Source organism: Schistocerca nitens, chromosome 5, assembly GCF_023898315.1.
Source record: "Schistocerca nitens isolate TAMUIC-IGC-003100 chromosome 5, iqSchNite1.1, whole genome shotgun sequence".
NCBI lineage: Eukaryota > Metazoa > Arthropoda > Insecta > Orthoptera > Acrididae > Schistocerca > Schistocerca nitens.
Genome location: NC_064618.1, coordinates 423,783,503 through 423,855,591, shown reverse-complemented (window position 1 = coordinate 423,855,591; position 72,089 = coordinate 423,783,503).

Here is a 72,089-nt window from a genome sequence, read left to right as displayed (position 1 = left end):
ACATTACCGCTGGATATATTTCGTAAACCACATCAAATACTGACGAATCGATTCCACAGACCGAACGTGAGGAGAGGGGCTAGTGTAATTGGTTAATACAAACTATAAAAAAAACACGGAAGTATGGTTTTTATCACAAACCTACTTTTTTTTTAAATGGAACCCCGTTAGTTTTGTTAGCACATGTTAATATATAGACAAATACGTAATCAGTGCCGTTTGTTGCATTGTAAAATGTTAATTACATCCGGAGATATTGTCACCTAAAGTTGACGCTTGAGTACCACTCCTCCGCTGTTCGATCGTGTGTATCGGAGAGCACCGAATTACGTAGGGATCCAAAGGGATCGGTGATGGACCTTAGGTACAGAAGAGACTGGAACAGCACAATACGTCCACATGTTAACACCTTTTTATTGGTCTTTTTCACTGACGCACATGTACATTACCATGTGGGGTGAGGTACACGTACACACGTGGTTTCCGTTTTCAATAACGGAGTGCAATAGAGTGTGTCCCGACATGTCAGGCCAATAGATGTTCAATGTGGTGGCCATCATTTGCTGCACACAATTGCAATCTCTGGCGTAATGAATGTCGTACACGCCGCAGTACATCTGGTGTAATGTCGCCGCAGACTGCCACAATACGTTGTTTCATATCCTCTTGGGTTGTAGGCACATCACGGTACACATTCTCCTTTAACGAACCCCACAGAAAGAAGTGCAGAGGTGTAAGATCAGGAGAACGGGCTGGCCAATTTATGCGTCCTCCACGTCCTATGAAACGCCCGTCGAACATCCTGTCAAGGGTCAGCCTAGTGTTAATATCGGAATGTGCAGGTGCACCATCATGATGATACCACATACGTCGACGCGTTTCCAGTGGGACATTTTCGAGCAACGTTGGCAGATCATTCTGTAGAAACGCGATGTATGTTGCAGCTGTTTGGGCCCCTGCAATGAAGTGAGGACCAATGAGGTGGTCGCCAATGATTCCGTACCATACATTTACAGTCCACGGTCGCTGTCGCTCTACCTGTCTGAGCCAGCGAGGATTGTCCACGGACCAGTAATGCATGTTCCGCAGATTCACTGCCCCGTGGTTTGTGAAACCCGCTTCATCGGTAAACAGGTAGAACTGCAACGCATTGTCTGTTAATGCCCATTGACAGAATTGCACTCGATGATTAAAGTCATCACCATGTAATTGCTGATGTAGCGACACATGAAACGGGTGAAAGCGGTGACGATGCAGTATGCGCATGACACTACTTTGACTCAGTCCACCGGCTCTCGCAATGTCCCATGTACTCATGTGTGGGTTTATGGCAACAGCAGCTAACACACCAACTGCGCCCGCTTCTCCTGTGACGGGCCTGTTACGGACCCGTTTGCGTGCTACGACCATACCTGTTGCATACAGTTGGCGGTAGATGTTTTGCAATGTGCGGCACGTTGGATGCTCTCTGTCCGGGTACCGTTCTGCATACACCCTGCAGGCTTCAGCTGCATTTCGTCGACACTCGCCATAGATGAGTATCATCTCCGCCTTTTCAGAGTTCGAATACACCATGGTCACAGTTCCTACAACACTACACTATCACAGACGTCTGGTAACACGGTGTACTACAGTTGGTCTGCGTGCGGAGACGAATGCAGAATAACAATAGCAGCAAGCGCTACATGCGGACACTGCGACAACTAGACCAAACCACAACAGTGCACTACAACCACACTCGTAAACACGGTCGTCATCGTAAACATGTCCCTGCAGATGCTGCTTGCCGACCGTGGCCCGTGTTTGTTACAACACGCAACTTTACGTCGGAGTTTTCAAGCGTCACCTTTAGGTTACAATATCTCCGGATGTAATTAACATTTTACAATGCAACAAACGGCACTGATTACGTGTTTGTATATATGTTCAGATGTGCTAACAAAACTAACGTGGTTCCATTTTTAAAAAAAACGTAGGTTTGTGTTAAAAAACATACTTCCGTGCATTTTTGTATGGTTTGTATTAAACAATTACACTAGCCCCTCTCCTCACGTTCGGTCTGTGGAATCGGTTCGTCAGTATTTGATGTGGCTTACTAAATATATCCAGCGGTAACGTTAGGTGACTCACCCTGTATATTGGGTAAGTCACTGTAAAGTAAATAGGGGGGGAAGCAGTTTGCACCAATATTAACGTTGCCTCTCCTCTTCCATTCGCTTATTTAATGAGGAAAATTGACAGTCTGTATTCTGCATGCACGCTAATTTTACTTATCTCATGACCCCTACACCAGTTATACGGTGGTGACAGCAGGATAGTCGCTCAGTCTTTCTCGACAACAGGTTCGCTAAACTTACTCAGCAGGTTTACGAGAGAATAATAAGTTCTCCGAACACATATTTTGCATGTTCATATTGTCAATGCTGGCCAGTTATGATTCCAACAGCGCATTCCTGAATTCTTTCGTTGTCTGTTGTTACGCCAAAAGAACTCCAAACACTGAAACAATGCTCTAACTGTGATCACACTAGCCTCATGCAAAGTGATTTCTTTTATAGACACATTACATTTCCCCAGAACCTTTCTAATAAATCAAAGTCTACCAACTGCCTTCGCTAACACTGATTCATATGTCCGACCCGTTTTATACCGATTCTTGTATTACAGGGCACCTCTCCTGACAACCTTAACGATCGAGGTGGCCCATGGTAGGCACACTAGCCTCATATTAAGGACGACGACGGTTCGGATGCGCTCCCGACTATCCTGATTAGGTTTTCCCCAATTACCCCCCGTCGATCCGGGAAAATGCCGAAATGCTTCCTTTGAAAGTTCTGGGCTGATTTTCTTCCTGAACTTTGAAACAATCCGAGCTTGTCAGAATGAGATTTTCACTCTGCAGCGGAGTGTGCGCTGATATGAAACTTCCTGGCAGATTAAAACTGTGTGCCCGACCGAGACTCGAACTCGGGACCTTTGCCTTTCGCGGGCAAGTGCTCTACCAATTGAGCTACCGAAGCACGACTCACGCCCGGTACTCACAGCTTTACTTCTGCCAGTACCTCGTCTCCTACCTTCCAAACTTTACAGAGCTTCTGTAAAGTTTGGAAGGTAGGAGACGAGGTACTGGCAGAAGTAAAGCTGTGAGTACCGGGCGTGAGTCGTGCTTCGGTAGCTCAATTGGTAGAGCACTTGCCCGCGAAAGGCAAAGGTCCCGAGTTCGAGTCTCGGTCGGGCACACAGTTTTAATCTGCCAGAAAGTTTCAATCCGAGCTTGTATTCATTCTCTAATGACCCCGTTGTCTAATTTTCCTTTTTTTTTCCTAAGAGTCCCCACTTGCATTCTTTCTGGTGTTTCGCCAGATATTTCTAGTCTCGTTTTTGTAATGTGTAATACCAGTCGATCCAAACAAATACTGCTCATGTTTCATGTGACGCCCAATTTCATCGGAAAGCTTAAGTTCGGTTCCCATTACAAACAAAATTATATTTATAGCAGAATTTTACGTGCCAATAGAGAGGTTCCAAATTAGTGTAGTGAGATATCCGTTTTATCGATATATGTTAACAAGGACAGTAAAACGTGAAAAATAATCAACATATCAGTAGCGACAGCGCAACCCCATCCCGCCCTACCTTCTAACGGCAAACAGCAGCTCTGCTCAGCTGCTGATGGAAAACTGGTTATTCTTTGTGTTTTACTGGTCCCCACTAATACTTATTGCTAAACAGTACATTTTCACTAAACTAGTCTGGGACCGCACTATCGAATGGACAAGTAAAATTACGCGGTAAAAATAAATTTTTGTTTGTGACGGGAAACAAACCGACAGTTTCCGTTGATACTGAGCGTCACACGAAACATGTAATGAACAGTGTTTGTGCCGCCTGCAGGTACACATTAAAAAAACGCAATTGCAAATATCTGACGAAACACCAGAGGAAGTGCTGCAAACGACTCGTAGGAAAGACACAGTATACAGGTTGTTCACAGAGCGAGGTGGCGCAGTGGTTAGCACACTGATCTTGCATTCGGGAGGACGATGGTTCAAAACCGCGTCCGGTCATTCTAGGTTTTTCATGATTTCCCTAAATCCCTTCTGGTAAATGCCGGGACAGTTCCCTTGAAAGGGCACGGCCGCCTTCCTTCGCCAACCATCCCTAACCTTGTGGGACCGATGACCTTGCTGTTTGGTTCCATCCCCCGAATGAACCAACCAACCAACAGGGTGTTCCAAAGTCAAACTTCAATGGGTGACATATCACATCTTCGGGAACAACATTTATTAGAGACAAAATGTTCGCTGACAATTTCACGGCGACACTGGGCACCTTTTACAACTAGTTACGGTTCTGAGAGGTGGCAGCGTTCATATGCAATGTGTTTTGCCTGTAATCCAGTCATCTGATCCAAAAAAATAGCTCTGAGCACTATGCGACTTAACTTCTGAGGTCATCAGTCGCCTAGAACTTAGAACTACTTAAACCTAACTAAACTAAGGACATCACACACATCCATGCCCGAGGCAGGATTCGAACCTGCGACCGTAGCGGTCACTCTGTTCCAGACTGTAGCGCCTAGAACCACACGGCCACTACGGCCGGCATCTGATCCGTATAAAACGGGTTGGCATGGCAAAATAAAAGTTGATGGTTGTCTTCGAAAACATCTTTCTCTTCTTGCTGATATTGATTTTTAAGGTTTGCTTCTTGAACAAAAGCACTATTATTTTACGAGGTTAGATAGTATGGTGCGCACTGGATTTACCCCCCTGCTGTCATCGCTTGACGGTTCTCGTAAAGACTCTGAAATACACTGAATTCCGGGCGTACCCCTCGAGAGTCATCAGGCGCATATTACCTAATGTTTCGGCAGGATATGTGCCATTTAATCCTTGAGTTGTTAGCTGGAGTCAGTCCAAGCAAATACTGCTCATCACGTCTATCATGCGATGCCCACTGTCAATGGAAAGTGTAGGTTTGTCTCCTTATACAAAAAAAAGAAAGGAAAACTATTATAGCGGAATTTTACGTGCCAATTCCTGAGAGCGTGGTTCATGGTGTGGGTTCCTGTAGTCATGTCCTAGTTCATGAACCACGGGCAACGTATGAGTGGCCAAGTAAGTGGTCCCGACAGTCAGGATACCAGCTACTTTGGTATAAGGCTGGGCATCTCGGACATATTCTGAGTCGTGGTCACCTTTGTGCTCATACGGCAAAGACTACCAAATCCACCGGTTAGTCCCTCAACCGTTAGGGGTAAAACTCAATTGGACTCGGGGCAAGTAAGGCTAGCAACCTGCTTCCCTGGTACATTAAATATGATGCTGGCAACAATCAGAGCAAAATGCCTCGGGCCTTTTGTGGTGACGGAGTACCACTTCTAACTGACAAACCAGGGACTCCTAAGATACGACTCTTCAAACAAATGGTAATGAGATGGGGAGCCATTAATATCAAAGGGGGCTACTCTGGGAAGAAGGTAGAGTTGGCAGAGGCTGCAAGTAAGATGGGGCTGGACGTATTAGCTGTTAGTGACATTCGGGTAAGGGGTGAGAAAGAAGAGGAAGTGGGAGAATGCAAGGTCTACCTGTCAGGAGTCAAAGCAGGACTAGCACAATGGGGTGTAGGGCTTTACATCAGGAAAGAAATGGAACCCTAAGTAGTTTCAGTAAGGTATGTAAACGAACGACTGATGTGGATAGATTTGACAGTGTCTAGCAAGAAAATTAGGATTGTGTCAGTATATTCGCATTGTGAAGGGACAGATCAAGATAAGATGGATAGTTTTTATGAGGCACTCAGTGATGTAGTTGTTAGAGTAAAGGACAAGGACAGTGCTCTGCTCATGGGTGATTTTAATCCCAGGATTGGAAATCGAACATAAGGGTATGAAAAGGTTAAGGGTAAATTTGGAGAGGATATGGAGGCCAACAGGAATGGGAAACAACTCTTGGATTTCTGTGCCAGTATGGGCTTAGTAATCACAAACTCCTTTTTTAAACATAAGAACACTCACCGGTATACTTGGGAAGGCAGGGGAACCAGATCTGTCATTGACTATATAATAACTGATCAGGAATTCAGGAAGGCTGTGAGGGATACACGTGTATTCAGGGGATTCTTTGATGACACTGATCATTATTTAATCTTCAGTGAAATTGGGTTTGTGAGGCCGAGAGTGCAGGAGGTCAGGTCCATATGTAGGAGGATAAGAGTGGAGAAACTTCAGGATAAGGAATTCAGACACAAGTACATAAGAGCGAGCTCAGAAAGGTACCAGTTAGTTGAATGTAGTCAATTACAGTCATTGGAAAAGGAATGGGCAAGGTACAGGGACACAGTACTAGAAGTGGCTAAAGAATGTCTTGGAACAGTAGTGTGTAAAAGTAGGATGAAACAAACAGCTTGGTGGAATGACACAGTCAAGGCAGCCTCTAAAAGGAAAAAGAAGGCGTATCAAAAATGGCTACATACTAGAACTCAGGTAGACAGAGAAAGTTATGTTGAAGAAAGAAACAAAGCCAAACAGATAATTGCAGCATCCAAGAAGCAATCTTGGGAAGACTTTGGAAACAGGTTGGAGACTATGGGTCAAGCTGCTGGAAAACCATTCTGAAGTGTAATTAGCAGTCTTCGAAACGGAGGTAAGAAGGAAGTATTTTGTACAGGTCAGGAAAACTGCTGGTGAATCCTGTGGATGCCTTGGGCAGATGGAGGGAATATTTTGAAGAGTTGCTCAATGTATGTGAAAATACGATCAGCAATGTTTCAGATTTCGAGGTAGAATGGGGTAGGAATGATGATGGAAATAGGATCACATTTGAGGAAGTGTAGAAAATGGTCAATAGATTGCAGTGCAATAAAGCAGCTGGGGTGGATGAAATTAAGTCGGAACTCATCAAATACAGTGGAATGTCAGGTCTTAAATGGCTACACAGGATAACTGAAATGGCCTGGGAGTCGGGGCAGGTTCCATCAGACTGGACAAAAGCAGTAATCACACCAATCTTTAAACATGGAAACAGAAAAGATTGTAACAACTACAGAGGTATCTCTTTAATCAGCGTTGTGGGTAAAATCTTCTCAGGTATTGTTGAAAGGAAAGTGCGAGTATTGGTTGAGGACAAAATGGATGAAAATCAGTGTGGGGTTAGGCCTCTTAGAGGTTGTCAGGACCAGATCTTTAGCTTACGGCAAATAATGGAGAAGTGTTATGAGTGGAACAGGAAATTGTATCTATGCTTTATAGATCTAGAAAAGGCATGTGACCAGGTTCCTAGGAGGAAGTTATTGTCTTTTCTACGAGATTATGGAATAGGAGGCAAACTTTTGCAAGCAACTAAAGGTCTTTACATGGATAGTCAGACAGCAGTTAGAGTTGACGGTAAATTGAGTTCATGGTTCAGAGTAGTTTCAGGGGTAAGACAAGGCTGCAACCTGTCTCCTCTGTTGTTCATATTATTTATGGATCATATGTTGAAAACAATAGACTGGCTGGGTGAGATCAAGATATGTGAACACAAAATAAGCAGTCTTGCATATGCGGATGACTTAGTTGTGATGGCAGATTCGATTGAAAGTTTGCAAAGTAATATTTCAGAGCTAGATCAGAAATGTAAGGACTATGGTATGAAGATTAGCATCTCCAAAACGAAAGTAATGTCAGTGGGAAAGAAATATAAACAGATCGAGTGCCAAATAGGAGGAACAAAGTTAGAACAGGTGGACGGTTTCAAGTACTTAGGATGCATATTCTCACAGGATGGCAACATAGTGAAAGAACTGGAAGCGAGGTGTAGCAAAGCTAATGCAGTGAGCGCTCAGCTACGATCTACTCTCTTCTGCAAGAAGGAAGTCAGTACCAAGAGTTAGTTATCTGTGCACCGTTCAATCTTTCGACCAACTTTGTTGTATGGGAGCGAAAGCTGGGTAGACTCAGGTTACCTTATCAACAAGGTTGAGGTTACGGATATGAAAGTCGCTAGGATGATTGCAGGTACTAGTAGATGGGAATAATGGCAGGAGGGTGTCCACAATGAGGAAATCAAAGAAAAACTGGGAATGAACTCTGCAGATGTAGCAGTCAGGGCGAACAGGCTTAGATAGTGCGGTCATGTTACACGCATGGGAGAAGCAAGGTTACCCAAGAGACTCATGGGTTAAGCAGTAGAGGGTAGGGGGAGTTGGGGCAGACGAAGGAGAAGGTACCTGGATTCGGTTAAGAATGATTTTGAAGTAATAGGTTTAACATCAGAAGAGACACCAAAGTTAGCACTGAATAGGCGATCATGGAGGAATTAGGGGGCTATGCTCCAGACTGGACGCTGAAAGGCATAATCAGTCTTAAATGATGATGATGATGATGATGATGATGATGATGATGATTCCTGAGAGCGGTTCAAAGTTAGTCTAGCGCGATATCTGTTTTATCGATATTTACTAACAGTGAGGGTAAAACCCGAAGACTAATAAAATTCCAGGAGCGACTGAGCAGCGCTGCTGCATGGCACTAGCAGTCAGTACCGGCGCAGAATGTATTTGTATTTACTCCAGCTACACAGTGAGAAAACGAAATAAAAAATATCTCCTGAAACACTAGAGAAACTGTTTCCGACGACACACACGCTCTATACGTAGGCGATGTGACAGCATCAAGCTCCACCATTCATGTTGTAATCGGATACTGCTGGGTTCTTTCTTCCTTTTACAAACATTATATTGCTTTTATTCTCTTACCAAGAGAGATCAAGTTCGTTACACTGTGTGGAAAATTTGCCCAAGTAAATCTGTATTTCGTTTCGAACGTCAAACGACGATATTTTTCTGTACACTACAGCATCACCAACAAACAATCTGATACTGCTGTTGATACTATTTGTCGTATACTTTGGCTTGTGTATAGTCATTTCCTTGCCTATATCTGCAGTTACAGATAGCTGCTGTTCACTGCATCAAGTGTAAAAGCTATTGACGTCGTTCTGTATTCCATTACGACTTGGCAGCGAACAATGAGAAAGCGTTGCTGACCCTACCTGATAAGTTGTTATTTGTATTGAGAATTTTAGCGATAAAGCAATTCGTTCTTGAGGCACAACATACTTTCGACTGCGTTCATTATTGGCCGTGCATTACAGTATGCTTGGTTTATCAGTCAAACACTAGTCGCATGCTCTTCAGGGAATTTTCGATCTGTCGTTGCATCTACAAAAAAATGCGCGATTTCTTCACCAGACGTGTTCCGCTTAATTGGGGTAAAGCACCATCAGTGGTCTGTAATTAAATTATTTACATTCTGATTTTCTTTATGGTGTGTCCATGTTGGCGCTGATGTGTACACTGTCGAAAGCCATTCGATGGTTTTGTAAGCGATATTCTACATGTAGAAGTGTATCTACTTTTTGAAAGATACCGCACGCTAAAAAAGGAGCTAGGTATGTGGGTTTTATGAACGACGTTGATCCACGACCATCTGCTTCTTCCGACTGGCTGCAAAATTTCTGCTGTCGAGTGCCGGCGCCTGTGCTGTAACAGGAGAGCACCGCACGCGCTGCGCTCTTGCGCTCTTCTTAGTCTTCTTGTTTCCTCTGTCGGCGCCTCACTCATCAAGATAAAGGACCTAATAACTCCGCAGCCACACGAGCGCTCCAATTACGCGAACAACGCCTTTTGATGAGCCTGCACAGACACACACACACGCACAAGAACGCACGTTCACTCACTTACACGCGCACACAAACATGAGCGCACACATGTGGAAGCACGTCTGGACAATCACCCAACACACACACACACACACACACGCACACACACACACGCTCTGTTGAGAGAGAGGGTAAGATCTCGTTTTTGTGTTCTGAGGCTGATAACTATGCGTGCTGAAATCACCTCGCCCTAAGCGAGATTTAATTGGAAACTCTGTGTAATAGCCCGTTTCAGGCAGCAGTTCCTTCCGATTTGAGGCAAAAAAAGTGGACACGCGTGTCGGCTGTGGAAATTATTGTTTACTGCGGTATTTTATCGGCCTTACACGCACGCCTTTCTTAGGTAATTGAGCAAGTGATTCACACGTTCACTAATTTATGTTCGAAGAAACCGGCTCAAACTAACAATGTATGCTTTTCTCGGCAGTGCTCGTTTTTCAATAGGATTTACTAGGTGAAAAATTGAAACTGGTTCGTCGTTACATATGAAAATGTCAGATTTCGTGAACGTTTTAGCGGGATATTTTCAGACACCAACTAATAATTGAATTTAGCACGAAAGTGATTGAACTCTCATCCCTTATTCTGAAAGACATGGTGACTTCCTACAACATCAAATCCCCGATCGAGTCCTCTGCTGTCTACCAACCATTCTTTAACTGCTGCGTGGGGCAGTCGGCAGTACACAGAGAGGCACTCAGAAAATAATAGTAATATTACAATTGAAGAATCACAATACGGCGCTCCTAACTGCATGTATGTAGAACCTAAACTACTCGAAACTTAGACTACGGTGAAAGCATGGTGGAAGACTTCCAAAGATCCTTTGTATAGTTCATTGGAAGATACGTTCAAATAGTACAAATGGCTCTGAACACTATGGGACTTAACTTCTAAGGTCATCAGTCCCCTAGAACTTAGAACTACTTAAACCTAACTAACCTAAGGACATCACACACATCCATACCCGAGGCAGGATTCGAACCTGTGACCGTAGCGGTCGCGCGGTTCTAGATTGTAGTGCCTAGAAAAGTACTTCGTTAGATGAGTATGTGCCAAGCAAGATCGTAAGAGATGGAAAAGAGCCACCGTGGTACAACAACCGAGTTAGGAAACTGCTGCGGAAGCAAAGGGAACTTCACTGCAAACATAAACATAGTCAAAGCCTTGCAGACAAACAAAAATTACGCGAAGCGAAATGTAGTGTGAGGAGGGCTATGCGAGAGGCGTTCAATGAATTCGAAAGTAAAGTTCTATATACTGACTTGGCAGAAAATCCTAAGAAATTTTGGTCTTATGTCAAAGCGGTAGGTGGCTCAAAACAAAATGTCCAGACACTCTGTGACCAAAATGGTACTGAAACAATGACAGACTAAAGGCTGAAATACTAAATGTATTTTTCCAAAGCTGTTTCACAGAGGAAGACTGCACTGTAGTTCCTTCTCTAGATTGTCGCACAGATGAGAAAGTGGTAGATATCGAAATAGACGACAGAGGGATAGAGAAACAATTAAAATCGCTCAAAAGAGGAAAGGCCGCACTCCTGAAAGAAAGGATATTGTGGAGACATGGCTTAGCCACAGCCTGGAGGATGTTTCCAGAATGAGATTTTCACTCTGCAGCGGAGTGTGCGCTGATATGAAACTTCCTGGCAGATTAAAACTGTGTGCCCGACCGAGACTCGAACTCGGGACCTTTGCCTTTCGCGGGCAAGTGCTGTACCATCTGAGCTACCGAAGCACGACTCACGCCCTGTCCTCACAGCTTTACTTCTGCCAGTATCTCGTCTCCTACCTTCCAAACTTTACAGAAGCTCTCCTGCGAACCATATAGGCTGTGGCTAAGCCATGTCTCCGCAATATCCTTTCTTTCAGGAGTGCTAGTTCTGCATGGTTCGCAGGAGAGCTTCTGTAAAGTTTGGAAGGTGGGAGACGAGATACTGGCAGAAGTAAAGCTGTGAGGACCGGCGTGAGTCGTGCTTCGGTAGCTCAGATGGTAGAGCACTTGCCCGCGAAAGGCAAAGGTCCCGAGTTCGAGTATCGGTCGGGCACACAGTTTTAATCTGCCAGGATGTTTCATATCAGCGCACACTCCGCTGCAGAGTGAAAATCTCATTCTGGATAAATGGGAGTGTTGGCAGTATGGATACAATTCAGATAACGGCACATTAAATTATTTCCTATTAGCTGCAAGACAAGCAGCAATGTTCATTATAAAGCTGCATTACTGGTACTAATGTACTGTAAACATGTTTTATAGTTAGTGATGCAGGCAACTATTTTCTTTGCAAATTACCGTTGTATTCATGTAAAATATTAACCAAACAGTAGCTGACAGTGAGCAACTATAATGTAATGTTATTACATTTTCAGTTTCTGTGCACTGCTTTACCATACAATTACTTCCGTCTTGATTCACTCTACGATTTTTACACGATCCTAAAATCTGATTACGGTGGTTGTTCCCTTTTTCCTTTCCTGTACGAGTGTTTTTATTTAACTACGATTTTAATAAATGTTGCCTGTAGTAATGCTCAACCCATGCTCCATTAGTATATATTTTGCTAAGAAACACTAGTAATTTTACACCCAGATACAGATGATTCTTTTAACAGATTTTATATACCTATATCAGCTTAACGACAAGAACAAAGTGTGGTGCCAATTCAAATATAATGTCCTTTTACTTCTTTGTGGACTCGCATTCGGGAAGACGACGGTTCTAATCCACATCTGGTTTTCCTAATTTAGGTTTCCGTGATTTCCTTAAATCACTTCCTTTGAAAGAGCACGGCCGATATCGTTCCCCTAATCCGAGCTAGCGCTCCGTCTCGAGGAGGAGGTTGGAGGAGATTAGTGTTTAACGTCCCATCGACAACGACGTTATGAGAGACGGAACACAAGCTCGGGTTTGGGAAGGAAGGAGAAAGCGGGAGTGCACTTTCGGAGGAACCATCTCGGAATTTGCCTGAAACGATTTAGGGAAATCACAGAAAACCTAAATCAGGATGGCCGGATGCGGGTTTGAACGGTCATCCTCCAGAAAGCTAGTCCGGCGTGCTAAGCTCTGCGCTTCCTCGATCAGTGTTCCGTCTCTAATGACCCCGTTGTCGGTGAGACGTTAAGCGCTAATCTCATCCTCCTCCTCTTCTACTTCTTTCTTGTTCCCATCACTTCCTTCGCTGCTTCATTGATAATGGACTTTACCCAGACCTTTCGTTTTGCCACACTGTCTGTTCTGCTTCGCTTTTCTCATGGAGAAGTAAATTAGTAAATTGTTTACCTCTTTGTACTTTGTGGTCACCTGTGTTTTTGTCATAGCAGGGTGGCACTGAAAGCTGTGGGGTAGTTGTGCAGAAACGAGATTTTCTGTAAAGGGGACTGCTTGCTACACCTTTCCACTGATAATCATTTGAACACCAGGTGAATCACTAAATAGTACCAGAGCTTTTCTTTTTAACTGTCATTCACCACATATTCATATATTTAAATTTAATTTCGTGTTACCTTCAACTACAATCCAGCTTTTCACGTCGTGACGCTGATAATCCAAAATTCTTCGCTTCTCACATTTCGGTATCTTTGCTCTTGAGAGCCTCTTGCCTGCTATTCCGTGAATTGCAGAGTCCGTCACGGATTCAGAAAATATCCCTCTTGTGCAACATATTTAGTCTTCACTCTCATGAGCTAATGAGTGCTATCGTCAGGGGATCTCAAATTAATTCCATATTCCCAGATTCCCATGAAGGCTTTCGATACCGTCCCTCACAAACGGCTTCCTATCAAATCCCATGCCTGTGGAGTATCGAAACCAGTGCGACTGGATTCGTGAATTCCTGTCAGAAGGGTCATATTTCGTAGTAACCGAAGGAAAATCATCGAATGAAACAGAAGTGATATCTGACGTTCCCCAAGGAAGGGTTAGAGGCCGTCTGATGTTCGTGATCTACATATACCAATTTTCCAGACAATGTGAGCAGCCCTCTTAGACTGCTTTCAGAAGACATTGTCATTTGCCGTCTAGTAAAGTTATCAAAACATCAGAACCAGTTGCAAGACAATATATATATGATATCTTTAGAGGCACCCACATGCCTTGCTCATACTGTGGCATCAAGCAGTCAGGCCTGCAAGATGAGTGGTCTGCCAAGCGAGTGGATTCATTCTTATTTATCGAGTAACATGAACTCTAGTACTCACAATTAAGTTACAAATTATTCTTCTGTATGAATATTACGCAACGGAAACGCACATCTGACTATCAGTAATTTACAGAACTCTGACTGTTCACTACGCACTGGCAATACCACATTTTCTTTCTTTTTTATTTAACGGCTTTTATCAACACGTGGCCATCGCACTGAATATGAGTGGCGCACACATTATAAATTCTGGATATCATGACAACATACAATTCGAAGGAATAGGCCACCAATCTTTTTCTTTTCACTATCTTATTTATTCCGATAGATTCTATAACCTAAACACACAAATTCTATAACCTACAACAATAACACATGAGAAATTCCGCCCAGTGGGCATGGCTTTACATTGGTGAACCTCTATCTTATGGTCTCGTAATTATTTAACGCTACAGTGCACTTTCTGGATAGGATGATGGATCTTTTATTATTTCTCACACTTTGACTCTCACAATCATCATCACGAAACTTTCCTCCAGACCGAGCAGTACAAAAGGAACACGCATAACCCACTACCTCTGAAACTACCTTGCTACTCTCCCATGCAAACCACACATACTTAAATTACATGACATACACCACACTACAACATGAAATACTACACAGGGAATAGTCACAACATTATCACTTTCAGCTTTCCCACTTCAATTAATATTTATCCCAGTTTCACACGACACTGTCCCACTTCGTAATTCTACTTTCCTACTATGAACTCTGGAGATATATGCACATCTTCCTGTGCAATGCAAGCCAAGTGGCGTTGCTGGATAGACGGCTGACTCACCTTGTTTCTCTCTCAGAGTATTATAGTTTGAATCAAGCGTCACACGGAAACATATCTTGCAAAATAATATTAAGAACATATTCATCACACACACGAGTCCTCATGGACGAGTACTTCTCTTTATCCTTTGTCTCATACACAGATTGAGACTCACACAGTACTCACCACGTGGAAGTACTCGCCTCTAATTTCAAGTCCTGCACACGCTATTTCTTAAATATTTCAACTTATAGTACACACGCTAGTAATTCAGCTTAAATTAACCACACGGAAATATTTCAACTTATTGCTACACGTGGTTTCATTGTGACCGTTGGTCACTTCCGAAGATTACTACGATCCCATTAATATTACCTGCCTGACATTTAATTCTCCCCATAAAAGTTCCTGAAATAGAGAAATTATTATTTCAAACTACTCTTAAATATTCCACATGCATACCATATCTCCACTCTTTTGTCTTTACGAAGCACGCCTAAGACAGGTCTTAACAGCACAAGATCCAGCGGCAGAGTGCTGAAACATGGCCGTTCTTCAGGTCCTCTCGCACCTCTGCCGAAGTGGGGGAGCACCTTGCTACCGTATTGGTCAGCCACATTTCAGGCGCTCAAAGACCAGGTAAATGTCATCTCTTTGGTCCCACCAAAGGTGGCTAAAGGATCGTCTCAAAGATGATCATATATTCACAATCACTATCTGCGGTTAGCAGACGACCATACATTCATTCATTTCACAGATCTCACCAAACTGGATGTAGGGATTTATTTTGTGGGAGTGCACATGTGATCAATTAAATAAATAAATTGTCATTCTTTCCTACACTGGTATCCGGCTTCGCTGTATTAATTGAATTTGAGATATTTTACAAAAAAAATGTGTTGTTCTGACAAAAATAATGAAGTATGTTGTACCTATTTTCAATGTCGGGCAGTACTGTACCCTTTCAATCTGTATGGTGCGAAAAAAAAGGGTGATGTCATCACATGAGTATCAAAGCGAATCCGTTAAATTTCTGTTACTCGATAAACGACACAAATCTAAAGACTGTCAGCTCAACAAAATACTTTGTGATAATGATTATGAACAACTTAAGTAGTAAAGATCTTGTAGATAATGTGTGCGGAAGGTGAACCAAAGATTACGATTGATTGGCAGAACAGTAAGAAGACGCAACAAATCCTCTAAAGAGAGTGGTTACACTGCGCTTGTCCATTATTTGGTAGAATATTGGTGTGCGCTATGGGGTCCTTACCATATAGGACGTACGGAGAACATCGATGAAGTTCCAGCAAGGTAGCTCCTATTGGATTATGATAACGCGATTTGGAGCGGCAGCCACCAGGACAGAGGAGTTTCTCTTTGCGGGAAGATCTTTTCAAGAAATTTCAGTCATCAGGTTTTTTGTTGACTCTCACTTATATAGAGAGAAATGACCATCGTCTCGAAATAAGGGAAATCAGAGATCGCGCGGGAAGATTTAAGTGCCAGTGTTTCCTGCATGTTGTCCTAGTATGGGGCCGTAGAGAAGTAGTGTGAAAGAGGTTCAATGGACCCTCTGCCAGGCTCTTAAGCGGGAACTGCAGAGTTTCCTTGTAGATGGAGATGGGGATGTTTACAACTCTGGTAGATAAGATGGCTGATGAGACATTAAAAAACTGACTGTCTGATCCCCAACCCTTACTTAAACTGAATCCTCTTTCATATCTGTAACGGTCTTCGACATCTTTATTTAAATTCATTTAGCTTTTTAAGAAACTTTGTCTCTTCGTATTTCACTTCTTGATCATATTCGATGCAGTGGACGGTGAGGTCTGGTTTGCTTGGATGTTTTTGAGGGATTTGTCGCTTGTGTCCCTTGCACTTCTCTTTGCTGTTAGCGTGGTTTGGCCCATATATGACATTCCACATTCGCTTAGAACGTGGTACATACGCGTCTTTAGGAGACCTAGCTCACCTTTAACATTATAAAGAAGGCACTTCACCTGCATTTACGGGAGTGAAATACATTTGGTGTCATTTTTCCATAGACGACTAGCGGTCTTATTGGAGAGAGTGCAGTATAAAGGAGACAAACGATTCGTATCTGCTCTTTGCTTTCTAAGTGTCAAACTTTTCGACAGACATGGATAATTTTGATTGCAAAGACCACTCTGTTAGTCGATTTGAGCACCCATTCGTTCGGAACACTTTCCGTGGGTGTAATTCTTAGTTGAGAATCATTGACAGTTTTCGAGCTCTAAGGACAAGATTCCTTAGCCCTTAGCCCTTAGTTGGAGCCGAAGAATCTAACTCGGCTACAAACAACGAGGCGAGATCTGCAATACTTATGTCTGGATGGAGTGAAGGCAGGATTCACGCATAACAACGCGTTTCACAACACTAGAAAAAGACGACTGGGTTTGTCTTAGAAATATTAAGCATGAAATGGAGAAAATAACTCATCATTACAACCGACAGTACACGATTAATCGATCATGCTGAGAAAAACTGGCATTTTCAAAGATTATATTTTTAGGATATAATTGTTCGTGGATCAGATAGCCATTTCTTAAAATATAAAACTGAAACGAAATTGTGAAGTGTTGGTTCCGTGACGCAAACTTTGTACCGCATTTTAATGCTGCTTTATACACAGCACAGACAAACCTGCATTTATAAAATTTTTGTCAAATAGTTTCCCAAAAATAGATGTTTCACAAAATATTTGTGACTTTTATTCTCAAAATTTATTTAAGTTTTTCAATCATTTCAGGTTTTTTCAGAGAACTAGATGTCATATTTTAAAGAATTCGGGAACTGAAGCATAAATATCAAAATAAATATTTCTGGGAAGAAGTTAATGTGTGCGGACTTTTACACTTATGTACAGCTCAATTTCCCGAAATTCTCCAAGATGGTTTTAACAGTGGTGTTGCAGTTTCAATTTTTTTTATTCATTAAAAGGTGTACAGTAAAAGATTTGAAGGCAGTTGATTTACGTTTTCTATTAACTGTATTCTCAAACTCATAAACCTTCATCAATAGGACGAATAATCAGCTTTCGGTTTTTAGTGACGTATGAAGAGGTATTTCATATGTAGGAAACTAATGTAATACATATTTCTCCGAAAATACCTTACAAATTGCTTAAACAACCCCAGTTTGATTTACAGTATTGGAAGGAACATGTTTTGTGGTCTACAAGGGGTTCATACAATGTGATTTTAGTCCAGGCATAGAACGTTTCCAATTTGGCCATACCCTAACTGTATAATGCTTTCGCTTTCCCTGGCTGTCTTAATGAAACTTCTATAACTAAAAATAGAATAAACTCAATTCCCTTATCAAAAAAAGTATTTTCCAGAAGAAAACTGACAGAGGTTTAGGAATCAGCGTGGAAGAGAAAGTTAAGAAAAGACGTTTCAGAAGGTTCATATGGCTCTGAGCACTATGGAACTTAACTTCTGAGGTCATCAGTCCCCTAGAACTTAGAACTACTTAAACCTTACTAACCTAAGGACATCACATACATCCATTCCCGAGGCAGGATTCGAACCTGCGATCGTAGTGGTCAAAGACATTTGTTTTTAATGATTGGATATCATGCAGACTGTTGTTACCCCTTACTAATATAACCAGGACATAATGCATTTGATTTCAAAATCACTTCAAAAAGTTATCGCTCTAAAATAAAAAGTGCTGCCTTTCTGGCTACAGATATGCTAATGACATCTGATCTATCGCCGTGTCAACCTCCGGCAGTGGTATCGTTGACCTGTGTATGGACATGTTGGGCCTGCACATTTCTCCCGGTCATTATGAGGTTAGCAGATCCAATGGTTCAACTAACGGGATGGTTTAACTCCTTTTGCGTCACTACTTCCTTATATTCTTGTTTATTTTTTCTTTCTCTTCCTTTTTTACACTTCTATACTTTTTTCCCAGTTTGTTATTTATTTCTTTCTGTTCGTTATATTTTATTTATTCACTCTTTGTGTTCTTACACCAGTACTTTCATTTCAGATTTATTTAATGCCATTCATATCGTGATGTAGCACGTCTCTGAGGTCCTATCTACTTAGTTATTCAGTACTTTACGTCCAATACTTTTCACAAGTTACGGTATAGTATGATGATGATGAAGTAAAAGTAGAATGCACAATGTAGAGGTGTTATACATCTGCGGCGTTATATTTTATTCATGTAATCTTCCATATTTTAAGAATTTAAAGGAATGAAGGTTTCGTTTAACGTCCCACGCCATCGAGGTCATTAGAGATGGAGCACAAGGGAGCTCGGATTGTGTCAATGATGGGGAAGGAAATCGGCCGTGCCCTTTCAAAAGAACTATCCCAGAATGCTTTAGGGAAATCACTGGAAACGTAAATCAGGATGGCCGGACCCGGGTTTGAACCATCGTCCTCCCGACTGTGAGTCCAGTGAGCTAACCACTATGCCACCTCGCTCTGTGAGGAATTTAAAATTTTTCCTTTTTTGAGAGAACGATTGGACAATTACAGTTATAAAAGAATCAAGTATCTCGTCTCCTCGAAAGGAAAGTACAACCAAACTAAAAAAAAAATCCAGGTCTGAAGTAGCAATCCGTTCCAGTTTTCCCTTGAAGAATAGTAGCCCTGGCAGTAACAGGAAGCGAACCGTGGTATCCTTAATCACTGTCAGCCACACTGACCGTATAGCAACAAAACCAGACCCATCCTCATAAGGAAGTGTAAAATTATAAAATGAAATCGGAAAAGATTCTATGAATCTGCAGGATTGTAGTAAAAACCCACAACAAAAATCGTTGATAGTAAATTTCAAGATCCTATTTCAAAGTTATTGCAGTTTATTTCAAGCAGTACTTCATTCAAAATAAGAATTCACTTTATACTCCATGGACACAAGAAGAAGTGAAGTGCGGTTGAGGGAAAGTAATGTCCGTTGAGACTAGTAGGAAGGAAAGGAGCGGAAGCAGTTCTTACTGCTCTCAATTTCTGGAGGCAGTTTTCCTTCTGCACGGAGCGGTAGGAAGCACTCTCGGAGACGCAGAAAGTATCGGAACAGCGATCATATCGGCCATGGCGGCGAAACGATTTATGGACTGTTTAATTCGCCCTGGGCGCCCCAGGGTGCCATGTGGCAGGCAGGCAGGCAGGCAGTACGTATTTCTGCCGGCGCGGCGCCACTTGTAGTTATGTTTCCGCTTCTGAGGGCGCAGCGCCGCCCCGCGGCCGTTTCCGCAGCACGCGCAGCGCCTCGGACGTGACCGGCCAGCCGATGGGCCGGCAGGGGGCCGATCGTATCGCGGGCACCGTTAGTGCATTCCTTCGTTATCGGCGGCGCCGTGTGAGCGCGAAAAGCTCCCCGTTTATATTCAGGCAGGTGAGCCGCGGCCGGCGGCGGTCCGGCCCACCCGTGAGGGTGTGAATATATGTGTGTGTGTGCTGGTGAGAGAGCAATACCATCGAGGAGCATGAAAGAGCGCCAATCGAACTGCTATTGTAGGTTCTTGTCTTCGTCACTGTATTGTGTGCGGCTATGAAGTCTATAGGGATTAAGTCCACCATGTCAGATTTTGATAACTCCGCAGGCCTCTACATCTACATCTACACACATACTCCGCAATCCACCATACGGTGCGTGGCGGAGGGTACCTCGAACCACAACTAGCATCTTCTCTCCCTGTTCCACTCCCAAACAGAACGAGGGAAAAATGACTGCCTATATGCCTTTGTGTCAGCCCTAATCTCTCTTATCTTATCTTTGTGGTCTTACTGCGAAATATAAGTTGGCGGCAGTAAAATTGTACTGCAGTCACCCTGAAATGTTGGTTCTCTAAGTTTCCTCAGGAGCGATTCACGAAAAGAACGCCTCCTTTCCTTCAGGGAATCCCACCCGAGTTCCTGAAGCATTTCCGTAATACTCGCATGATGATCAAACAAATCTAGAAGCCCGCCTCTGAATTGCTTCTATGTCCTCCCTCAATCCGACCTGATAGGGATCCCAAACGCTCGAGCAGTACTCAAGAATAGGTCGTATTAGTGTTTTATAAGCGGTCTCCTTTACAGCCGGCCGGAGTGGCCGTGCGGTTCTAGGCGCTACAGTCTGGAGCCAACCGACTGCTACGGTCGCAGGTTCGAATCCTGCCTCGGGCATGGATGTGTGTGATGTCCTTAGGTTAGTTAGGTTTAATTAGTTCTAAGTTCTAGGCGACTGATGACCTCAGAAGTTAAGTCGTATAGTGCTCAGAGCCATTTGAACTATCTCCTTTACAGATGTACCACATCTTCCCAAAATTCTACCAATGAACCGAAGACGACTATCCGCCTTCCCCACAACTGCCATTACATGCTTATCCCACTTCATATCGCTCTGCAATGTTACGCCCAAATATTTAACCGGACTGTGTCAAGCGCTACACTACTAATGGAGTATTCAAACATAACGGGATTCTTTTTGCTATTCATCTGCATTAATTTACATTTATCTATATTCGGAGTTAGCTGCCATTCTTTACACCAATCACAAATCCTGTCCAAGTCATCTGGTATCCACCTACAGTCACTCAACGACGACACCTTCCCGTACACCACAGCATCATCAGCAAACAACCGCACATTCCTATCCACCCTATCCAAAAGATCATTTATGTAGATAGAAAACAACAGCGGACCTACCACACTTCCCTGGGGCACTCCAGATGATACCCTCACCTCCGATGGAAACTCACCATAGAGGACACAGTACTGGGTTCTATTACTTAAGAAGTCTTCAAGCCACTCACATATTTGGGAACCAAAATCTTAGTTAGGAGTCTGCAGTGGGGCACCGAGTCAAACGCTTTCCGGAAGTCAAGGAATATGGCATCCGTCTGATACCCCTCATCCATGGTTCGCAAGATATCATGTGAAAAAAGGGCGAGTTGCGTAGTTATGTAATTGATTTTGGCGACTGCCTCCGTCATCATAGTAAGGAGCTAGGTGTCGAGTCTCGCATTTCTATGTCGAGAGGGTTGTATATTATAGGCTGCATTACATCATAATATCACGAATATAGCGCCAGCTGCAGCCATAGATTACATTAGTTCACTGTGTTGAGACACGTACGAGCGCGTAAGAAAAGCTTTGACACTAGTTGTGTTTAGAAGAAACTACTTTAATTAACTACGTCACTGACGTGTAAAAGAATCGTCCAGGAGAATCAGTGTGTAAGGAAGTGGGTACTGAAGTACTAAGGAATGATGAGACGTGTTTAAATTTCGCTAAATAGATACTCCGATAAGAATACCACAGTAGGCAGTTTAGTTGTAGAGGAATGGTCGTATCTAGAGGGAGCAATCACGAATGTTGGAAAGATAAACATAGGTAGTAGGAAGATGACTGCAAAGAAACCACGGGCCAAAGCAGAAATACTACAATCAACTGACTGTATTAAAAAACTTTCACAGAAAGACAAGAATATAGATCACTTGGGAATGAAATAAATAGGTAATGCAGAAAAGCCAAGAAGAAACAGTAGTAAGCAAGGTGACCTCAAATATTATTTGCACTATGGGAATAAGGAATGTGGTTTTAGATACTGATTGCAATCAGTTGGCTCTGCTCGAAATCATTCGAACAATTGTTTACTTGTTATAACCAACACGCGGCAATAGTTGACCGCGCGTTTTTCAGCGCTCTGAGAGATTTTGATTACTCTACGTTTTTTTGTCTACGTTAATCTTAGGCTGGTAATCACATTCATTTGTAATTGAACATGTGTACTAGATAGCTGAGTTTCCTAATAGCGAGAGCCTTTGTATCACGTTGTATTTTTAAAGAACGCCATCACACAACCTCTTGTATTGAGAAAGTTCAAATCTTAATATTGACTAGAGAATTAGCTACTTGCAAATGTCTGTAATTGGAAAGCGTTGTTTAGAAATTATAGCAGAATATTCTGAAAGAGAAAGTACGTTTATTTATCGATTTCCTACGACTCCTTGATTTCATGTGAGCGGCATTTCGGCGCCACTTAAATCCTTCGGAATTAATGAAAACTGATTGGGTGAACAAGCCTGCTTGCGTCCACGATTATAAAAAGATTCCAGTTACTCTCTTGTCTTAAATCACTGAACTTTATAGGACTGTCAATCATTTCTTACTGAGATACTCTCATTGCACAAGGACAGACTCCGGTGGGGCTTATGCGAGAAGAACAAAGACATTTTAAGGTTTCAGTGTCATCGAGACCTGCCGCTTCAACCAAGAGACTTGCACCAGATTGTCAGCAAGCCGAACATCGACTATACAAACTTTTCTGCACTACTGGGACTATAGTCAAGCCGTTGTTGATGCTATCAGCTGCGCTGAAATAGATCTTGACGAGATGTTCTTAATTTCACGAAGTAATAGTTTCAAGTTATCAGTTTCCTTTAAATGTAAGAACCTTTAATTAATCAGAGACAGACTACCTAATTTGCAGTTAACTCAAACCACTAACTTGTCAAGAGATTTAAATATATTTCAAAATATTAGACAGATCCTTTTCGTGACAGTAGTGTGCAGAAAACAAAATAATCGCCGGAAGGACTGATGCAGCATGTAGAAAAGTCAAAATAGTTTTAGGTGAAACCAAAGGCAAGTCTGGCAACATTATGAGTGGATTGGTAATGCCACTGTTCACCACAGAGGAGAGAGCGGATAGGTGAAATGGGCACACTGAAGGCCTATATGAACATGATGAACTCTCCGATGAAGTCATAAAAAGAAATCAATTTTAAGTGGAAGAGATATTAGAACTTAAAAGAGGTATAGAAGAAATTAGATCAAATAAGGAAGCTGGGATAGATAAACACCTCATCGGAATTTCTAAAATCATTTGAAAGTGCTCATTAAACGATTACTGAAACTAGTGTGTAGAAATTACGAGACTCGCTACCTAAAATCAGGCTTTTGGAGGAATATTATCCACACAATGCTATAGATAGCAAGAGCAGTTAAGTGCGAGAACTATTGTACAATCGGCTTAACAGTTCATGCATCAAGTTGCTGTCAAGAATAATGTACAGAAGAGTAGAAAAGAAAACTCAAGGTCTGTTACGAGACGATCAGTTTGGCTTTTGGAATGGTAAAGACATCAGTGAGGTAGATTTCACGCTGCGCTTGATAACAGAAGCAAGAGTGAAGAAAAATGAAGACATGTTCATCTGTCGACCTGGATAAAGTGTTAGGAAAGGTAGAAGGTGCAATATGTATGAAATTCTGAGAAAAATAGGAGTCAAGTACATGTAAAGACGAGTATTATGAAGTATCTACAAGAACCAAAAGGAGACAAACAGAACTGGAAGATTAATAATTAAGTGCTCGGGTTAAACGGAGTGTAAGTCAAGATTATTCAGTCTTTACACAGAGCCGCGCGGGGTAGCTGCGCGGTCTCAGGCGTCTTCTCACGGTCCGCGCGGCTCCCCCGTCGGAAGTTTTAGTCCCCCCTCGGGCATGGTGGTGTGTGTCGTCCTTAGCGTATGTTAGTTCAAGTTAGATTGAATAGTGTGTAAGCTTAGGGACCGAGGACCTCAGCAGTTTGGTCCCATAAGACCTTACCACAAATTTCCAAATTTTTCTTTACACATGAGAAGCGGTCCGACACACAGTTTTAATCCGCCAGGAAGTTTCATATCAGCGCACACTCCGCTGTAGAGTGAAAATTTCATTCTAGAAGTTATGTAGTACTTTCTGCTAAAGTATAAATGCTCTATGTCAGCTAACCTAATTCGTGCATGCCGTTCACTTGCATGCATAATATTCCACTCATATGTAGTATCCTTTCCTTAAGAAACAGAGTCCACACTACACTGAAACGTCTTCCCTCAGTTTTCACTCTGATATGAATTCATATCGGGCAGTGATGTGTAGTAATGTTCGATAACTATGTTGTCCAATCTAGTGTCGATTATGCTAGACAATGTTAATAAACATCATAGTTTGCAGTGCTCCTTTTTAAATTACTAGTTTCCTAGTCCCAATGTCATCAAAGTTAGTATTATAAATTTTGAAGGTAAAAATTATATTCAGTGATCAAGTAGTCATCTACATTAAGGCGGTACCGAGTTAGTGTTACCATATGCAGAGTTAGATAGAGACTTTTTTGTATTAAACTCATGGTTTGGATGATTCATTTGGAAAAGAGCTCAGTATGGCCCCTGCACTTATGGTTGATGACTAATGAAAAAGATGGGATATGTGGTGAGAAAAACTGATGATGTGTTCTAGCAGTACAGGAACAGTCAGCTGTTACTGATTCGTAAGGTTTTATCATTTATGAACCTTAGATATTTACAAATATTTATGCTACTTGCAGTTAGATTAAATCATTATGTAGCCCTCGACGTTACAATGTTATTGTGATATGTACCAGATGACTCCGATTGACGAAAGGACTGCGAATCTGTCATTAGATTTTGTGTAGGCAAAGTATGGTTATTATTAAAGGTATCAGCGTGTCTCTATCGCTGTTTTAATTAATTCTTAGTAATTAACTCATCTCTTAAGTAAAACCTGTTATTGATATTGAGGTATTTTGACTTCGTTCTTAGACTGAAATACCTAAACTTAAAAAAGCTTTCCTAAAAAAGGGCGAAAGTTAACATTACCAGTGCTCTCAAGTTAGGCTTTGCAACAAAACCTCTTTTATCACTGCGAATTACTGGTGGCTCTGGCTTCCAGTAATAAGATAGTAAAGCTGTGAATGATTTATGGAAGAGAAATTAAATAAGTAAACTCGAACTACACGAAGAAATCTGATGAAGTAGATGAAAGTAAAAAGATCGACGTAGAAAGTAACGGCTAATTCGAATCAGTGTTATATAGAGGCCGAAAGTGTGTGTAACGTCACACCAGAAGCAACTTTTATTACATAATTTTTAGGTTATTATTTATTAAAGAGTTTTCATGCGAAGCAGTTGAGGAGGAATAAGTCTAGGGGTCACAGTCAGTCTGAGATTTATGAAAAATTGGGTGAGTTCAGTAGAATTATACATCACAAGGTTGTATTACAAGCCATAACATTTTAAAAAATAACTAACTAAAAATATCGTTAGAATACTGTTTCAGCTGGTTCACTCTTGTCCAGGTAGTCCTCTATAAATATCCTAGCTGGTAAATGGTTCAAATGGCTCTGAGCACTATGGGACTTAACTTCTGAGGTCATCAGTCCCCTAGAACTTTGAACTATTTAAACCTAACTAATCTAAGGACATCACACACACCCATGCCCGAGGCAGGATTCGAACCTGTGACCGTAGCGGTCGCGCGGTTCCAGATTGTAGCGCCTAGAACCGCTTGGCCACACCGGCCGGCTAGCTGGTAAGATGGCATCGCACTGACACGGAGTCAAGTCTCAAACATCTGTGATGTACATATGTAAAATGAAACGTCGAGTGAAAATTTTCATCATGCCGAGACCCGAGTCCTCGTCTCCTGCTCATTAGGCCAATGTGCCAGCCATTACGCCACTCTGGCACAGTGGCTTTAAGCTACTTCTCAGACTACACTGGCTGCCTCCCTCCTCAGTCCAAATTCACTTTCACGCCTCAGCACACTTGGTCTTCCGCTGTAAACAGCAATACAGGATCTCTCCACCTAACAGAATAGCACCTCAGCATCGAAAGAAGAGGGTTGAGCCGTGAATGGGAATTTGGACTGAAGAGGGAGACGTGCTAGGGTGGTCTGCGGAGTTCTGAAAAGCCACACTGTAAGAGGAGCATAGTGTTTAACCGTGGTGGGCGTACTGTAAGACCTTCGGTACCCACACCATCAGATTATTTGATTTGTCGCTCTAACAAAGTAGGCGAGTGTCTGCAATATTTCTCCTGGTCTTATTGTGGCGCGTTTATCTTCTGCCGTTAGGTCAGACGACAGAAATGCCACTTGCACGCTTAGAGTAGCAGATTGACAGTGACCAACTTTAAACAGAACTCGATTAATTTTCACACACATTTATTAAAATAATAAAAAGCATTGTCATTACGTAACTTGATTCTGGATGCTGTTTACAATTGACAATCTGAAGTTCCTTTGGTTTTGGTACATTAATCTTCTTCTCAGAAATCTCTGATACTTGACAAAGTGTCTATTCATTTATCTTCATGGCTATGTACAGGAATATGGTAATCTTATTAGGCGCAGACTGAAACTTGACTATAGACTGTTACAGCCTAATGTAGACAAATGCACACTGGTACAGACTAATGCAGACTGGTACAGACTGGTACAGACAAATGCAGACTGGTGCAGACAAATGCAGACTGACTGATCGGAGGTCTGTACACTCGTTTTAATACTTCGCGCGTTCATGTATCGCTGCGCGAGTGTGATCCGCGAGGAGAAAAGGTTCTACGTTAGCAGCAATCTCATTGGCTGCGTTACATATTAGTACGCGGATCGGCGGAAGCAGAATTTGGTCCGTCTCTAAGGCAGCACCATCTTGTAGTGCGGAGACGGACGAGCGCTGCGCCTGCGCTGTTGTGCTTAGCGGGGCGCGCTGTAGTTGGAAAGTTGTGTACGCGCTGACTACGCTGAACTATGTACACAACATTAACTCATCTACCCAATGAACAGGAGACCCAAGTTCGAATCCCGGCCCTCGTGCAAGTTTTCACTCATATCTTCATCCTACATATATACAAACCCGAGTCTGTTTTATTTCGGTCATTCTGTGCGTGTTTGCATAAACCAAAGTACCATTGAAAGTTCTGCTTAAGACAATATAAAATTAGGGATTATGAAGGCTCGATGTGAGACCAACGATCCTGTCGAGAATTCGTGATGAGCTTAATAAATTTTGACTACCTGTGCGACTCCAGGAAGCGGTGGGTAAATGCAAGGGAAGAAATCCAGACCTGGAGTTCGGTCCTCAATGTGTCACATGATTTAATGTGCCACGGATCACCTACGGCAATAACTTGACATGGAGAATAATGCTAATTTACACTCTCTTCAGAAGTCGCGTGAAAACCTGGAACTGTTAAGGTAAGTCAGTTCAACGGTCGGAGGAAGGCAAAGACATAGGACGATGCCTTGTAGAGCACTGTGCTCTTGAAACCAACACTCGATGACAGCTGTACTTTATGTTTGATGAGTGTATGAATATTACAGAAGGATTACGGTAATAATTATCCTTGGCAGTAATTAGCGTGCCTTAATCTTGGCGGGGCATCCCCGACGTTTGATCATCGACTTCCCCTTTGTGTTCTGCCTTAGTGGAGGTACACAGAGTTGAGCTCCACAGGGGGCCAACAAAGTGGTGCAAGTACTGTAGTCTGGTGGTGACAACGTCATCCGAAGGCGTATCGGCGGGCTGACACATGTGTCAGCGGCGACACTGGATACGGCAGGAAGAGGTGAGGAGCGCAGCACGCACCGGCGCCGAGACACGGCTAATCTCCGGCGCCCATCGCGGAGGGGCGGCGCCGCCCACCTCGAGGGCCCTCGGCGCCAGCAGCCGGCAGCCGGTACAATGGCCGGCCGGCGACGACGCGCTCTATCGTCTCATCGCGCCGCGCCGCCCCGGAACGCCGGACCGAGGGAAAAACAAATTGCAGCCCCTGGCGCGGAGGCGAGGCGTGGTGCACTAGGTTCCGGGAAGTGCGTGGCGGTGGCATAAACACACGCTTCACCTGTATCACGAACTGTAAGATCTGGTACCCCAATTCATTGGGAAAAATGAAATTCTGTGGAAAAATCTAATATACAACAAACTTCTAAACTGCAACACCAGCCAGCATAGCAGATAACGAAGTATTTAGATTTGTAAGATTCTGCTGGGTTGGTGCATAAGTTCGTAGCGTCCTTCCGTAAGTTTAATAAACACAACAGAAACACATAACAGGGACTTTTGTTATCAATAATACAGGCTGGCAATTACTGAACTATATGAAAAAAAACGGAGCCACAGACTTTGTTCAACATCTAAGAGTCACTACAGATATTCAGATTTGGATCATGACATGTTCGGTATGTGGGCCATTATTGGCGATGATGTGGCGCAGACGAATAGCGAAATTCTGCATGACCCGCTGAAGTGTCGGAGCATTGATGATGTCCTGAATGGCTGTTATCAATTCAGCAATTACTGTACACCTTGTCTTTAATACAGACTCACAAAAATGAGCCGCATGTGTTCCGATCCCGAGAATACGGCGGCCAATCGAGGCCCTTGTCAGTGGCCTCTGGATACCCCAGAGCCACGATGCGGTCCCAAAAGTGCTCCTCCAGGACATAAAATACTCTCCTTCTTCGATGTGGTCGAGCTCCGTCTTGCATGAACCACATCTTGTCGGTATTAGGGTCACTTTGTATAATGGGGATGAAATCGTCTTCTTAAACCTTCATGTACCGTTCGGTAGTAGTCACCGTGCCGTGAAACAATATCGTTCCGATTATTCCGTGACTGGACGTTGCACACCACACAGTCAACCCTGAGGGTGAAGAGACTTCTCGATCGTGAAACGCGGAGTTTCAGTCCCCCAGATGCGCCAATTTTGCTTGCTGACGAACCCACCCAACGAAAGTGGGCTTCGTTGCTAAACCAAACCATACAGCGCATACTAAATCCATCATGTCCCGTGACCAACCGTGCAGTTTAAAAGTAATAACGCAAGCCTATCAGAAGTTATGAAGAAAAATGGCTCTGAGCACTATGGGACTTAACATCGGAGGTCAGCAGTCCCCTAGAACTTAGAACTACTTAAACTTAACTAACCCAAGGACATCACACACATCCATGCCCGAGGCAAGATTCGAACCTGCGACCGTGGCAGTCGCGCGGTTCCGGACTGAAGCGCCTAGAACCGCTTGGCTACCGCGGCCGGCCAAAAAGTCAACACGGGGAGTCACAAACGTCAAAACGATCCTCCTTAAGACGAGAAAATCATTTTCTTGCCTTGCTCTGTCCAATGTCATTAATCTCCACACACGGCACAAATATTTATGGCTGCCATAGCTGCTGTCACCCCTCTATCGAACTTCAACAGAAGAATGTGTCGGGATTGTTCGGATCTCTCCACTTGGTACTCCATTCTCTAGCGTCCACACTTCCACTCGCTATATCCACATGATAAAATGATAACATGTAAACTCAAAACTGTGAAATATACATAAAAATGACATTCAATAAATAAGCCCATAGCTACCGGAATACCAAAAATCAAAACAAAAACGCTACTAACTTATACATAAACGTGACACACTATGAAAAATTAAATTTAGTGAAAAAATCTAATAGGCCATACACATCGGAACTGCGACATCTGGCAGGATAGCAAACAGCAAATAGCAATCAAATATTTCACTCTGTCCGTACTCTGCTTGTTAATCTGTAAGATTCTCGTAGTGCTTTCAATGTACCTGGGTTCTTTATCCATAACATAACACTTTGTGACGATGAAAGCCGCAGTGATACGTTGACTGACAGACCTCTTCAGGATATTGAAGCCAGTGCCGCTAGTCACCTACAGACCTCACTTCAAGGATCAGTCCTAGCTCTGTTACTATTTCAAACCAAGAAGTAATTGTGTGCAAAAATCATGCAGTAAAGCGTGTGGTTCTGCAGCTTCGACCGAGCGAGGTGGCGCAGTGGTTGGACACTGGGCGCGCATTCGGGAGGACGACGGTTCAATCCCGCGTCCGGCCATCCTGATTTAGGTTTTCCGTGATTTCCCTAAATCGCTCCAGGCAAATACCGGGATGGTTCCTTTGAAAGGACACGGCCGACTTCCTTCCCCATCCTTCCCTAATCCGATGAGACCGATGACCTCACTGTCTGGTCTCCTCCCCCAGAAACAACCTAACAACAACTCTGCAGCTTCGACCTTACGATCATGTGCCCTTGGCCTAGCCTACTCAGCGGCGGCGGAATATTGAAATATTGTCTGTATAAATATACAGATATATAGACACACAACTTCCCCATATTAACTGCGTGAACAACGGAAAGCAAGTTCAAATCGTTCAAATGGCTCTGAGCACTATGGGACTTAACATCTGTGGTCATCAGTCCCCTAGAACTTAGAACTACTTAAACGTAACTAACCTAAGGGCATCACACACATCCATGCCCGCGGCAGGATTCGAACCTGCGACCGTAGCGGTCACGCGGTTCCAGACTGAAGCGCCTAGAACCGCACGGCCACACCGGCTGGCGGAAAGCAAGTGTTCTATATATAGGAGGCTGGCCGCTAATGAGTTAAAAGTGATCATTTACCGCGATATGTAACAATAACAAGTACTTCATTAACAATGAGACACCACTGAAAGATTCATTACAACAACCGAGAGTATAACCAGTGCAAACGAACATCAAGTGAGGTAGTGCGGTGCTTAGCACACTGAACTCGCATTCCAGAAGACGACGGGTCAATCCGATTCCGGCCATCCAGATTTAGGTTCTCCCTGATTTCCCCAAATCACTCCAGGTAAATGCCGGGATGGTTTCTTGGAAAGGGCACGGCCGATTTCCTTCCCCGTCCTGGACACAATCCGAGCTTGTGTTTCATCTCTTATGACCTCGATGTCGACAGGACGTCAAACCCAATATTCCTTCCTTCGACAGTGCAAACACTTCACAAAACATTTGTACAGTCTAATTTGATGTATATAATACAAAACAATCACTTTTCAGATAAATATTAACAGCTTTTTAGCAACTGTATCGTGGTAACAACTCAAGAATAATGAACACTAATATATATATATTTGCTAAATCATAGTAGGAAGCATAACAAAAATGAAAATGGAAAAATGTTTCACTGTTCGCTTATGATTACAGCTAATTAAATGAATGGAACTATGCTGGCATCAAGTAAATTTTGGAGTCTTAGTGTTTAATTACAAGTGCGTTACTAAACGTAAGCAAAATGTCAATTAGGATTATGTTTACTGAAGAATATCTGGCCGGTCTTTTAAAGTGAGGTACGTTTCTAAGTTAAAGTATATTTAAAATGAATGTATTCTGCTCACATAAGGCGTTAATGAACCACGGCCGAATTCAAATGTATGAAGAATGATGACAGTTTTATTTAGCAAACTGCTTCGCCAACGTATTAAACATATTATAATAATCTCTAAAATAAATATGTCACTCGCTCTATGTCTCTATTTCGAGGTCCTGAGTCTCAATACAGGCAATAATTAACAAGCTCAGTATCAACATAAAACGTAATTACAGTTTGGTTAACATGTAGAAGGTAGAGCTGTGTATTTTAGCCGGCGATTGATTTGGAGACCAAGTTACTCTATTAGCTAGGATCCTAATGGTCTTCCTCCGTCCTTTGGTAACTTACCTAGCCACCAGCCGTTCAAGTAAAAGCATTAACACCTTCAACACACGTAATTAACTTAACTATGTGCATCACACAGGTGGTGTGATACGACTGGCGATGACAACACGTTCATAGCGTTGTAACAACGACGAATACTTTCTGGCTGAGTTTAAAAATGTACGGCATTTTTGTTAAACGAACTTTTTCATAAAAACATATGGCTCAAAAGAGGACACCTATTACCGTTCTTTGTTAACACTGGCAGGTTGCAAAAGAATCTGCAGGCGTCTATTTCCGAAAATGGCATTTCTATATCAAAGAAGTGGAGAATTTGTATTAGGGAATGAAACCGAAGACATCCAGGTACAACCGTGTAGAGCGTTCTATAAAGTTTCAAAGCAGTTACGGATGTTAGATTAGTGATGACATTTCGATAGGCACAGTCCTGTCCATTAAAACTGCAGTATCTTGAAAGAAACATAGCCTATTACAAACCTAGACTGGCGTGTATGGAACTGTGAATGAATAACCTAACCGCAAAAATTATATCATACCATCTATAATGTATATACATAAAAGGAAATTTCCTGACAAATTAATTGACTCACCATCTCCCAGTACAAACCGGTAACGACAGAAACTTGACATTAGGCGGGGGTGTTGACCTTATACTGTAGGCGTCGTTCAAGAAGGGATTTTGGGAAATTCCACGCCTAAGGGTGGGGGGGGGGGGGGAGGGGAATAGGTAACGAAAAGTTTCCTTGGAATATATTTTGTTTCTCTGTGAGGAATTAAAAAAAAAACCACGTGTTTCAGGATTTTTGAAAATGCAGTCCCTAAGGGAATAAATATTTTTATGGAGGTCTTTCGTTAAATTAGTACATTTATAAGGCTAAATCTATGACAAATAATGTTTGTGTTATAAATAAAGACATGTGTTAGGGTATGAAAGTTTCTATGTAACTATCAACACAACAACTCAAAAATCAGGATTAGCAAAAACCTCCGGCACCAGTTGCCAGATTCGCTTTTCGGTCAAAGTACACTCCAAAAAGACCATTCCTCTATGACCTTAATTAGCATGAAAAGATTATTTATTGTCTTTTGTGAACTAAATCAATGAAAACTTTTTGACAGGCACCACGAGAAATCAGCTCTATCACAACTGCATAGGAAAAGAAACGGCTCTTTGATACATCAGTTTTTCAGTAGGCCTGATGTTTATAAAATAATTTTTGGTGTAATTACTACGCAGGTGATAGTGAAGCAGTGGGCGCTTTGCTAGACAGGAAGAGTACCCAAAGGTTTATCTTTCATAAATTGTATTTGAAAGACGATTATACGAAAGAAGGTTGTGTTATCTCTCCTGTAAGAAGGAGAAACGTAGGGTAGTACCATTGTTATGGCATTCCTTCAGTGGCAGCAGAGAGGTACCCTCCAACAATTTTGCGCATGCGCCCGGTGACTACACTCAACACACAATATCACAACGTAGTCTTCCAGACGATCCGCTGTTCTGCGTACAGTATCTTGATAGCCGTATCCGAGTGTGGAGAAACCAGGAGTAAGGAACGTGGCCAAATTAAGTTTTTCATTGTCATACACACCAACTTCTGGCGCCGTGCGTGTCATTGGATACAAAATAAACACGATCACCTCTCTTTTTCAGAGCCCACGTGCTAGACAGTAGACTTCAATGTGTTAAGAGTGGTGGCTGTGCTCTGCCCTCTGTACTGCTGTGTCGTTATATTTCAGCAAGACACCTCAGGACTGCTGTTATGACCCACCTCGACACAGAGGGTGATCGACTTTTGCCCTGGGCAGCAGGATCTCCAGTTCTCTGATCCACTCATAACATCTCATCACGGTTGCCGAAAGACTGGCACGTCACCACTCACAACTCAATACGACTGATGAACTCTGACAAAGAGTGTTCAACGAACGTAGAAAGACGTACCCACTTCTATCACCCGAGCTCCTTTCGACACGAACTTTAGCCGGGTTACAGTCTTTGTTTTTACACGCCACGAATTAGTCTCCTATGGCAACCTCCTTATTCCAGAAGAGCCCTTGCAACCTACATATTTAATTATTTGCTGAATATATTCGAATTTCTGTCTTCCCCTACAGTTTTCAGCCTCTACAGCTCTCTGTAGTACCATGGAAGTTTTTCCATGATGCCTTAACGGAAGTCCTACCGCCCTGTCCTTTCTTTTTCTCAGTGTTTTCTATATACTTCTTTCCTCACCGAGTCTTCAGAGAACCTCTTCAATGTTTATCTTATCAGTGCACCTAATTTTCTACATTCTTCTGTAACACCACATCTCAAGCGCTTCGTTTCTTTCCACTCCGGTTTCCTCACGGGCCACGTCTCACTAAAATGCTCCACATGTAAATCTCAGAAATTTGCTCCAAAAATTAAGGCCTATATTTGATGCTAGTAGACTTCTCTTGACCAGGAATGCCCCTTTTTGCTAGTGCCAAACTGCTTTTGATGTCCTCCTTGCTCCGATAGTCATGGGTTATTTTGCTGCCCAGGTAGTAGAATTCCTTAACTTCAACTATTTCGTCGTCACCAATCATGATGTTACGTTTCACACTGTTTTCATTTTTGCTACTTCTCATACTTTCGTCTCTCCTCGACGTACTCTCAATCCTTGTTCTGTACACACTAGACCGTTCATTCCGTTCAACAGGTCTTGTAATTCTTCTACTCTTTTACTTGGGATACAATGTCATCAGAGAATCTTAACATTGGTATCCTTTCACCTTGAATTTTAATCCCACCCCTGAACATTTCTTGTATTTTCGTCATGCTGCGTCGACGCGTAGACGAAGAGTAGTGGCGAAAGACTACATCGCTGTCTTACGCCCTTTTTAATGCGTGCACTTCATTCTTGGTCGTCCACCATTATTGTTCCCTCTTGGCTCTTTCCCTATAGCTTAACCCTATTTTTCTCAGAATTTCGAGCACCTTGCACCATTTTACGTTCTCGAACGATTTTTGCAGGTCGACAAGTCCTATGAATGCGTGTTGTGTTCTCTTCAATCTTGCTTCCATTATCAACCGAAACCTCAGAGTTGCGTCTCTGGTGCCTTTACCGTTCCCAAAGCCAAACCGACCATCATCTAACATGTTTCTTGTTTTCCATTCTTCTGTGTAATAGTCTTGTCAGCAACTTGGATGCATGAGCTGTTGAGCTCCTTGTGCGATAATTCTCACAGTAGTCGGCTATTGCAATCTTCCGAATTGTGTGGATGATATTTTTTCCGAAGTTAGATGGTATATCACGAGGCTCATACATTCCACACACCAACGAGAACACTCGGTTTGGTGCCACTTCACCCAATGGTTTTAGAAATTCTGATGGATCTATCCCTTATGCTTTATTCGTTCGTACATCTTCCAAAACTGTTTTAAATTTAGATTCTAAAACTGGATCTCCTATCTTTTCTATATCGGCTCCTATTTCTTCTTCTTCTATCTCTCATAGAAAAAAAAATGGTTCAAATGGCTCGGAGCACTATGCGACTTAACTTCTGAGGTCATCAGTCGCCTAGAACTTAGAACTAATTAAACCTAACTAACCTAAGGACATCACACACATCCATGCCCGAGGCAGGCTTCGAACGTGCGACCGGAGCGGTTGCTCGGTTCCAGACTGTAGCGCCTAGAACCGCACGGCCACTACGGCCGGCTCTCTCATAGAGACCGTCAATGTACTCTTTCCATCTATCCGCTTTCCCTTCGGTATTTAAAAGTCACATTAATGCGACTACCTGTGAAAAGCCTGAATAACCAACATTTGAGGCGCGGACTGCTGCGAGACATGCACTAAGAGAATCGATGAGGTTCTGGAAGGTACAGATAGGAAGGTGGAGCCATTGTCGTGGACAGCTGCGAAATTTTTCTCAGGTGAGAAGCCATGGTGATAACAACCCGGTCCTGGTGGTCCCACGCTTAAATCCAAGGAGTTTGGTGACCAGTTTAGTACGGTGAACTCATCCTGGTACTCTTAGAGTCACGCACGTACAGTGCGATCGGTGTGACACGTTGCATTGTCGTGCTAGTCGATGCCATCGTGTCGAGAAAAGCAAATCTATGTAGAGATAACATTGCCTAATAAGGGAGATGAATATCTGTGTTGATTTATTGTGCGTTCCAGAGTGGTGAGACCACCGATGAATGCCACGAAAACATTCCGCAGGCCAAAACGCTCCCTCCTAGAGCCAGCACACTTCCGACGATCTATTGACCATCGCCGATTTGATTTATCTGAAAAGGGCACCTGTCGTCACTCGGTGTACGTCCACTTGCACTGGTGTCCCACTTCCATCCCTCATCGGCGGTGAAGAGCAGTCTGTTGTGTGCATGAAACAGGAGTTTGCTTCGGAGGCCTATATGCAGCAACGTCCGCTGAACGGTCGTTGAGGAAAAACTGTAAAGTAGCCTCTAGGTTCATCTGAGTAGACAAAGTTGTTTCGGAAATCCTTCTACCCATTGGCCCGAAAGCCAGTGACCATGCCCTCTTGAAGTCAGATAATTCGCCCCGTTTCCGCATTGCCGCAACGACTGCACTGTCTCCTTGTCCCACCAACACGCTTTTATACACTCCACCGCAAGTGGTGCCATATGCCGTCCGTGAGTTGTTATTGCACGTTAACGTCGAACGTAGTAGGTTTTTACAGAACCGTGTAATACATATGCATACAACCAATATTTCTTAATTTGGTACCTTCTTGCTGTCGCATATTTTAACGGCAAACTATATGATGAGACCCAGACCCCTCTCAAAGACGCATGTTACAACAGAAACTATATATCAAGTTTTAACATTTTGTATCTCGATTTAATTCGCCGTTCTGTGGAACTGATGGTTAATGTCATTAAAAACAACATAAATTAACCCCCATTTTATCGGAAATAACAGAGCATATTGACGTTTGTTTCAGATATTAAATAATTTGATCTAAATCCCCATCAAAAAGTCGGCCGGAGTGGCCGTGGGTTCTAGGCGCTACAGTCTGGAGCCGAGCGACCGCTACTGTCGCAGGTTCGAGTCCTGTGTGTGTGTGATGTCCTTAGGTTCGTCAGGTTTAAGTAGTTCTAAGTTCCAGGCGACTGATGGCCTCAGAACTATCTTGTCTGTACAGACAGCGCATGTACAATAAAGCATGAACATATCCACGACTGAAAGCACATCGGAAAACACATAACATGGCTCAACGCGATGATAATGTAAAGCGTATTTCTTTTCCACTGATAGTTGTCTGACACAGTTGCTCACAATCAATATTCAGTCGGATGGAGACAAAGTAGATATTGTTTTTGTTTCTTCGTATGTGCTTGCTAGTGGTATCTGCCTCTGTGTAGACTTTCACATTAATCTAGAATCTTATGAAAGTTTCCAATTTGGCAGAGATGAAATATGAGGAACATAGTATACTACTTCTCCTGAATATCGACGTATATGTTATTTATTAATTTCTTGCACATTTATTCTAAGGATGCCGACATTTTGTTAGATGTTGTGAAAACATCAGAAGAAACAGGAGATAACTCTGACGATTCCGTGAATTGTGACACAAACAAAAACACGGTACCTCCCAAGCGGAAAGAAAATATGTGACGTAATAGCTTTCAGTGACAAATAAAGGGTTGTAAATTACGTGGTGAAAGGAAGGAAGAAGAAACGGCATTAAATTAAGCACTGTGCGAAGTCAGTTTCCTTTCGTAAAATCTGAACATGTGTTATATAAACAGAAAAAAGGTTTACATAAAGTGCAAAGTATGAGCAAAATTAAGCGCGCGACAGTGTGAAATAAAAAGTATTCGAAAGAGTTACAACTTCTCGTGAGAGTTAATGCATTGTTACCGAGGCAGATGTTCGACACTGGGTCCTCTAAATTGCAAGTGAATCAATAGTGATTTCCAGGCTTCTTCAACCCGTTTAAACAGATCCTGGAAATTATACTGAACAGAAAGTCTGAAAATTTACGAAGTTTACTTCAGGTAAACATATACAGGACATGTGATTAATGGGTAATTCTATACAGCAATTTGTAAGTGACGTCAAGGTGAAGTTTCTTCTCGTGTATGAAGCTAGCCAGTCAGGTTTCGTGCAGGAACGGCGTGCAAGCCACACTTTATCATTTCGAATGAAAATATCAGTCACTTGTGCAATCGATAAATGCCGTGACACATTCTATTACTCTTTTCCACTTTCACAGATTTTACTACGTCGATTACAAGAATTTTGCCACTAATCACTCTTTCTTTTAAATTTTGTTCCTAATTTACCTTGAGGTTCCTGTAGATATAAAACTGCGAAAAAGTAATCCACTAATACTTACCTCTAGCACTGACTGTTAAGTGGCAGAAATCTCGTGATCGACGCAATAAGATCTGAAAAAAAATCGGAGAGTATAATTTTCAGTATTACATCGGACACGTCTTCTTACCAGTTGCAGAAAATAATCCATTGCTTGTGCGAGATTCTTGGCCTGGACGTAACATCTCTGTCTTTAGCATGACGATAAAAAGACGCCAGATTCCTCCCAAGTATAATAGTGTGAAGCAGTCTTGCTATAAAGCAGATTTTCGACAGGGTAAAGCAGTTTTTAGGAATTTGCCGAACATTATAATTTCCGAGAGCTCTTTGTCATTTCATGTTTATCAGCAGAACAGTAACGTTAAACTTCTGTCGTTTGTACATTGTCAGTCTGCATCTTTAAGCGGGTCTTCGTGTACCAAAAGTAACTTTAATCTATTTTAAATACTGCTGCTCGGCTTAGGAGCTAAAATTTTGACAGTGCATTTCTTCCAGTCTGTTTTTCCTGCATGCAGAATTTCATAGTAGGTTTCAACTTGTTGGATTGGACAATTCCCTTGCCAGTTTGTAAGGTAGCCCTTATTTGCAGATAAGAGCGCATTTTACTTTACTTCTTGTTCTGCTATTTCACAACGGTGGAGTGAATGTATCAGCGCTTCAGTATGTACGGAGTAAGGAGCCGTAGGTTCCCACGCTGGCTAGCAGAGGCAGTTGGACTTCTGGCGGCTTCAGAACCAGTGGGTTGAGGTGCGGATACAGAAATAGCTCGTGACGTCAGCAAAGAGACCCATAGGGAAAATACATGAATTCTGATATAGATTACGTAATTGTTGCTACCAAATGTTTGCTAACAAAAGTTTCCTTCTGCCACTCAAGCATTAGGACGAGTCTACAGCCTTCCAGTAATTTTCCAAAGCCAGACAACGTTGATATTAAAGAATAAATGTATAACTCCGGCATAACCGAAGAGGTACGATCTCATACGAACTATAACAATTCTATGCTCAAGCTACATACTGTGCATCGTAGCACTTTCAGACTAGAACGACGCTCTGAAATGTAACGTAAAACGATGACGGCATCTCCACATACCAGGTACGAAGAATTCCTACGTGGCAACTCACTAATTCAGGTCAAACACAGTCTAGCTTAATTATCGCAAAAATCGAGTAGGAAAGCGTGGTATGTTATACTTCACGCCGCTTATACCACCATCCACGGACTCACCGGCTAAACTAAAACATTTATGGATGTTTGGTACGAATGGGGAATCCTTGCAAGTTTCGTCTACAGAAATTTGATTACTTTCCTTCGCATGTTATCGTTCCTTTGTTAACCACTGATACATGTACCGTTGGATGCACCGCCTCTCAAATATAAGAATAGATTCAAGATCGATAAGGTAATTCCACGTTTGAGGCCACATCTCACCGAAGAATTATTGCACATTTTTCTCCTCTTTGTTCTAATACAAGTAACACATCCTTTCTTCACTTGGGACAGGTGATTCTCTACGAAGGACGTGCGCACAGCTGGTCTACAGGACACGAGAATTCACGGGCAGACAGTGGAGCACTCGTACTGAACCTTTGCGACTAACAGTAAAATGCCAGCAGCAAGCCGGCCCTCACGGTCAGCCGACGAAAAAGGTCATTCGGCACAAAGCACTCGCAGGAACAGTCTGTCATGAGCCTCGCTAAGTCTTCTACACTGTATAAGTACCTCGCTAGGTGTCCCAAAAAGTAATAAAATTGACCGTAAATAAATGGAAGAAAATATATTAGCAGTTTTGACCTAAGAATTTTGAAATGTATTGTAAAGGTCACTATAGTAAAAAGTTCTACAGATGAGTGGAGAACAGATATGCCACAATAGCACCTCCTAAGACCTGTGTCCCTATTGCGGAAGATCTCGAACGTTTGGAGATCCACCAATTACAATCGTCGTGAGTGTAGCGAGGATCTGGATTCTCTATTCGCTGAAAGATTTCATAATCCCTAAGGATGCCAGAATAATTGCTTGCTAAGGTGCAATGTGAGCCACTACACTACGTCACGATCACAGTGACAACATTATACATAAATTAGAAATGCGCTCTCGCACTACGTATAGCTGACAAAACAAAACCGTTCACATGTCTTGATAAGCTCGGGTACCTTTGGTTGTGTAACGCACACTGACAACGGCGCCAGCACACACTGTTAGCACTGTATTTGTTCCCTTCTTACTGTAACGATTTTACTTATAGAACTTCCTGATCTTCTGTGATTCTGTATGATTAGAACGATAACACGATAACACTTACTTCTCTTTTAAACTCCAAGATTTTCTGCTTCGAATATACAAGTGAGAGGGGAGCTGTATAATTGGTGTGTGGCAGCGTTTGAAGACGTGGACCTTTACCTAAGTAACTAGGTTCGCATCATCTCAATATCTATGTCCTTTTTTTATACAGTTGTTTCATGTGTTTCAAGTGTAATACAAACATAGCCGAGTTATGTAGAACATCATAACACACTCAACCACAGACGAATATATGACAAACTATCATTTACTGCCAGCATGTCTCAGCATACTCAGGACACGAGAGGTAGCGTACTGGCACTACTCCAGTATAATGCTTTCACTGCGCTATCCCATTGAAGTGATCCGGCTTCAGTCAGGCCACTCACTGTTTCACGCGGGTCGAATCGGTCAAAAATGGTTTTCGTAACAATCTGACCTCTGAAACTTCCTGGCAGATTAAAACTGTGTGCCGGACCGAGACCCGAACTCGGAATCTTTGCCTTTCGCGGGCAAGATGCTGTCATCTACCTCACTGACTGGCCTGTTCGAGCGCTCGAGTTGAATTACACTGAAAATTTGTGGGACAAAACGAAACGTCAGATAAACTTACACTGGTCGACAACGAAGTCCGCCCGTAATGCTGGATATATTGTATTGTATTGTATATTAACTGGGGATCTAGAAATGACGGAAAAGCTCCGTCCCCGCCGCAGCCGCAGTGGTCCACAACCTCACGACGACTACCGCAGTCCACTTCACCCGTCCGCCGCCCCACACCGAACCCAGGGTTATTGTGCGGTTCGGTCGCCGATGGATCCCCAAGGGAACGTCTCACACCAGACGAATGTAACGCTTGTGTTTGCGTGGTAGAGTAATGGTGGTGTACGCGTACGTGGAGAACTTGTTTGCGCAGCAATCGCCAACACAGTGTAACTGAGACGGAATAAGGGGAACCAGCCTGCATTCGCCGAGGCAGATGGAAAACCGCCTAAACACCATCCACAGACTGGCCGGTTCGCAGGACCTCGACACAAATCCGCCGGGCGGATTCGTGCCGGGGATCAGCCGCACCTTCCCGCCCGGAAAGCCGTGCGTTAGACCGCACGTCCAAGCCGGGCGGGAGCTGGATATATGGGAGTCTCGCAGGCGATGAGAGATACATTGATGAGCCAACAGATTATCTCCACTGCCAACCACGCTGTTGAATTCCTGCTCGCGGTGTTGCGGGCACGTGACGCAGTAAGCAAATAATGAAAGCTCAAGAGAGACGGATGGGCAGTCATTATAGAGAAAACACTAGTCGCAACTGCGGAAAGCCCCTGATATAAGCGGTTTTGATAAAGAGCAACTTGTTATGGCCCTGCGGCTCTTAAACGGCGGACCTGGTGGCCCGTTGGCGTACTACTGTAGTGAGCACCTTTGGAAAGTGGTCAAGTGATGGTGAAATAACGAATAGGCCGTATCGTATTGGACACTATTTCTCATCACAAAACACTGAAGTCGGAGAATATACCACTGTGTAATTCCGAATTGGCAGCGATCTGTGGCAGATTTGACGACAGAGTACTACCATGGTGCAGGCGCAAGTGTTTCGGAACACGCCGATCAAAGGCCACTGTTGAATGTCGAGCTCCACACCACATGACCCTTACGTGTTTCTATGTTGACCCAACGGCGTCGTAAGTTATGATGGCATTGGGCACAGCATCCCTGAGTATTCACCGTGGATCAGTAGAAACGTGTCGCCTGTCGAATGAATCACATTTCTTGTTACACTAGGTCGATGGTTGGTACTTACACGCCGTCATCCAAGCGAATCACAGCACGAAACATCCACTGGACTACAGATGCACGCCGTTGAGGACTGAATTATGCTACGGTGTACATTGAGTTCGGATTGCAAGGGATCTGTGGTGGTAACTGAAGGCATCAAGACAGCAGTGACAACGTGAACATTATTGCGGACCACCTGCGTCGCTTCATGCTTGAAGTCTCCCCCTATGGCGATGACACATTCCAGCAGGATAAATGTCCGTGTTGCAAGGTCAGAACTGTGCTACAGTGGTTAGAGGGACATTGTAGTGCATTCACAATGATGTCTTGTCCCGCAAATGTGCCTGATCTTTACCCATTGGAACACATATCTGGCGCCAGCTGGCTGTCTTCAAACCACCATCCCGTAATTTGCCGGAATTGCTTGACCTCTGCACAGACATCTGGTTTCACATTCATCTGGAATCCTATCCAGGAGTTGTAGAGTCCATGCCAAGCAGAATCTCTGTTGTACTGTGTTTGAAAAGAGGAACTACACGCTATTAAACAAGTGGTCATGTTTTGGCTCATTGGTGTGTTTCCAGAGGCTGACCGCCTCCATGCCTCGTAGGATGAGGCAGGTAGTTGATGCCAACATTGCATGTAACTCACGCATGTGAAACTTCCTTCCTCTCATATTATTCCCTTTATATTTCAACATCCAATACAACTGTGTGGGTGGTAATTGGGAAGCTACGTGAAACTATTGTACTTGACATCCTATTTATTTATTTATTGGGTTCGTGCTACCTAATCCGTAATAGTTGTGATTCAGAAAGAAACTCAGACAAGTAAATGTGAATAGAAATAGAAGTGGTCAGGAAAAATTCTTAATATCGTCTAATATAAGAGCGGGTGAACCCTAAAACAATAATGTTATCTTGCTTAATGCCTCTCCAACACTTTTGCGTTTCTTGGGTAAAAGGAGTGCACGGAGACATACAAAAACTATTTGCAAATTAATACTCTTCAGGAGCCTAAGGATAGCATTCTATGTACTGTGCTTACTTTTCTATTATGGTCTTCAGGGAAACGACTACTGCAGAACACGCATTCAGTGTCTTCTTCTTCTTCTTCAGATTGTACATCTGAAACATTGCCTTAAGCCAATTTTTTATCAGACTACGAATGGCTGGAAGATTGTGTCCTGTGTTATCTTATTTTTTTATTTCAAGAACAAGGCTTTCGCATCTGTCTCCTTTGATTCGGCTAAATTTTCATCAGTTTGAAATGTTTCAACCGTTACTCGTATAGAGACGATAATAGCTAATTAAAATAGTCAGAACATTCTGATTTTACTAGTTCAGGCAGCTCTTGATGTGGTATGGACGCTAAACGGATTCCATTTACTCCGTTGTTTACAACTTGTATGCTAAACGCATGGTTATTGCAAAGATATTGACTCCAAGTACGTGACTGGTACAATGCAGGAGTCCCGTATTCCAGAGACTTTTTATAGTATTTTTCATTGTTACTGCTTTCAAGTACGCCGCTCCAAATAACGTCGTTGACACAAATGAGATTGCTACTTGACCTTGATTATATCCCCGCTAGGGTTCTATTTATCGGGAATAAACCGTTTTAAACGGTCCCATGAATCCCGCACATGAGGCTGTATTTTAAGGGCGGAACTAAGTAATAAACAGATGATATGAAGGTTTTCTTTTGCTTTTTCTACCACACAAGTGCGATACGATGCACATCACGTTTTAGAAGAACGGTATTATCACCCAATGGCTTCACGAAGTCCGCAGCTCGTGGTCTCGCGGTCGCGTTCTCGCTTCCCGAGCAGGGGGTCCCGGGTTCGATTCCCTGCGGAGTCAGGGATTTTTAACCTGCCTCGAGATGACTAGATGTTTGTGTTGTCCTCATCATTTCATCATCATTTACGAAAGTGGCGAGATTGGACTGAGCAAAAGGTGGGAATTTGTACGGGCACTGATAACTGCGCAGTTGAGCGCCCCACAAACCAAACATCATCTTCACAAAGTTCACAAAATTTTCAAAGCACTTAGTAAAATTCTGAGTCTGAATCCAGTCTCTGGGATGGCAAAATGAAGTTACCCTAATGTGAGATACCTTTTATTAATGTGCGATATCGTCGCTTATTAGGTTACCTAGAGTATAATATATTAGGAATAAGCCATGTTACGGAAGAAATCTAGCCTCAAAGCTAGGCTGCACGGTTTGAAGGCCAATTTATAATAGTGAATGAGAGAGTACTTTGTGCAGCATATAATCATAATGGATATTATTGTAGCAGCTTCTCAACTTCAGATGCTAAATCACATACACTCGATAAACTTGAAATTCTGTACTTTAAAACTCAAGCATTCTCGGCAAATCCAACTCAGTAATGCCTTGACTGTCACTGCTCTACGCCTAAGGCGTTGTGAGAACTAAGATCTGATACGTCCTAACAAAGCAGAGCACTTATTTTAGTCAGAATCTAACTCTCTCACATTAGCAAACTCTCCTGTAATAGGCACCTTTCCTCTAAATCCAAAATCATTTCCAGTAATGATAGTATCTTTCGTCTAAGCAAGAAAAAGTGTCAAAGCGGAACATAAATAGACATTTTCTCAAATAGAATTGTAACTGCAGTAAGGGGAAGAGTAGTATATTCTGTTACCTCGCTTGTGTAACCTCATACCCGCAGACCACCGACATTATTGAGTTCTATTTTCCTGGCCAATTACGGAGTGGCGAACCTACGTCAGAAAACCACAGTCTACGCTTGTCCTGTCAACTGGAAGCTCTAGCAGTATCGAGACATCTGAGTAACAATTGGAAGAACTTTGGGAAGAAAATCAAGAAAGGAAACACACATGAAATTCTATAAAGTTGTGGCTATACCTACACTTACATTTGATTCTGACCCATGGACAGTATCAAAACAAGAAAAACGGCGTATACAGGCAGAAGAGATTAAGTTCAAGAAATATGCTAGGAGCTGAAATAATATGGATAAAGTAAGGAATAGAATAATAAGAACAATTTAAAATCTTTTCAGTTAACGATAGAAGACGACAGAATGAAATGGAAGGTCATGTTGAGGGGGGTTGGGTTGTGTGGGGAAGGAGACCAAACAGCGAGGTCATCGGTCTCATCGGATTAGGGAATGATGGGAAAGGTAGTCGGCCGTGCCCTTTCAAAGGAGCCATTCCGGCATTTGCCTGGCGCGATTTAGGGAAATCACGGAAAACCTAAATCAGGATGGCCGGACGCGGGACTGAACCGTCGTCCACCCGAATGCGAGTGCAGTGTCTAACCACTGCGCCACCTCGCTCGGTTTGGTCATGTTGACAGAATGACAGAAGATAGATATCCAAAATGATAATGAACTATCGGCTAACTGAGAACTTGATAGGCGTCGTAAGACACGACTGGAAGACAGAGACTGAAACAGTTGACTAAGACACCTAGTGCTTGGAAGGAGATGATGATGATGATGATGATGATGATGACTGATGCAAGCGTCAACTTTGTCAAACAATTTTCTTGTCGTCCACACGTAAACGAAATTTGTCTATTCCTTCTGTCGTGTTCTTTAGATTTGAATTCATGTTGGTTAAAAAATGTTTATTATCTGTGCTCTGGTATTATAACTCTATGTTGTTCGAAAAATGGATATATGAGTGTTAATATTCGTTGAGAACAAACAGTCCGCCAAATCAAAATGTTACATGAAATTTCTCATTACTCTTGGATATTCTTATTTTCAGATTACTCAATTTGCTTTACAATTATTTCAGCGGAAATCTGCTTCTGTGCAGTCAATAAGTTTTCTGATATATTTAAATGACGATATCTTTCCAAACTTTGCATGTTGATTTGTTTACAATGTTTCCTATTATAATGACAATTTTTTTCTTAACAGTACATTTTCCCCATATTTGAGACAATTGCTTATTAAGAGAAGATTTTCCCCATATTTGAGAGAACTACTTATTAACAAAATATTTCCCCCGTGTTTATGGTAAATCTGTGTCCTCTAACGCCAAAGTTCGAAATAGTTACTTTCAACTTTTATGTTGTAATGTGTTTCGTAGAACCTTACAAACTTCAAGTCAATAGGATAAATTTAGCAAACCAACTCACATCGCCACATGGGCAAGTTTCCAGATCGGCAAGGAATCCGAGGAGTAATGATGACCTCAATTGTTTGTCCAAGCAGGCGGAACAAGGAAGTAGTGAATACGTAGAAGCTATGTACCCCAAGTTTTAGAACGGCCTGTGACATGACGTGATTAAGGCTGAGTTTACATGAGCCAATAAAATCAGTGACAAATAGCAATAGGTGCGCCACAGAAGTCTTGCGGTAGGTCAGGAAGTTATAACTCGTCGTAATTCTGGACTCCGGGACTGCCAGCCTGTGTCTGGCAGTGCCGGCCTCAGGGTGCTTACGTCACAACACAGGCGGCACATACTGTACTAGGTCACAACAGCTATTTGAAGTAATTAGCTGAGGCTAAGATGGCCTTATCCGGAGTCTAGAGGCCCGATCAGTTTGTAATATTAGTCTCATATGAATCAGTTGAGTATATGGCTCACCTAACGCTATTACCATAGGCTTCTCATAGCATGTGTGAAACTGTTACCCAAAGGACAATTATCCTTCCAACTTATTTTGTAATTTTCACAGAATCTTTGCCTTCGAAAACTATATCAATTCCTAACAAGAGTAATTTGATCACCTAACACATTTTATACTAAAACATTCATATTACCGAGTCCAGCATATTAACTGTCATCTTGAGAGTGTTTATGATATTTAATGGTGATATTGACATATTACTTTATTGTCTGAACATAACAATTCGCGTAATTACCGTTTGACCATACGTCAGTTCTTATATAAATCAAATTATAACAATTCTTTACCGAGCGAGGTGGCGCAGTGGTTAGACACAGGACTCGCATTCGGGAGGACGAAGGTTCAATCCCGCGTACGGCCATCCTAATTTAGGTTTTCCGTGATTTCCCTAAATCGCTCCAGGCAAATGCCGGGATGGTTCCTTTCAAAGGGCACGGCCGACTTCCTTCCCCGTCCTTCCCTAATCCGATGAGACCGATGACCTCGTTGTCTGGTCTCCTTCCCCAAACCAACCCAACCCAATAATTCTTAATTTATTATTCTCATTTGCTTCGCTATAATCAAAGAATGATTATGCCTACTGAAGAGGTTAACCAAGAATAATGTAAAAGTTGGGTGTTACTTGTACGTTTCCCTTAGCTGCCAGGAACAAATTTGCTACAAGTAAGAATTTCTGTATGAAATTCGTCTACTGAAACTGCACATGTTGCTATTTCGGCTAACAATACAGTTTCTGTATTTTTATATATTTACGTGACAAATACACGGTGGTCAGCAACAGCCTGAAAAGCGATTAAGTGTGTTGTGCCGTTTCCGATTTACTTAGCATCGAAGTTAGCCAATCTGGCTGTTGCGCGCGCAAATTCAAGCAAGCCCACCAGATACCGCTACTGTCAGTTGTCATGGCATAGACATAGTGCACGAAGTTGCTCAGCCTTTAGCTCGGATTCAATCCTTGTTACCGTCCCATGTCCTATTTTTGTATCGCTGTCTTTTTCGGTACAGGAACCAAACGAAGAACGCGTTTGGTCACACCGTCTCCGGCGGACCGCTTGAATTGGCGCGCACAATGGCCTGATTGGAGTTAGCCAATGTTAATTAACTCGGAAACAATGCAACATGTCCATTTTTTAAAAATAATTTCGCGTCACAGTCTACCCTTACAAGCTTTTTCAGACTTTTCCTGACCACCCTGTATTCATGCCCATGATGTCACTGTGGCCTTGACAAGAAAAACATAATGGTATAAAAATCCAGTCTGCTCTTTATGTTAATTATTCATTAATGTACAACATTTACTACAGTCCTATGGAAAGAAATTTGAAATGTAAACAACAGCAAAAACTTGAGATTATCTCGTAGAAATAAAGACTACTGTTCCATGCCGTTAATAGGAACTTCCGTAGAGGTTCAATACCGACTGTCAGGGTTGAGAGACAGGCTGTAGTATGTACCAGGCACGAAAATATTATATATTCTACAATGTTTGTTCATTGCTAATTCGTTTCTTACATGTCAAAGAAATCAAGTGACTGATATTACGGATAAATGAAAGAAACCAGTTACCCCCTCTATACCGCACCCAGTGGTGCCCCTTTGACTACAGCTATGTTAACAAAGTGGGACCCAGCCATAAATTTATCCTCCATTGTCTCGACAAACTGTAATGGAATATTAATGGGGTGTCAGTGAACTGCATTAACATTCGCGGTTATTTTCCAGATTTGGTCTCACTTGGTAAAGGCAATAACGCCATAAATTTATACTCCATTGTCTCGTAAAACTGTAATAGAATGTTAATGTGGTGTCCCTGAATTGCATGAAAATCTACGGTTATTTTCCAAATTTGATGTCATTTGGTGAAGGCAATAATGCCAACATTGCCTTACGAGCATAAATCTAGCGGAACCCAAAAAAGTCAGCAGCAGCTATGTGAAGGTATTCTACGGGAAACGCTTGGAAACTCATTTGCTATAACTGACTTTCATGTCACATATTCGTAGGCGAGTTGTTAAGCTCTTAAGTGACCAAAAGATCCTACAGTCAATACTTACTTCTGCTCCTCTATTACCGGTCGCTATCATGAGGCATCGTCTCGCAAGTGATGAGGATGGAGTAGCGGGGGAGTTACAAAACAAGGAGGTCCTCTGTCTGCGGATGGCAGCAGTGTGCCGTAGAGCGTCTCGTCGGGCTTGCGGTGAAGACCTCAACGGCACCTATTAAGGAGAAGGTGGACCTCGGTACGGAGTTTCTGCCGAATTAGGCAAACATGTAGCTTCTGTATTCCAAAGGAGCGGCTGCAAAAATTATCTACGTTAGGGGCGACCTAATTTAAGCTGTGGAAGATAACGGAAAACAGCCAGTGTCATTTTCCTAAGAAAATCAGGGCTTTACTCCGCAATATGTACATCATTGGGAGGTCAGATGTGGGGATGGGAGGGGGGAGTCGGTATGGGCAGAGTAGGAGAAAAGATTGCAAAGATCAATCGCTTATCCATCCCTCCGAATCGTTAAAGTGATGACAATTGTGCGTGGTGATGATGATAGGTTCTGATTGTTGGGCGCTATACTGCACGGTCATCAGCAGGGGTACAAAGTGACAATTTTTACGCAGCCCAATTTTTTACACAGTCACATCTAGCCACTGTATGAATGTCGATGATGATGATGAAATGATCAGAACAACCAAACACCCAGTCCCCGGGCAGAGAAAATCGACAAACCGGGCGGGAATCGAACCCGGGAACCTGTGATCCAGAGGCAGCAAAATGTGCGTGGTCTCTGGAAGACAGACAATCTTGCTGTCGTGCAGAGAGAGAGATGGATCCTCATGGTCTAGACGTATTCGATCTCAGTGTGACACACTGGAATAGATATGGCCTCTTCACGACTCAAGCGCCAAATACAACGCATTTGAGGATCTTAGTAGCAATGATGTCGTTCAGTGATTCCTAAGAGCATCGGTGATGGTGTCATGCGTTATGATACCGTTGGTGATTGAACAATTTCTCTTCTTCTTCTTGCATTATCAATGTAATTGCTAGAAAATATTAAAGGAATGCTATATCAGCATCATTTCTAGAAAATACCATAAGAAAGATACCTAAAAAGGAGCTATTAGTCATCTAGCGTCTTTTTAAGGGAATGTAAGTGCCATTACGGTCGGAGGAAGGCAATGACAAACCACCTCCGCTAGGACCTTGCCTAGCAGGCGGTGGGGTCTGCCGCATCGTCCCCTACGCTCCCCAGAGTATGGGACCTCACCATCATCATCAAGTGAGACAATAGCCGATGGACACATGTGTGGCTGGACCTTACGGTTTCGGAATGAGCAATGAATGAGGAGAGACACAAGCAATAACATTTTCCAGGGTTTGAGACCGCATTAACACACGTAAAACTAACGACGTATCAGTCACTGTTACAAGTGACCTCCATCAGATCATTTTTTTTCGTTTACTCACAAAAGTAAAAACACTCTGATGACGGTCACTTGAAACAGTTACTGATATGTCTGTAGTTTTACATATTGACAATGCGATCATAAACGCAGAAAAATTTTATTGACCATGACATTGGCTGCGAGCACCTACGTTTATAACGTGGGGAATGTTGTGTGAATAACAACTTGTCTATCTGTAATACCCTTACGCAAAATCAGTCGCGACGTCGTTACACATGGATTTCTCCTGGTGCAGGGTTGTAAAGCAGACTGATTTCATCTCGGAGAGGCAACATTGGCGTGTTTGGTCCTGGATTGAGAGGCCTACCCTCGTTCAGACTGTGTCAGTAACTTCACTGTGATACCAATGAAAATAGGGATAAAACTGAAACTGATCAACAAGGAGAATAAGAAAAAGTGCTGTTACAAATAAAAAGGCCTCAAAGAGTTTGAAAAGTGAAGAAGATCCAAGCACCGTCCATTAACGGAGAAAGGAATAGTCCCCCACACGTGATACAAATTGAAAGAAATTCTCAGTTCCTTTCTTCCTGAACACATTACTAAGGTCTCTCAAGAGAGGTATGCATGGGTTTCAAACACTGCTCCACTACTGATCGAAGAGACCATCGCACTTAAGAAATGTCGCATACAAACTGCTCAGTATGCAGAAACACTCAAAGTGCTTGGCCGCAAAATGCAGAGCAACTACCAAACTGACAAGATTCAAATGTTCAAATGTGTGTGAAATCTTATGGGACTACCGGCCGCGATGGCCGAGCGGTTCTAGGCGCTTCAGTCCGGAACCGCGTAACTGCTACGGTCGCAGGTTCGAATCCTCCCTCGGGCAAGGATGTGTGTGATGTCCATAGGTTAGTTAGGTTTAAGTAGTTCTAAGTTCTAGGGGACTGAAGACCTCAGATGTTAACTCCCATAGTGCTCAGAGCTATTTGAACCATTTGTTCTGTTCTTATGGGACTTAACTGCTAAGGTCATCAGTCCCTAAGCTTACACACTACTTAACCTAAATTATCCTAAGGACAAACACACACACCCATGCCCGAGGGAGGACTCAAACCTCCGCCGGGACCGGCCGCACAGTCTATGACTGCAGCGCTTTAGACCGCTCTGCTAATCACGCGCGGCAAAAACTGACAAGACACAGTATCTCACCAGTACTTGTGATGGAGCAGGTAAATGAAGTGCATAGCCTCTTTTAGAAGATAAACTGCTCCATCCGAGAGTTCAGTAAATGGCAATACCATTAGTGACAAGAAACTGTCAGTAGTTAGGTATAAACAACATTACAAAATAATGTATTAGAAACGAAATAACACCGATCAAAAGAACATTTGTCCAGGATCACAAATGGAATCTGGATTTTTTTTTTTTGAGTCATCAGTCTTCTGACTGGATCGATGCGGCCCGCATCAACCTCTTCATATCAAAATTGCACTTGCAACCTACGTCCTCAGTGATCTGCTTAATGTATTCCAATCTCCGTCTTCCTCTACCTTCTACAGCTCCCTCTATAACCATGGAAGTCAGTCCCTCTTGTGTTAACAGATGTCCTACCATTCTGTCCCTTCTCCTTGTCAGTGTTTTCCACAGATTCTTTTCCTTTCCGATTCTGTGCAGAACCTCCTCATTCCTTGCCGTATCCGTCCACATAACTTTCAACATTGGTCTGTAGCACTACATCTCAAATGCTTCGATTCTCTTCTGTTCCGATTTTCTCACAGACCGTGTTCACTACCATACAATGCTGTGCTCTAAACGTGTATCCTCAGAAATTTCTTCCTCAAACTAAGGCCTATGTTTGATACTAGTAGACTTCCCTTGGTCAGGAATGCTCTTTTTGCCAGTGCTAGTCTGCTTTTGATGTGCCCCTTGCTCCGTCCGTTAATGGTTATTTTGCTGCCTAGGTATCAGAATTCCTTAATTTCATCTACTTTATGACCATCAATCATGATGTTAAATTTCTCGCTGTCCACATATCTGCTACTTCTCATGACTTTAATCTTTCTTCGATTTACTCTCAATCCATACTATGTACTCGTTAGACTGCCCATTCAGTTAAATAGGTCATGTAATTCTCCTTCGCTTTCACTCAGATTAGCAATGTCATCAGGTAATCGTACCATTTATACCCTTTCACCTTGAATTTTAGTTTCACTTCTGAACCTTTCTTTTATTTCCATCATTGCTACTTCGATGAACAGATTGAACAGTAGGGGCAAAAGACTGTATCCGTGCCTTACACCCTGTTTAATCGGAGCATTTCGTTATTTTTCACTCTTGGTTCTTGTACATATTGTGTATTCCCCGTCTCTCTCTATAGCTTATCCTAATTTTTCTCAGAATTTCGAACTTCTTGCACCATTCTACATTGTCGAACGCTTTTTCTAGGCCGACAAAACCTTCTGTTAGCCTTGCTACCAATATAACCGGAATTGCCCCTCTGGTGCGAGTAGCGGGTTTCAAATCCGGGACCGGCAACGTTTTGTTTGCGAACGAAAAACGCTACACCTTGTCCACGGGTGCTCGTGACATACATCGAAAAACCATCTAGCTTTTGAAGAACAACAAATCCACAGATTTAGACGGAATTTTCAGAGATATACTAACTACGATGGAAGAGGGAAGCGTGCGTGTTTCACATTTAATATGTAACGCATTGTGGAACACTGTTGAACGTCATTGGGTTAAGTTAGGAACTGCTAAAGTTACATATAAATGTAGGATTTATATCGCATACCAGCGCAGTCATTTCACTAACAATGAATCAAAGCCTAAAAAACTCCTGCAATCCGATTTCTGCAAAACAAGCTGGTTTTGGAGCAGGTAAAGTTATTCGAGAGGCAATCTTGAATTTGAGTCAACATAATTCAAAAATGTCGGCAGTTCTGTGCCCCTGTTTACATTCATTTCCTAGATGGTAGAAAGGCTGTGATTGTGTCATTTGGGACAAGCTGCAGCATGTGCTCAATGAGTCTGGGTTTCCGAAACACCTAACATCACTACTAAAAGCCCTTTAAAAACAGTCATGCTGCAACCGCAAACGTTCACGATGAATACGCGGAGCTTCTTGATTGTGACAAACGGAGTCAGAGAGGATTGTATGCATCCATCTCAGCTCTGGAATGCCTATGCAGAATATGTCATCAGAGGGGCTCTGGATGGATCGGATGGTGGAGTTCCAATTGGTGGCAAGAAACAGGAGTCTATATAGAAGAGATAGGTGGATCCAATATCCAAATCAGCATTCAAAAGAGCCTTGGAAGACTTACGATCGAATAAGGAAGAAGGGATAGATAACATACCATCATAATTTCTGATATAATTGGGGGAAGGGGTAACAAAACCGCTATTCTCGTCACTGTGTACAACGTGCGAGTACTGCGATAAACCATCTGACTTTAAAAAAAAAACATCATCTACACAATTCCGAAAATTGCAAGTTCAGACAAGTGCAAGAATTAATTACAGCTGTTGACATGAACAGTATACAGAAGAATGGAAAAGAAAACTGAGGACCTGTTAATTTCACGATTAGTTTGGCTTTAGGAAAGATAAAGGCATCAGAGAGGCAATACTGACTTTCCGGTTGACTGAAAGAAGAATGAAGAAAACACGAGACAGGTTCATAGGACTTTTCGACCTGGAAGAAGCGTTCTACAACGTAAAATTATACAATATGTTCGAAATTCTGAGAAAGTAAATGTAAGGGGAACCATAAGAGTGAGAGACGGAGAAGGAAGGGCTCTGACTAAAAATGCTGGAAGACAGGGATGTAGTCTCTCACTCCTGCTGGTCAATTTATACATCGAAGAAGGAGTTACGAAAAGAAAAGCAAGAATCAAGTGTGGAATTAAAATTGAGGTGAAAGGATGTCCGTGGTAAGATTCGCTGTTGGCATTGCCATCCTCAGTGGAAGTGAAGAAAAACTGCAGGAGTTGCTGAATGGAATGAACAATATAATGAGTACAGAAGAAGGACTGAGAGTAAGTAGGAGAAAGACAAAGTAATGAGAAGTAGCAGAAATGATCACGTAGTATATGTGAAGGAATTCAGCTTCCGAGAAAGCACAATAACCCATGACCGTCGGAGTGAGGAAGACATCAAAAACAGACTGGCACGACCTTCCTGACAAAGAGAAGTCCACTTTTGTCAAATATTGGCCTGAATTTGAGGAAACTGTCCCTAAGAATGTGCGTTTGGAGCACATCATTGTCTGTTAGCGAAAAATGCAACACACCAGAATCAAAACATTTGAGATGTGGAGCTACAGAAACATTTAGAAAATTAGCTGGACAGATAAAGTAAGGAATGAGGAGGTTCTCCACAGAACCGGAGAGGAAAGGAATATGTGACAAATACTGACTAGAAGAAGGAACTGGATGATAGCACATCTGTTCAGACGTCACGGAATAACTTCCATGATACTAGAGGGAGTTGCAGAGGGTAAAAACTGTAGCGGAAAACAGAGACTGAAATACATCCAGCAATAACTAAACACATAATTTGCAAGTGCAACTCCGAATGAAGAGCTTGGCACTGGAGAGACAAAAGAAAGACATGTTATGTGCTTCCTGGTTAAACTTTTAACGTAGTAGCCGCTTTCGACTTTCACCTGGTAGAGGAACGACTCGTGAGGGTAGCGTCTTACACGTGCTGGTAACTAACAGATTCGAAATTTTCTATTCGATAACGCTGCGACGGAAGTCCGTGAATTTAAGGGGGCGTCGACATCATGACGCCCGAAGAATGCTTTTTTTTAAATTTTTAATTTAATAAATTATGTTGCTCCTGATTCTAAAGGTATATGCTTTGTGTATATTACATCGTCAATTTCGTGTTAGATGTCTTTTTAAAGCAGATACCGCGTGCTTTTTTTTAAACGTCTAGCTATCACACTAGTGTCAAAAACAAAACTTTGCCTAAAATCTCTCCTCATATGATGGTGGCGCTGGTATTTCCACTGTAACTTGTTTTTGTACTGTCCATAAAGCAAATATAGAGTGTACTGCGAGCAGGAATTCATTGCAATCGATCCTTCCGTCCGTACAAGTAGTTCACTTCAGTTTAATACTGTTAGCCTTTTAAGTTTTCTTTCTTAAACTGTTTAAGATATTTCAACTATTTTGCATCGCAAAATGCCAAAAGTTATGAATTTATATTTCAGTCGCAAATTTTAGGGAAATCAAGACAATCTTGTTGTTATAAATCGAATTAAAAACGAAGAAATTGTTAGCCGTATTGAAGTGAGATTAAGCCTAAATATCCTACAGGTAGTGCTTCAAATCACAAGTTAACCATTTTACCGAAAATGAACAATATGCTGGCGTAGGAAATAGTGAAAATAACTGTTGTATTTTAATTATTAAGTGCAAGCTTTGAGAGCTGCTTTTGCCAATTGCTAAATGTGAATACTGTGAGAATGAAAAATCCTTTATGTCTACTGAGGACATAAGTAAGAGGCGTATCCAGCAAAAGTTTAGTTACGCCAAGTGTTTTAAGTTACGAAAAGTGCGACGACACCTGTTACGATACGCACAAAATAGTGTGTATATTTACTTTGCTTATGATATGAGGTATGGGAATGGAGGCGAAACAGCACACATACTCTTATATTATGGATCCTCCGCTGACACCTTCAAATTTGAATAATATTATAACGCCCTAAAAGAAGTCCGTGAAGCTTCTATGCAGATGCAGCAAAAGAAGATAGATATTTATCTACTGATATTGTTGCTACACTGGACGGTTGCTGGCTAAATAGAGACCACACATATCTGAAATGTGTTTTTTAAAGATACCTCTGTTGACAAAGACAACGTCCTGGACTGTGAATGTCTGACAAAACAGCATCAAAAAGCCAATATGGTAAATGAACACTATGTAACGAAATTTAGACAGGAAATTACGATGAAAAGACCTTTAGCTGCATACAGGCATTGAAAAATATCAACGGGGACAGTTGTAAATGTGTACCCCGACCGGGACTCGAACCTGGAATCTGCTGCTTACATGGCTGACGCTCTATCCGACTGAGCCACGGAGCAGAGCGTCTGCCACGTAAACAGGAGATCGCGGGTTCGAGTCCCGGTTGGATCACACATTTTCAACTGTGCCCGCTGACATTTATCAACGCCTATATGCAGCTATAGGATTTCATTGTAATTTCATTCTTCGAGAGCTGCAAGATCTCCAATGGTATCTCTTCTTTCGGATATGTCCGAAGGAACATATATCATCTTGATATAGATAAGGCTTACCGGCCAATGATCTTCTTCAGTGCGGATGCACTCGCGTTGCCCGAACTCTTACGGGAATCGGTAGATTGACTGCTGCGAGTAATGAGTATAGTGAGCAGGGACACTACAAATGTAGTGTGTGGACAGTAGTTGGAAGTGTGGGTCCCACGAAGAGCGCATTAGGCTCTGTGTCTTCCTTGACTCAGTCGGATAGAGCGTGTGCCCTGTAATCAGGAGATCCCGGGATAGAGTCCCTGTTGTGTCACATACTTTCAAGTGTCCTCGCTGATATTTATGCAGCTAAAGGTCTGGATTTCATTGTAATTTCATTCTTAGAGAACGGAAATGTCCGAATGAACAGATACCATCTTCCTATAGAAAGTTAAAAGGTTTAAGGGGAATTCCCTATGATTAATAGGTCATTTGCCAGATGTGGTGCTCAATGCAATGATGGTGATTCTAAATGCTTCGGTACTGTTGGAGTTGCCAAACCATATGGTGATACTGAAATTTAAACAGGTTGAATGTATCGGACTTCTGCACAAGTGAGTGGGAGCAAGTCTTAGGAAACTTGGTAAGGAAGTGACAGGAAAAAACCTGCATCAGAAATAGAGAACCTTACAGAATATTATGCTCAGGTCACCAGGAGAAACAGCGAAAATGTCAGTGAGATGAGAAAAGCTATTTGAGCAACTTTGTTTCAGAGAATATCCACTGCTGAGTGCTGATCATCAACAGCATGGCCGCTGTCCAAAATAAATACTGCATGAGATAAATACATTATGTGTGAAGTAAATGGGCAACACTATGCAGAAACTGTTAAAGTCAAGCCAATACGTAGAGATCTTCCTGATTTTTAACCCCTGCAAAATTGTTTACATGGCAAAATGAAGCATCCAGATGAATACGGTGATACATTGTAATGATAGAGTAATAAACAGATTAGAAACCGTGAAGAGACTGGGCATCACAAATGGGGCAACATGAAAAGTGAGCAGACAATGTGTTGCTGAAACTGAAAAATCTGCTGGATCATGACAAAGGAAGTCAGAATAACAAAGAATAGAAAGAAAATTAAAACAAATGAAAGGAGTATTCATAATTAACATGATTATGCGTTGTAATCCTTTGAAATCTTCTCATTGGGGAGAAAATATCATGCATATTTCTCGTCTTAGTTTCCTACAATCAACTCTTTTACGTACCTGGGTTTGATTATCTCATACAGTATTATAGATACAAAAACCCAATTTTGCTTGCATTATAATACAGTGCTTGTCTACACGGCGAACCAGATTTTCAGTAATGTACAAAATATTTTAAGCTGCAGAATGTTATGTGTTCTTAAATTATTAGGAAAAAAGATGACTTCCACAAAAACATTTCTTCTCAAATACACAAAACAGGAAAATGGAAATTTTTCTGCTTCATTTTTTTACCAAGTTAATAATAAAAATCATAAAACATATTATGAGCTTTTATTTCTAATAATTTGGATGTACATTGTACTTGAAATAAAAATTACACATAATTTATTATATGCAATAGGAATAAATTTCCTATTCATGATGGCTTCCTCAGTAAATAATTTTTTCTCACACTGACATGAAAATATCGATTTGTTTGGTTAAAGTTTACCTTACACGAATAGGGTCTCTGAGGTCGTCTTTTAATTTCTATCCTGGACTACTTCTTGCATCATTGCATCATACTTTCCATGTTGGAGCTGGTGCTTCACACAGCAGCCGCCCCCCCCCCCCCCCCCCCTATCTAAGAGAGCCTGCAGGGCTCTGTAGTAAGAGTCCTCTTTCTAGAGAGCATCAATGGTCTACACTGCGGTCCTCAGTATCAACATCCTTGTATGATGACAACTCTTGCTTCTATTATTGTTCCTCTAATGTGGGTATCACTGAACAATCACTGAGCATCGACTGCAAGGTGCCATACAAAAGGCACAGTCATGCCCCCCCCCCCCTCCCCACATGGCTTTCAGTTTTCAGCCACAAAGACTTTCGTTATGCATCTCTATCGACGTGTACCATTCACTGACACTTGAACTTCACCTCGATGACCAGATAAATGTTGTGGTGACTAATCACTTTTTATGATTGGTCTTCGATGCTCGTTTGAGATGGATTCCTCATCTACACCAGCTTAGGTGGAAGTGATGGATGCACCTTAATACACTTCACTGTCTGAGTAACACCATCTGGGGTGCAGATAGCACTACCCTTCTGCAGTCTTACAAAGTTTTCATACAGACCTGTCTTAATTGTGGGAGTCTGCAATATGGGGGGTTGTTTGTGGAGGAGACCAAACAACGAGGTCATCGGTCTCAACGTATTAGGGAAGGACTGGTAGGAAGTCGGCCGTGCCAGTTCAAAGGAACCATCCCGGCATTTGCCTGTAGTGATTTACGAAAGTCATGGAAAACCTAAATCAGAATGGCCAGACGCGGGATTGAACCGTCGTGATCCCGAATTCGAGTCCAGTGTGCTAACCACTGCGCTACCTCACTCGGTGCGGATACTGGATCTGATACACCACTGCGGGGTTCGAAGTGCGACAGGAGCCTTTCGAACTAGCCCTGTGAACAGCCTACTCATGGAGACTAGAATCCCTCCATTGCGTATCAGGCGCCAAAGACAGCCTGTCAGTAATGCTACACAGGTTTGCAGCTCCCCTAAGCATCCAAAATACCGATCTCTCCCTCCAAACATGTTGGCCCAGATCAGGGATTACGATCGCAATCCGCATCCGCTCCCTCCTACGTGAAATTCAGCTATTTCCTCTTCCACCTCTATTCTGGTCCCACTGATGTACACCTTCATCGTAGATCCCTCGGCCGCATCTTCGTCCTGACCAGGACCAAAAGACTCAGTTCATCCCGATGTCCTCTACCACCAATTTTTCTCCATCTTTAGCAGGTCCCGAGGTTCAAAAGCAGCCTACACTGAGGGCTCGATGGTTGCTGGTCATGTAGGCTTTTCTTATACTCATGTGGGACATACTGAACAGCACTCCTTGCTGGATGGCTCTAGTGTTTTCACTGCACCGTGGTAGCCTTCTCTCGTGCTCTTAAGCATACCCATACCTTCACCGGTGAGTCCACTGTCATCTACAGCAACTCCTTGAGCAGTTTTTAAGCGCTAGACCAATGTTGCTCTCACTGTCCCCTGGTCATAGTTATCCAGGATTACCTGTATGCTCTTGAACAATGTTAACGCTCAGTGACCTTCGTCTGGACGGTAGGATATTTTGGGAGGGAATGAACTCATTGATAAATCAGTGAACAGACTCTTGAGACAGATATTTCGTAACCAAACCTCCGATCTGTATTACGCCATCTAGTTTTAGCGATCTGCAGTATGGCCTGGCTCACTCTGTCTTAATCAAACAAACTACACATGATAAAGGACACTATAAATCTGTAGAGTCCTCCATGCAGGCCTCTCGCCGGGACTCTACTGTCGTTTGCCGGCTCTGCATCGGCTGTACGTGGCTGACTCACGATCGTCTCCTCCATCCTGCCGTTGTGGTTCTCGTTTGACGATGGTCTCCATTTTGTTCGACTGTCACAGCCTAGCCGCCATGCCTCTGGTATTAGGAGACGATGCCCCACCGTCTGACTTAGTTTTATGTTTTATTCGCTAAAGGGAGTTTATCACTCTCTTTAAGGGGCTCCGGAAAGGCTCAAAATCATGAAAAGTTCAATTTTTAGTTTTTTGCGTTTTCTGAATCTGCAGACTATTACCTTTTAATAGATACACTCCTGGAAATTGAAATAAGAACACCGTGAATTCATTGTCCCAGGAAGGGGAAATTTTATTGACACATTCCTGGGGTCAGATACATCACATGATCACACTGACAGAACCACAGGCACATAGACACAGGCAACAGAGCATGCACAATGTCGGCACTAGTACAGTGTATATCCACCTTTCGCAGCAATGCAGGCTGCTATTCTCCCATGGAGACGATCGTAGAGATGCTGGATGTAGTCCTGTGGAACGGCTTGCCATACCATTTCCACCTGGCGCCTCAGTTTGACCAGCGTTCGTGCTGGACGTGCAGACCGCGTGAGACGACGCTTCATCCAGTCCCAAACATGCTCAATGGGGGACAGATCCGGAGATCTTGCTGGCCAGGGTAGTTGACTTACACCTTCTAGAGCACGTTGGGTGGCACGGGATACATGCGGACGTGCATTGTCCTGTTGGAACAGCAAGTTCCCTTGCCGGTCTAGGAATGGTAGAACGATGGGTTCGATGACGGTTTGGATGTACCGTGCACTATTCAGTGTCCTCTCGACGATCACCAGTGGTGTACGGCCAGTGTAGGAGATCGCTCCCCACACCATGATGCCGGGTGTTGGCCCTGTGTGCCTCGGTCCTATGCTGTCCTGATTGTGGCGCTCACCTGCACGGCGCCAAACACGCATACGACCATCATTGGCACCAAGGCAGAAGCGACTCTCATCGCTGAAGACGACACGTCTCCATTCGTCCCTCCACTCACGCCTGTCGCGACACCACTGGAGGCGGGCTGCACGATGTTGGGGCGTGAGCGGAAGACGGCCTAACGGTGTGCGGGACCGTAGCCCAGCTTCATGGAGACGGTTGCGAATGGTCCTCGCCGATACCCCAGGAGCAACAGTGTCCCTAATTTGCTGGGAAGTGGCGGTGCGGTCCCCTACGGCACTGCGTAGGATCCTACGGTCTTGGCGTGCATCCGTGCGTCGCTGCGGTCCGGTCCCAGGTCGACGGGCACGTGCACCTTCCGCCGACCACTGGCGACAACATCGATGTACTGTGGAGACCTCACGCCCCACGTGTTGAGCAATTCGGCGGTACGTCCACCCGGCCTCCCGCATGCCCACTATACGCCCTCGCTCAAAGTCCGTCAACTGCACATACGGTTCACGTTCACGCTGTCGCGGCATGCTACCAGTGTTAAAGACTGCATTGGAGCTCCGTATGCCACGGCAAACTGGCTGGCACTGACGGCGGCGGTGCACAAATGCTGCGCAGCTAGCGCCATTCGACGGCCAACACCGCGGTTCCTGGTGTGTCCGCTGTGCCGTGCGTGTGATCATTGCTTGTACAGCCATCTCGCAGTGTCCGGAGCAAGTATGGTGGGTCTGACACACCGGTGTCAATGTGTTCTTTTTTCCATTTCCAGGAGTGTATATAATTTATTCAATTCCGAAGACTGCAACTATTATTAAATTTTTTTTGAAATGTGTTCTACATGGGCGTGACCCACTGTGGCGCTGTTAAACTGTTGTCAAATGGTGTTATTATTAACGTCCGTGTTCATGAGGTACATTTTAGTGATGTGAGATAAAGTATGTGTTGTGGCTAACCTGAGATGGTTCAATATATATCGCTGGTGTGATTGTCGATTATTTCATGTTTATTTACTCTGTCGTTATCTCGAAAATATTCGTAATTAATTCTGTTTCTTGAGTCTCTGTTTTGTTGAAGTATAATAATGAGTAAAAGTAAAGTTATTAGAAATCCTCTGAAGGGTTTTAAGAAAAGGAGAAATGTTGGAAAGCCAAAGGTATTTAGAAATATGGGAATGAAGATAGGTTCTAACATGGTACGAGCGATGCTTGCTTTAGACAAGGAACGCCATCGGGCTGCAGACAGGGCTGTAAAGAGTCTAGAAATACAAGCTAGAGTAAACAGGAGGAGGAACAAGAGGAAGCTGGAGGAGGAGTTTGCAGAGGATAAAGATAATCCATCCTATGGACCTGGAATGCACTAAAAAGTTAATCCAGTCTTTGTCGCTCGAGTCCCAAAACTTTTATTTTCTCATACTAATTACATGTTTTCCAAGGATCTTCCAAACATATTTGTTTCGAACTTTCAGTAAATGTTACACAGTACCTTCTGCATAATTTAACGCAGCCTGTTTCCAAAAAACTGTATATTTTTGAATATATAAATAAAAAATTGCAAAAAAGTTGTGAATTTTCATTACAATTGAAAAAAATCATCTTTAATAACTGAACTAAAATTTTGTAAAATCCCTGTGTTAAGTTGTAGCCCATATTCCAATAAGTAATCTGTAAAAAGTTCAACTTCCTACCTCAAATACTTTGTGAGGAAAGGTGTAATTTATAAGCGTTATTTTAACATTGCAAGTATAGGGCGTTCCGGAGCCCCTTAAGGAGGACCACTTAGTCTTATCGGTCCATGAAGGGTTTGGAATAACACCCTGTTGTCTCCTCCGTTCAGACTAGTATCCGACTATCTCAGCTCGTTGGTCCATCCAAACTCTCATCCTACCTGCCCTTTTATTCTCCTCCCACCCTCTCACGTGGTCTGTTCAATTTGTTCATCTTATGTCTATCTATCCCCCAAGAATCATGGACCTTGCCGTTGGAGGGGAGGCTTGCGTGCCTCAGCGATACAGATAGCCGTACCGTAGGTGCAACCACAACGAAGGGGTATCTGTTGAGAGGCCAGACAAACGTGTGGTTCCTGAAGAGGGGCAGCAGCCTTTTCAGTAGTTGCAGGAGCAACAATCTGGATGATTGACTGATCTGGCCCTGTAACATTATCCAAAACAGCCTTGCTGTGCTGGTGCTGCGAACGGCTGAAAGCAAGGGGAAACTACAGCCGTAATTTTCCCGAGGGCATGCAGCTTTACTGTATGATTAAATAATGATGGCGTCCTCTTGGGTAAAATATTCCGGAGGTAAAATAGTCCCCCATTCGGATCTCCGGGCGGGGACTACTCAAGAGGACGTCGTTATCAGGAGAAAGAAAACTGGCGTTCTACGGATCGGAGCGTGGAATGTCAGATCTCTTAATCGGGCAGATAGGTTAGAAAATTTAAAAATGCAACTGGATAGGTTAAAGTTAGATATAGTGGGAATTAGTGAAGTTCGGTGGCAGCAGGAACAAGACTTCTGGTCAGATGAATACAGGGTTCTAAATACAAAATCAAATAGTGGTAATGCAGGAGTCGGTTTAATAATGAATAAAAAAATAGGGCTGCGGGTAAGCTACTACAAACAGCATAGTGAACGCATTATTGTGGCCAAGATAGACACGAAGCCCACGCCTACTAGAGTAGTACAAGTTTATATGCCAACTAAGTTTGCAGATGAAGTAATTGAAGAAATGTATGATGAAATAAAAGAAATTATTCAGATAGTGAAGGGAGACGGAAATTTAATAGTCATGGGTGACTGGAATTCGGTAGTAGGAAAAGGGAGAGAAGGAAACGTAGTAGGTGAATATGGATTGGGGCTAAGAAACGAAAGAGGAAGCCGCCTGATAGAATTTTGCACAGAGCACAACTTAATCATAGCTAACACTTGGTTCAAGAATCATAAAAGAAGGTTGTATACATGGAAGAAGCCTGGAGATACTGACACGTTTCAGATAGATTACATAATGGTAAGAGAGAGATTTAGGAACCAGGTTTTAAATTGTAAGAGATTTCAAGGGGCAGATGTGGACTCTGATCACAATCTATTGGTTATGAACTGTAGATTAAAACTGAAGAAACTGCAAAAAGGTGGGAATTTAAGGAGATGGGACCTGGATAAACTGAAAGAACCAGAGTTTGTACCGAGTTTCAGGGAGAGCATAAGGGAAGAATTGACAGGAATGGGGGAAAGAAATACAGTAGAAGAAGAATGGGTAGCTTTGAGAGATGTAGTGAAGGCAGCAGAGGACCTAGTAGGTAAAAAGACGAGGGCTAGTAGAAATCCTGGGATAACAGAAGAAATACTGAATTTAATTGATGAAAGGAGAAAATATAAAAATGCAGTAAATGAAGCAGGCAAATAGGAATATAAACGTCTCAAAAACAAGAACGACAGGAAGTGCAAAATGGCTAAGCAGGGTTGGCTAGAGGACAAATGTAAGGATGTAGAGGGTTATCTCACTAGGAGTAACATAGATACTGCCTACAGGAAAATTAAAGAGACATTTGGAGAAAAGAGAACCACTTGCATGAATATCAAGAGCTCAGTTGGAAACTCAGTTCTAAGTAAAGAAGGGAAAGCAGAAAGGTGGAGGGAGTATATTGTGGTCCTATACAAGGGCAATGTACTTGAGGACAATATTATGGAAATGGAAGAGGATGTAGATGTCGATGAAATGAGAGATACGATACTGCGTGAACAATTTGACAGAGCACTGAAAGACCTGAGTCGAAAAAAGGCCCCGGGAGTAGACAACATTCCATTAGAACTACTGACGGCCTTCGCAGAGCCAGTCCTGACAAAACTCTACCATCTGGTGAGCAAGATGTATGAGACAGACGAAATACCCTCAGACTTCAAGAAGAATATAATAATCCCGATCCTAAAGAAAGCAGGTGCTGACAGATGTGAAAATTACCGAACAATCAGTTTAATAAGTCAGGGATGCAAAATACTAACGCGTATTCTCTACAGACGAATGGAAAAACTGGTAGAAGTTGACCTCGGGGAAGATCAGTTTGGATTCCGTAGAAATGTTGGAACACGTGAGGCCATACTGACCCTACGACATCTTAGAAGCTAGATTAAGGAAAGGCAAACCTACGTTTCTAGCATTTGTAGACTTAGAGAAAGATTTTGACAATGTTGACTGGAATACTCTCTTTCAAATTCTGAAGGCGGCGGGGGTAAAATACAGGGAGCGAAAGGCTATTTATAATTTGTACAGAAACCAGATGGCAGTTAAAAGAGTCGAAGGACATGAAAGGGAAGCAGTGGTTGGGAAGGGAGTGAGACAGGATTGTAGCTTCTCCCCGATTTTATTCAATCTGTATATTGAGCAAGCAGTGAAGGAAACAAAAGAAAAATTCGGAGTAGGTATTAAAATCCATGGAGAAGAAATAAGAACTTTGAGGTTGACATTTTAATTCTGTCAGAGACAGCAAAGGACTTGGAAGAGCTGTTGAACGGAATGGACAGTGTCGTGAAAGGAGGGTATAACATGAACATCAACAAAAGCAAAACGAGGATAATGGAGTGTAGTCGAATTAAGTCAGGTGATGCTGAGGGAATTAGGTTAGGAAATGAGACACTTTAGGTAGTAAAGGAGTTTTGCTATTTGGAGAACAAAATAACTGATGGTGGTTGAAGTAGAGAGGATATAAAATGTAAACTGGCAATGGCAAGGAAAGCGTTTCTGAAGAGGAGAAATTTGGTAACATCGAGTATAGATTTGTGTCAGGAAGTCGTTTATGAAAGTATTTGTATGGAGCGTAGTGAAACATGGACGATAACTAGTTTGGACAAAAAGAGAAAAGAAGCTTTCGAAATGTGGTGCTACAGAAGAATGCTGAAGATTAGATGGGTAGATCATATAACTAATGAGGAGGTACTGAATAGCATTGGGGAGAAGAGATGTTTGTGGCACAACTTAACTAGAAGAAGGGATCGGTTGGTAGGACATGTTCTGAGGCATCAAGGGATCACCAATTTAGTATTGGAGGGCAGCGTGGATTGTAAAAATCATAGAGGGAGACCAAGAGATGAATACACTAAACAGATTCAGAAGGATGTAGGCTGCAGTAGGTACTGGGAGATGAAGAAGCTTGCACAGGATAGTGTAGCATGGAGAACTGCATGAAACCAGTCTCAGGACTGAAGACCACAACAACAACGATGTCTATCTGTGCTTTTCTTGCTGTCTGTGTTGCTATCCTTCCTAGGCACTTGTGAGTGGGATACGTATGGTAAGTGGCGGGGAATGGGGGATGTATCTCCCGTCACTGAATTCTTCTTTTTGGGTCTTCCGACTGCTCCCTAGATAGTGCATTTCGCCTGCCTTTCTTCCTATGTTCCCTCTTTCTTCTTTTTCATCACTTAGATAGCCTTCGTTGAGCTTTGGTAGACATTAGGGTTTTTTTCCCCTGGGTTCTGCGCAGTATGCCATCTCTGATGTACAGTCACATAGAACTGTGTGTTTGATGAAAATGGGACTGGTGACCTAGTAGTTTGGTCCCTTTAATCATTCAATCAATCAACCAGCTAGCTTAATCGAACAGTTTACATTTCAAATACATTAGTACTCAATACAACAATATTTCATATCGAAGCTAGTGACTGCTCACAACCACACATTCGCAATTATCTCTAAACGGCTTATGTACAGGCCCTCCATTACTGGAATTTTTTGTTTCTATTATAGTACACTTTTACCAGTTTTTTTTTCACTGTTAATTTAGGATTTTGACTCCGTTCAGCTACCACTTTAGCCATCTTTCTGTTCCTAATAGTAATTAGTATAGTCATTTTATTCTGAGAATGAGCGGATAGCAGCAGTGTGGTGCACTGGAGTAAATAAGAGCGCCGTCGTAAGGTTAGTCTACCGTCGCAGCAGGAGACAGTTGAGTGTATGCGATGTAAGCAGAACTACGATTGTTATTGTGACAGTGATTTAAATGTGCGTGTCAGAACACGCATATGATGCAGGTGGAGCAAATGGACAAACATTAAATTCTCTCGGAAATAGCTCAAAACTACTACCGACATCCAGAATGAGATTTTCACTCTGCAGCGGAGTGTGCGCTGATATGAAACTTCCTGGCAGATTAAAACTGCGTGCTCGACCGAGACTCAAACTCAGGACCTTTGCCTTTCGCGGGCAAGTGCTCTACCAACTGAGCTACCGAAGCACGACTCACGCCCGGTACTCACAACTTTACTTCTGCCAGTATCTCGTCTCCTACCTTCCAAACTTTACAGAAGCTCTCCTGCGGACCTAGCAGAACTCGCACTCCTGAAAGAAAGGATATTGCTGAGACATGGCTTAGCCACAGCCTGGGGGATGTTTCCAGAATGAGATTTTCACTCTGCAGCGGAGTATGCGCTGATATGAAACTTCCTGGCAGATTAAAACTCTGTGCCCGACCGAGACTCGAACTCGGGACCTTTGCCTTTCGCGGGCAAGTGCTCTACCAACTGAGCTACCGAAGCACGACTCACGCCCGGTACTCACAGCTTTACTTCTGCCAGTACCTCGTCTCCTACCTTCCAAACTTTACAGAAGCTCTCCGGCGAAATTTGCAGAACTAGCTCTCTTGAAAGAAAGGATATTGCGGAGACATGGCTTAGCCACAGCCTGGGGGATGTTTCCAGAATGAGATTTTCACTTTGCAGCGGAGTGTGCGCTGATATGAAACTTCCTGGCAGATTGAAACTGTGTGCCCGACCGAGACTCGAACACGGGACCTTTGCCTTTCGTGGGCAAGTGCTCTACCAACTGAGCTACCGAAGCACGACTCACGCCCGGTACTCACAGCTTTACTTCTGCCAGGCTGTGGGTAAGCCATGTCTCCGTAATATCCTTTCTTTCAGGAGTGCTAGTTCTGCAAGGTTCGCAGGAGAGCTTCTGTAATATTTGGAAGGTAGGAGACGAGGTACTGGCAGAAGTAAAGCTGTGAGTACCGGGCGTGAGTCGTGCTTCGGTAGCTCAGTTGGTAGAGCACTAGCCCGCGAAAGGCAAAGGTCCCGAGTTCGAGTCTCGGTCGGGCACACAGTTTTAATCTGCCAGGAAGTTTCAATATTCCAAATATTTAATTTTATTATTGTTTTTGATGTTATTACCAAATTTATTTTACTATCAGAGGTGCGAATCTCAGACATAACACACATACTTTTGAACTTCATAAAATGGGACTGGTGACCTAGTAGTTTGATCCCTTTAATCATTCAATCAATCAACCAGCTAGCTTAATCGAACAGTTTACATTTCAAATACATTAGTACTCAATACAACAATATTTCATATCGAAGCTAGTGACTGCTCACAACCACACATTCGCAATTATCTCTAAACGGCTTATGTACAGGCCCTCCATTACTGGAATTTTTTGTTTCTATTATAGTACACTTTTACCAGTTTTTCTTTTCACTGTTAATTTAGGATTTTGACTCCGTTCAGCTACCACTTTAGCCATCTTTCTGTTCCTAATAGTAATTAGTATAGTCATTTTATTCTGAGAATGAGCGGATAGCAGCAGTGTGGTGCACTGGAGTAAATAAGAGCGCCGTCGTAAGGTTAGTCTACCGTCGCAGCAGGAGACAGTTGAGTGTATGCGATGTAAGCAGAACTGCCATTGTTATTGTGACAGTGATTTAAATGTGCGTGTCAGAACACGCATATGATGCAGGTGGAACAAATGGACAAACATTAAATTCTCTCGGAAATAGCTCAAAACTACTACCGACATCCAGAATGAGATTTTCACTCTGCAGCGGAGTGTGCGCTGATATGAAACTTCCTGGCAGATTAAAACTGCGTGCCCGACCGAGACTCAAACTCAGGACCTTTGCCTTTCGCGGGCAAGTGCTCTACCAACTGAGCTACCGAAGCACGACTCACGCCCGGTACTCACAACTTTACTTCTGCCAGTATCTCGTCTCCTACCTTCCAAACTTTACAGAAGCTCTCCTGCGGACCTAGCAGAACTAGCACTCCTGAAAGAAAGGATATTGCGGAGACATGGCTTAGCCACAGCCTGGGGGATGTTTCCAGAATGAGATTTTCACTCTGCAGCGGAGTATGCGCTGATATGAAACTTCCTGGCAGATTAAAACTCTGTGCCCGACCGAGACTCGAACTCGGGACCTTTGCCTTTCGCGGGCAAGTGCTCTACCAACTGAGCTACCGAAGCACGACTCACGCCCGGTACTCACAGCTTTACTTCTGCCAGTATCTCGTCTCCTACCTTCCATCCTTTACAGAAGCTCTCCTGCAGGAGAGCCTCTGTGAAGTTTGGAAGGTAGGAGACGAGATACTGGCAGAAGTAAAGCTGTGAGTACCGGGCAGGAGAGCTTCTGTAAAGTTTAGGAAGGTAGCCATTGTATGTGCTACAAAATTCTCACTGAAAACGTCAACATGTTGCACGCTATCCAGCATGGTATGCCACATGTCATGAAGCAAGACCAAAGTGATGATCGCATGTCGATTCGTCGGGACCTGATCGGTAGTACTGACGACGATCCAGCGTTTCTCAACCGTATCAGAACCGGAGAGGAATCGATCCGCATCTGAAGTGACATACGACCATCTGAAAAATGTCACTATCGCCACGAAGGGGAAAACCGTAAATACAGGTCAAAAGACAAGGTGATGCTTGAACATTCGGCCACAAGATAAGCCGTACCGGACCTTGCTGCCAGTATGTTTCAGCGGTCCTCCCGGCAGCTTTGTAGAGAATAGCAAACGTTCATATCGGCCAACGGTGACTATTGTAAGAATAAACGTGGATGGGTCGCGGTTGTATGGCCTTCAGGACAAATGCCAACAACAAAATTTAAAAAAAGTTACGCCGTCGTAAGTGGAATCTTATGAGGTATCAAGTTTCTTGCGGACGCCAACTCTCTAGGCGTCAGTCTCAAGATTTAATTACTGATCTAGTACACAGGGTGCCACAGAGGTGTTGCGACAAATTTCTAGGAAATGTAGAGTGCGTCTTGAGGAACAATCATGGATAGGAACCCTTGTCCTAAACACCATCCAAAGACGCTACAGAGCATCTAACTCGGCCAATCCTTCGGCAACAAACGTGACTTGCTGACGGACCGTAGGCGAAATGTCTCGCAATGTTGTTTGTTATCCAGCGATCGCGGCTGATTGTCACGTCACGAGTGGAGGAGATGGAGCTAGTTTCTATGTAGACAGACCTTTCTCTTATGGATGTGACGTCTGCTGCCTTGACGGATGACGTTTTCAGACATGGCTTTCCATCCACAGTTTATTTTTGGCTGTATACTGAAACACGTTGGCGATTCAAGTGGGTTCCAGGAGAAAAATAAACTGCAGATGGAAACCCGTGTCTGAAACCAATGTACACCGAGGAAGCAGAGCATCGCATTCATAGGAGACAAGACCTGTCTACGCTGTAGCTATCTCCATCTTCTCCACTGGCAATCATGGCAGTCATTCGCGATCACTGAATAACAAACAACATAGCGAGACGTTCGGGTCTACAGTACATCAGCATAAAAAATCACACTTGCTTCCGAAGGGGCCGCCTAGTGGCAGGAGCCGGCGCCTATAGCTTCTATGCGATGTTGCGTCGATGGATGATGTTTCTAGAAACGGGTTCGTATCCTCCATTTCTTCCTTAAGACACACTCTACAGCTCCTTGACATTTGTCATAACATTTCTGGGACCTCGAGTATAGGAGTTATTACCTTTATCAAGCGAGACTACTTCCGTTCTATCGCCATAGACACTCCTGCTGCGGATGCCCACTAATGCCATAGTGATATAATACTAAAATCTTTCGAGGTATTAGATGGTACAGATGGTTCCCATTTGTTAATGTATTTGTTGTTACTGGGTCTACGCATTTACACTATGCAGTGATTATCGATGGTAAGGGGCTTCCTTCATTTCTCTTTATTATCAACTAACATCATTATTATAGTGAATTGCCAAATGGGAAAAGTAATTAAACATGAAAAAATTTCGTGCGTGGCACGCAGTTATATTAAATATAATTCCTTCATTCCTGCGTTATTCTGATCATATGACCAACATGGTTTAAGTCTGTTCTATAACTGAACGACCTGCATCATCCAAAGATCTGTAGGCTTGCTGAAAGAGAAAATGGTAAATGTTTTACGCAATGATTAAAAGTTCACGTTCATTACGTTGTTTCCCTATTAAACGTTGCCATACTCTGACACTTAATAAATATTCCGATCATAAGTTCTATGCATACTTTGATTGACCATTAATTTTATTTTTTCCGAGCGCCCTGCCCGTTCGTCTTTGCAGCTCCCTAAAATGATTAATTATTCGATGCGGTAATTAATTACGTGTGTTTTTGTACCCAGGTTCCTCAAAAATTAAGGAGGGAAACTCATATGAAACTTTTGGAGCCAGGACAGTAATTAATTAGCACTATAAGCAATTTGTATCGGCGCAAATTGAAGAGCTTTACGGTAGTCTGAGAGCGACTTTCAGTGAGGTGGCGATGCTGTCACAGTCTCTGTTAGCCATCCCTCGGTACCAACGAAGGATTTGTTACTTTCGAATCCGAAGGTAACTTTCTTGCGCAGGTTATTATCGTACGTCAAGAACTGAGAGTTGAGTGGCAGTTCTGGGACATACGGGCTAACCGAATGCGGTGGGCAGAACACACAAGTCAAAATTAATTCTCATTCCAACGCAATAACTTTTTCTTTTATCAATAAGTCTGTTTGCGAAGATGCCGAACTCAATACGTGCTTGCTGTTTGACACCACGTCGATATTTGTCATTAGTTCGATGGCCCTGAGAATGTAACGGTATTTCGAACATTCTATGCACAAACTGGATCAAGAAATGAAAAATCTAGAAGCTAATATGAGAGACACTTTCCAATTAAAAAAATTCGAAAATGTGTTCTGTCAGAACGCTTTAACGTGGCAGTAACCCATCGCA